Source organism: Euphorbia lathyris, chromosome 1, assembly GCF_963576675.1.
Source record: "Euphorbia lathyris chromosome 1, ddEupLath1.1, whole genome shotgun sequence".
In the NCBI taxonomy this organism is placed as follows: domain Eukaryota; kingdom Viridiplantae; phylum Streptophyta; class Magnoliopsida; order Malpighiales; family Euphorbiaceae; genus Euphorbia; species Euphorbia lathyris.
The window spans coordinates 107,658,947-107,731,035 of NC_088910.1; the positions used below are offsets into that span (position 1 = coordinate 107,658,947).

At 36.5% G+C, this 72,089-nt stretch overlaps 6 protein-coding genes and 1 pseudogene across 9 annotated transcripts; 5 read left to right on the forward strand and 2 right to left on the reverse strand.

The window, feature by feature from the left end:
- The window catches only part of LOC136219004 (putative glutamine amidotransferase GAT1_2.1), a 3,288-nt pseudogene extending 3,287 nt beyond the window's left edge, over window position 1 (reverse strand).
- Window positions 2–13,787: 13,786 nt separating this feature from the next.
- On the forward strand, window positions 13,788–14,111 carry LOC136219013 (14 kDa proline-rich protein DC2.15-like). Its single transcript, XM_066006204.1, has one exon. It carries the CDS (start codon window positions 13,788–13,790, stop codon window positions 14,109–14,111), a length of 324 nt encoding a protein of 107 aa, XP_065862276.1.
- Window positions 14,112–33,432: 19,321 nt separating this feature from the next.
- On the forward strand, window positions 33,433–41,605 carry LOC136210545 (uncharacterized). 4 transcript variants are annotated; one of them, XM_066001857.1, is made up of 7 exons: window positions 33,433–36,537; window positions 36,614–36,931; window positions 38,270–38,637; window positions 39,094–39,160; window positions 39,331–39,818; window positions 40,536–40,643; window positions 40,750–41,605. In XM_066001857.1, exons 1-5 carry the CDS (start codon window positions 34,280–34,282, stop codon window positions 39,569–39,571), a joined length of 3,252 nt encoding a protein of 1,083 aa, XP_065857929.1. In that variant the 5' UTR covers window positions 33,433–34,279; the 3' UTR covers window positions 39,572–39,818; window positions 40,536–40,643; window positions 40,750–41,605. The 4 variants fall into 4 exon arrangements, with proteins under 4 accessions (XP_065857929.1, XP_065857931.1, XP_065857930.1 ...); XM_066001859.1 differs by having other exon boundaries at window positions 39,097–39,160; XM_066001858.1 differs by lacking the exon at window positions 40,536–40,643.
- LOC136210546 (uncharacterized) lies at window positions 36,998–38,276 on the forward strand. The gene is made up of 2 exons (XM_066001861.1): window positions 36,998–37,091; window positions 37,182–38,276. The coding sequence occupies exon 2, from the start codon at window positions 37,248–37,250 to the stop codon at window positions 37,893–37,895; it is 648 nt and encodes a 215-aa protein (XP_065857933.1). The 5' UTR covers window positions 36,998–37,091; window positions 37,182–37,247; the 3' UTR covers window positions 37,896–38,276.
- Window positions 41,606–46,252: 4,647 nt separating the features above from the next.
- On the reverse strand, window positions 46,253–52,151 carry LOC136219022 (uncharacterized). The gene is made up of 3 exons (XM_066006213.1): window positions 50,871–52,151; window positions 49,672–49,978; window positions 46,253–46,410 (listed from the first exon to the last, which is right to left on the reverse strand). The coding sequence occupies exons 1-3, from the start codon at window positions 52,149–52,151 to the stop codon at window positions 46,253–46,255; spliced, it is 1,746 nt and encodes a 581-aa protein (XP_065862285.1).
- Window positions 52,152–62,356: 10,205 nt separating this feature from the next.
- Window positions 62,357–62,677, forward strand: LOC136213090 (14 kDa proline-rich protein DC2.15-like). The gene has a single exon (XM_066002807.1). The coding sequence runs from the start codon at window positions 62,357–62,359 to the stop codon at window positions 62,675–62,677; it is 321 nt and encodes a 106-aa protein (XP_065858879.1).
- Window positions 62,678–69,779: 7,102 nt separating this feature from the next.
- LOC136213106 (14 kDa proline-rich protein DC2.15-like) lies at window positions 69,780–70,275 on the forward strand. The gene has a single exon (XM_066002808.1). It carries the CDS (start codon window positions 69,826–69,828, stop codon window positions 70,144–70,146), a length of 321 nt encoding a protein of 106 aa, XP_065858880.1. The 5' UTR covers window positions 69,780–69,825; the 3' UTR covers window positions 70,147–70,275.
- Window positions 70,276–72,089: the final 1,814 nt, after the last annotated feature.

Below are 72,089 nucleotides of genomic sequence, written 5' to 3' on the forward strand. Positions count from 1 at the left end.
TAATCATATATTTATCTCATATTCCATTACCATTAATGTGCCAAAGGTCATTGTACACAGATTGAATTTTCGCTTTGAAGATCAAAAATAACGTCCACTTCAGTAATTGTATTGTATAATAGTCCACTAAAAGGGAAAAGTCGATGTTTCTACCACTTGACTACGAGCAATACATCTACAGTTCTTATCGGAATTGCTCTCAAGGTGCAAGGAGTGTGCATGAGTACACCTCGGAGTTCTTGCGGCTTTCGGTAAGGGCTAACTTGTCGGAAACCGAAAGCCAAAAGACTTCAAGGTATCTTGAAGGATTGAGATACAACATTCAAGACCGGATTGGAACGCAAATGGTAATTCGGGTTCAAGACGCCCATAACTTAGCATTGAAGGCTGAGTCGCAGTTGAGTTTGAGGGGGCGTGACGGCTATAGGAGAGCCGGGGTTGAGAGTACTTATGGAGGGAGAGGAGCTCCCAAGGGAAGTGACAAAGGCAAGGGCATTGCTAGTTCAAGTGATCCCAATGCGCCTAGTGCGGGAAAGGCACCTAGTGGGGATGTAAGGCCTTTCAAGGCACCACAACCCCCTAGAGTTAACAACCCCTATGCAACGCCGACTCCATTCAAATGCTTTCAATGCAATGAGTCGGGTCACCATTCCAATGAGTGCCCTAAATGAAGAAGCGCCAACATGGTCGAGAGGTATGATGACGAGGATGATTATGATGATGAATGGGGTGTTTGTTGTGATCCGGTTGATGATGAATATGATGGGGAGTATGATGGTGGGCAAGCCATATATGTAGTTAGAAGACTCTTGGTCTCGAGTAGAGTAGAAGCGGACCAAAGGCACCAATTCTTCCGAACCCGATGTCTAGTGCAAGGGGTGAAGTGCAATGTGATCATTGATAGTGGCAGCCAAGAAAATATTATAAGCGACACCACGGCTAAGAGGTTTGGCTTGGTTATTGAGGCGAACCCTAGTCCGTATAGTGTGGGGTGGATCAAGAACGTCGGAGAGATGAAGGTCCCTCAAAGGTGTCGGGTACCTCCAGAGATTGGAGAGTACCGGGACGAGGTCTATTGTGATATTGTGGAGATGGATGCTTGCCACCTCTTATTGGGACGTCCTTGTCAATTTGATAGAGATGCTACCCATGTCGGAAAGAAGAATACCTATCGGTTTGTGAAGGATGGGGTTCGGTATGTGCTCACGCCTCTTGTAGGAGAGGCTAAAGCGAAAGGAATGTCTACCTTGATCGTTTGCCCAACTCAGAAGGCATTTATTAACGAGTGTGAGGAGCGTCAAACGGTGTATGTAGTTATGGTGAAATCTAGCGCACTGTCGAATGGGATAGGAAGCGAGGATGGAGAAGTTCCGGAAGATGTGGGAAGATTACTTAATGAGTTCCGTGACGTCTTTCCGGAAGAGTTGCTATATGGATTACCACCCCTACGGGACATCCAACACCATATTGATCTCGTGTCGGGAGCTAGTTTGCCTAGCCTCCCTCACTACCAGATGAGTCCCAATGAGAGTGAAGTGATAAAGGAGAAGGTGGAAGAGTTGATAAGTATGGTCTATATTAGAGAGAGTATGAGTCCGTGTGCGGTGCCGACATTGTTGACACCCAAGAAAGATGGTTCGTGGAGGATGTGTGCAGATAGCCGAGCCATCAACAAGATCACTATACGGTACAAGTTCCCGATTCCCCGAATTGATGATATGCTCGAACAATTGGAGGGTCCAAGGTCTTTTCGAAGATTGACTTGAGAAGTGGGTACCACCAAATCTGGATTAAGGCGGGAGATGAGTGGAAGATGGCGTTTAAGATGCGTGACGGCTTATATGAGTGGCTAGTGATACCGTTCGGGATGACCAATGCACCGAGCACTTTCAGGAGGTTGATGAACCAAGTCTTACGTCCGGTGATTGGGAAGTTTGTAGTAGTCTACTTCGATGATATTCTCATCCATAGGAAGACATTGGAAGAACACCTAGAGCACTTGAGGTCCGTCTTAGCATTGCTTCGGGAGAACCAACTCTTTGCAAACACTAAGAAGTGTGATTTTGTGATGGAAAGCTTAGTGTTTCTCGGGTATGTGGTCAGTGGGAATGGTATCTGGGTTGATGAAGAGAAAGTTAGAGCTATTCGGGAGTGGCCGACTCTAAAGACCGTTAGGGACATTAGAAGCTTTCATGGGTTAGCTACTTTCTATAGACGGTTCATTCAGAATTTCAGCGCTATTGTGGCTCCCATGACCGAGTGTTTAAAGAAGGGTAGAGGCTTCAAGTGGGAAGACGAGCAAGTGAGTAGCTTTGCATTGATAAAGGAAAAGATAAGCACCGCTCCAGTTTTAGCTTTCCAGATATTGATAAGCTCTTTGAAGTTGAGTGTGATGCGAGTGGAGTAGGAGTTGGGGGAGTGTTGATGCAAGAGAGGCGGCCCATTGCTTCTTTCAGCGAGAAACTATGTGATTCACGACAAAAGTGGGCCACCTATGATAAGGAGTTCTATGCGGTAGTGCGGGCTCTCAAGACGTGGGAGCACTAGCTCATTGGGAAGGAGTTCATGTTGTACAACGACCACCAAGCCCTCAAATACTTAGGAAGTCAAAAGCAACTCCGGAGCTCAATGCATGCTAGATTGTCCGCTTTTGTGGACAAGTTCCCTTATAAGCTTCTCCACAAAGCGGGTCAACAAAACAAAGTGGCGGATGCTTTGAGCCGAAGGGTAACACTCTTGAAAATCGTAGCTTTGGAGCTAGTGGATTTTGAACACATCAAGGGAGAGTATGATGAAGATCCGGACTTTGGAAGTGAGTGGGAGAAGTGTAAGAATGGCATCGAAGGAGGCGAGTATCAGTTGGTGGATGGGTTCCTCATGAGGGGAAGTCAATTGTGTCTTCCGAACACGTCCATACGAGAACGAGTGATCCGCGAACTACATGGAGGGGTATTAGGAGGCCATTTTGGTAAGGATAAGACTTTGGACGCGGTTAGCTCCCGTTACTTTTGGCCTAGGATGAGAAGAGATGTGGTGTATATCGTGGAGCGATGTGAGATTTGCCAAACCTCCATGGGGCATGCTACTAATACCGAATTACGTATGCACTTGCCGGTTCTGGAAACCATTTGGGAGGATCTCTCAATGGATTTGTGTTGGGGTTACCAAGGACTCAGTGCGGTATGGATTCTATCTTCGTGGTAGTGGACACATTCTCGAAAATGGCCCACTTCATCCCGTGTCTGAAGACTAATGATGCAACTACCATTGCTAAACTGTTCTTCCGTGAGGTGGTAAGATTACATGGGGTTCCCAAGAGCATAGTGTCGGATCGAGACACGAAGTTTGTTAGTCAATTTTGGCGGACTTTGTGGGCTATTCTAGGAACCACCTTGAAGTTTAGCACCACGGCCCACCCACAAACGGATGGGCAAAATGAATCGGTAAACTGGACTTTGGGAAACCTATTGAGGAGCAAGTGTCGGGACAAACCCAAGATGTGGGATTATATGATTACACAAGCCGAGTTTGCTTACAACTCCGTCGTGAGTTCCACCACCGGAAGGTCACCTTTCGAGGTTGTGTACACCAAAGCACCCAACCATTCACTTGATTTGGGAGAGGTCCCAAAAGGAGAGAAGAAGAGTGTAGCAGCCCACCATTTGGCAAGTAATTACCATTAAATGCACCAAGAAGTCCGGCATAGCATTGAGGCAAAAAATAACAGAATCAAGGCCAAGGCGGACGAGCACCGATGGGATGTTCAGTTTGAGGTTGGGGACGAGGTGATGGTGTACCTAGGAAAGGAGCGGCTCATGCATGGTACGAGTAGCAAGTTGAGACCAAGGAAGTATGGCCCGTACCGAGTTTCCAAGAAGATTAGCGCCAATGCCTACCATAATTGGCTTGGGAAGATGTCTTCTTCTTTCAATGTGCGGGACCTTAGCTTGTGGAAACCGGAGGGAACCTTGCCAACCAAGGCCTCGGAGGCGGAGTCCGACTCTTTCAAAAAAGGGGAGAATGATGAGGGCATCCTTTCCCTAAGTCCAAACCTGAAGCCGAGAGACGGAATGCGTGGGAGACCATTCGAAGAAGGCGAGAGAAAGGGCAGCCAGCAGAGCAGGCGGGGCGTGCCTCCTCATACGCGGAGCATGGAGAGTCCCGTCTCCAGATGCAAGTCCAGTAGCCCATCCACACGGGGCGCCCCACCATGTGCGCGGAACGTGGAGCCAACCGCCGAAGCAAAGAATGTCCAGGAGGTCAACCACGCGGGGAGTGCCACCATGGACGCCACGCGTAAAACCCACCAGTCCGAGTCTCCAGGTCCAGGGGGTCAAGGACGTGGGGCAAGATGCTGGAGGCGCGGGGCGTGCCCAGGAGGGGAGACTTCTCCACCAAGTTCTTCATTGTTGGGGACCATTTCTGCTCCATATCAAATTACTGTTTTGCCACTACTCTTTATTTACTAAAACTACCCTTACTATTTCCCTTTCCGATTGTGACCCTATGATGTAGATTGAAATCGACGGAAGGTTTTAATCGTAAACCAACAAAGAATCCGATCTTCTCAAGCTAAACTTGAAGGTTGAGTTAACCCAAAGGATATGAAATCCCAAGCTCTCAATGGAGGCTATTGTTTTAATTCATCAAAAAGTTGAGAACATTACAAAAATGAGAGCTTAAATACTCTCCAACATTACAAGGGACAGGACCAAAAGCCTATGAATAGGGTTTTGGCTAACACATGGTCATAAGGGTAGAATAGGAAAGTGGTAGTTTAGTAATTAGGGGGCCAATGGCAAAACTATAAATAGAGTGTAACAGGAAATGGTCCCCTCAAGGTGAGAACTTGGAGGGGAAGTATTCCCCAGGACAAACACGCCCCGCGCCTACGTGCTACGCCCCGCGTAGATGTGTTCCTGAACTTGAAGACGCTTGCTCGAATTCATTATGCAAGGCGTCCAGCAGATTACGCCCCGCGTCATAGGGCTCCTGATCTTGATGGCTCCACGGAATGGGATCTACGCGTGGCGCCCAAGGGGTGCGCCCCACGTGTTTGACGTCCTGGACGATTTCTTGCTTGATGTGGCTATCTACGCCCCGCGTTGTATGGGAGGCGCCCTGCGTCTCCGAGTGGTGTGACTTTTCTCCAAAGACAACCGTTCCCACGCTTGGCGCTCGGCCTGACACGCCCCGCGTGCTCTCTGTTTTGGCTTGCTCTTCGCTCTCCTTGAGTGGGTTCTCTTGAGTGGCTCCTCGTTGCGCCGGACTCGGGTCTAGGGATAAGATGCCCTCATCATTCTCCCCTTCTTTGAAAGAGTCGGGCTCCGTCTCGGTGACTTTGGTTGGCAATGATCCCTCCGGCTTCCACAAGCTCAAGTCCTGCACATTAAAAGAAGAAGACATTTTCCCAAGCCAATTGGGAAGGGTTAGTTGGAAAGCGTTGGCACTGATTTTCTTTGTGATCCGGTAAGGACCATATTTTCTCGGCCTCAACTTGCTACTCGGGGCATGACTAAGTCGCTCTTTTCCCAAGTACACCATCACCTTATCCCTAACCTCAAATTGCACATCTCTTCGGTGCTCATCGACCTTGGCCTTGTTCTTAATGTTTTTATCCTCGATGCTATGCCGAACTTCTTGGTGCATTTGGTGGTAGTCATAGGCCAAATTCTGAGCCGCTGCGCTCTTCTTCTCCCCTTTCGGAACTTCCCCCAAATCAAGCGAATGGTTTGGAGCTTTGGTGTACACAACATCGAAGGGGGACTTCCCGGTGGTTGAACTCACGGCGGAGTTGTAGGCGAACTCGGCTTGGGCAAGCACATAATCCCACATCTTGGGTTTGTCCCGGCATTTGCTTCTCAATAAATTACCCAACGTCCGATTGACCGCCTCGGTTTGCCCATCCGTTTGTGGGTGAGCCGTGGTACTAAACTTCAACGTGGTACCGAGAATCGCCCAAAGAGTTTGTCAAAAGTGGCTAAGGAACTTGGTGTCCCGATCCGACACTATACTCTTAGGGACCCCATGCAATCTCACAACTTCTCGAAAGAACAACTTGGCGATAGCGGTGGCATCATTCATCTTCCTACACGGGATAAAGTGTGCCATCTTCGAGAATCTGTCCACCACCACAAATACGGAGTCCATACCCCGTTGGGTCTTTGGCAGCCCCAATACAAAATCCATGGAGAGGTCTTCCCAAATGGTCTCCGGGACCGGTAGGTGCATACGTAGCCCGAAATTAGTAGCATGCTCCTTGGATGTTTGGCACCCCTCACATCGCTCCACGATGTAGGCTACGTCCCTCCTTAGTTTAGGCCAATAGTAGCGGGAGCTAACCGCCTCAAAAGTCTTGTCTCTCCCAAAGTGTCCCCCCAACACCCCTCCGTGTAGCTCTCGGATCACTCTTTCCCGGATGGATGTGTTCGTAAGGCACAATTGGCTGCCCCTCATGAGGAACCCGTCCACAAGCTGATATCCATCTCCTCAGTACCTCTTCTACATTTCTCCCATTCAAGCCCAAAGTCTGGGTCTTCCTCGTATTCCCCTTTAATGTGCTCGAAATCCACTAACTCCAAGGCCACTGTTTTCAAGAGGGCTACCCGTCGGCTCAAGGCATCTGCAACCTTATTCTGTTGACCCGCTTTGTGAAGAAGTCGATAAGGAAACTTATCCACGAAAGTGTACCACCTAGCATGCGTGGAGCTCCGGAGTTGTTTTTGAATTCCCAAGTACTTGAGGGCTTGGTGGTCGGTATACAACATAAATTCCTTCCCGATGAGGTAGTGGTCCCACGTCTTGAGAGCCCGCACTACCGCATAGAACTCCTTGTCATACGTGGCCCACTTCTGTCTAGAATCACACAACTTCTCACTGAAGTACGCTATGGGCCTCCGCTCTTGCATTAGCACTCCCCCTACTCCGACTCCACTCGCATCACACTCCACCTCGAAGAGCTTCTCAAAATCTGGAAACGCTAAAACCAGAGCGGTACTTAGCTTTTCCTTAATCAAGGGAAAACTACTCTCTTGCTCATTCCCCCACTTGAAGCCTCTACCCTTCTTCAAACACTCGGTCATAGGGGCCACGATCGCGCTGAAATTCTGGATGAACCGCCTATAGAATGTAGCCAACCCATGGAAACTCCTAATATCCCCAACTATCTTCAGGGCTGGCCACTCCCGGATAGCTCTCACTTTCTCTTCATCCACTCGGATGCCACTCCCACTGACCACATATCCGAGAAACACCAAGCTCTCCATCACGAAGTCACACTTCTTAGTGTTGGCAAAGAGTTGGTTCTCCCGGAGCAAAACTAACACGGCCCTCAAGTGCTCCACATGCTCTTCTATCGTCTTACTATGGATGAGAATATCATCAAAGTAGACCACCACGAACTTCCCAATCACCTGACGTAGTACTTGGTTCATCAACCTCATGAAGGTGCTCGGTGCATTGCTCATCCCGAACGGCATCACTAGCCACTCGTATAGTCCGTCCCGCGTCTTAAACGCCGTCTTCCACTCATCCCCCGCCTTGATCCGGATTTGGTGGTATCCGCTCCTCAAGTCGATCTTCGAAAAGACCTTGGAACCTCCCAATTGATCAAGCATATCATCAAGTCGGGGAATCGGGAACTTGTACTGAATAGTAATCTTGTTGATGGCTCGGCTATCCACACACATCCTCCACGACCCGTCCTTCTTGGGCGTCAACAAAGCCGGCACCGCACACGGACTCATACTCTCTCTAACATAGCCCATCCTTATCAACTCGTCCACCTTCTCCTTCATCACTTCACTCTCCTTAGGACTCATCCGGTAGTGAGGGAGACTAGGCAAGCTAGCTCCCGACACTAGGTCAATGTGGTGTTGGATGTCCCGTAGAGGTGGCAACCCATCGGGTAACTCTTCCAGAAAGACGTCACTGAACTCATTTAGCAACCTCCCCACATCCTCCGGAACTTCTTCAGCTTCACTTCTGACCCTCTCACTTGGTGTGCTTGACTTCACCATCACTACATAGACCGTTTGGCTCTCCTCACACTCGTTGAGAAACGCCTTGTGAGTCGGGCAAACAATCAAAGTAGACTTCCCTTTGTCTTTGGTCTCTCCCAATAGAGGTGTTAGAATATACCGAATGCCGTCCTTCATGAACCGATAAGTATTCTTCCTTCCGGCATGGGTAGCATCCCTATCAAATTGCCACGGGTGTCCCAACAGTAGATGGCACGCATCCATCTCCACCACGTCACAATAAACTTCATCCCGGTACTCCCCTATCTCAAGAGGAACCCTACACCTTTGAGTGACCTTCAGCTCTCCGACGCTCTTGATCCACCCCACACTGTACGGACTGGGATGCGGTTTAATCACTAACCCAAACCTCTTGGCTACGGCATCGCTGATAATATTCTCTTGGCTCCCACTATCTATGATCACATTGCACTTTACCCCTTGTACTAGACATCGGGTTCGGAACAATTGGTGTCGTTGATCCGATTCCACTTTACTTGAAACCAATAGTCTTCTCACAACATGTATGGCGCGCCCACCATCATACTCTTCCTCATACTCATCATCCACGAGGTCACAACAAACATCCCCTTCATCATCATACTCATAATCATCTTCGTATCTCTCAACTACATTGGCGCTTCTCCTCTTAGGACATTCATTGGAACGGTGACCCGGCTCGTTGCATCGGAAACATTTGAATGGAGCCGGTTTAGCATAGGGGTTGCTGCCCCTAGGGGGTTGTGTCGCCTTAAAAGGCCTCACATCTCCACTAGGCGCCCTTTCCGCACTTGGCGCTTTGGGATCGCTTGAACTTGCGACTCCTTTACCCTTGTCAATGCTCTTGGGAGCTCCTCTCCCTCCATAGGTGCTCTCAACCCCGGTTCTCCTATAGCCTTCACGACCCCTCAAACTCAACTGTGACTCAGCCTTCAATGCTAAGTTACGGGCGTCTTGCACCCGAATCACCATCTGCGTTCCAATCCGATCTTGGATGTTGTATCTCAGCCCTTCAAGATACCTTGAAGTCTTTTGTCTTTCGGTTTCCGATAAATTAGCTCTTGTCGAAAGCCGCAAGAACTCTGAGGTGTATTCGTGCACACTCCTGGCACCTTGTGAGCAATTTCTATAAGAGCTGTAGATGTATTGCTCGTAATCAGGTGGTAGAAACCTCTCCCACAACATCAATTTCATCCTTAGCCAAGACCTAATCGGTTCCCTTCCTCCTCTTCTTCTCCCCTCCTTCACATTATCCCACCAAACCGACGCCCCTCCTTTCAACAGGGAAGCTACCAACCGAACCTTCCGATCCTCCGGTATCCCCGCGTAATCAAAGAACCGCTCTACCTCAAGCAACCAATCGAGGAAACCCTCTATATCGAGTTCTCCCCCGAATGACCGTAAGTCCACTTTCAACTTGAAGGCATCATCTCTATCAAAATTTCCTCCATACCCCATCCTCACATTCGGTTCGCCTCTATATCCGCCCCTCTCATTACCTCGGCCCCCATACGGGTCATTCAAACCAACATTTCCCCTTTCAAAACCACCTACAACATCATTATGCACAACATCCCTATTCCCGGCACGCACATGCGCGGGACCAACAACATCATTTACATGCACATCATGCCTAGGCCTATCATTCATGGCATTATCATCAATCCTAATCCCCATATTCCTAGCAATCCTAGGCATATCATAATCATCAAACAAATCCCCATCACTTTCACTATCCACATTTCTAATGGTTACGGGATGAGTCCGCCTTACCTCTTGAACCCGAGGGTCCATTGCTTGGGGTGCATAGGTTATCCGTGGTGGTGGTGTTGGTTGCCGTTCAAGTAGAGGGCAGTTTTGTTCCTCTTGTCTCCGGTGAGATTCTCCGGCGGGTTGGTTGTGGCTATTTCGAAACTCAAGAATAAGCCTCTCCATATCAAGACGCATTTCTTTTCTACCCGCTTCTTGTTTTTCTTCAAACTCACTCATCTTATCATTCATTGCCTTCATGCTTGATTCTAGTGCTTCAAACCTTTGCTCATGGGCTCCAATGGCTTCGGTGGTGATACGTGGTTGAACCATCTCCGAGAAGAAGTCTCCGGTCAAGGAAAACGACTCGGCTCTGATACCAGCTGATGTAGATTGAAATCGACTGAAGGTTTTAATCGTAAACCAACAAAGAATCCGATCTTCTCAAGCTAAACTTGAAGGTTGAGTTAACCCAAAGGATATGAAATCCCAAGCTCTCAATGGAGGCTATTGTTTTAATTCATCAAAAAGTTGAGAACATTACAAAAATGAGAACTTAAATACTCTCCAACATTACAAGGGAAAGGACCAAAAGCCTATGAATAGGGTTTTGGCTAACACATGGTCATAAGGGTAGAATAGGAAAGTGGTAGTTTAGTAATTAGGGGGCCAATGGCAAAACAGTAAATAGAGTGTAACAGGAAATGGTCCCCTCAAGGTGAGAACTTGGAGGGGAAGTATTCCCCAGGACAAACACGCCCCGCGCCTACATGCTACGCCCCGCATAGATGTGTTCCTGAACTTGAAGACGCTTGCTCGAATTCATTACGCGAGGCGCCCAGCAGATTACGCCCCGCGTCATAGGGCTCCTGATCTTGATGGCTCCGCGGAATGGGATCTACAGGTGGCGCCCAAGGGGTGCGCCCCGCGTGTTTGACGTCCTGGACGATTTCTTGCTTGATGTGGCTATCTACGCCCCGCGTGGTAAGGGAGGCGCCCTGCATCTCCGAGTGGTGTGACTTTTCTCCAAAGACAACCGTTCCCACGCTTGGCGCTCGGCCTGACACGCCCCGCGTGCTCTCTGTTTTGGCTTGCTCTTCGCTCTCCTTGAGTGGGTTCTCTCGAGTGGCTCCTCGTTGCGCCGGACTCGGGTCTAGGGATAAGATGCCCTCATCACCCTATCCTTAATGCTAAACTAGAAACCCTACTTAGGGGCTTTAGGGTCCTTTCCCTCATGTTTAGGTGAGAGTATATAAACTCTCCTTTTTGTAATGTTTAGTAACTTTTATGAAATTGAATATCAAACCTCCATTGGAGCTGAAGGTTATCCTTGTTTTGAGTTTATTCAACCTTCTAGTTTAGCTAGAGAAGTTTGTAAGCTTTGCGAGCTTACGATTAAAACTCTCAGTCGACTTCAATCTACATCAAAAAATGTTATAATTTTTTTTAGAAACTAGTATTAAACTAATAAAAAAATTTAAATATATCCCATTACGTGTTAGGCTGGTCCAAAATTCAAAATTTCAATATTTTGGACGGATTAGGTACTCCCTAAATCCAAATTTCTAATTTTTTTGGCATGTTAGGTATATATAAATCCAAATTTCTATTTTTTTGGCCTGTTAGGTCTCCCTAAATCCAAATTTCTAATCTTTTTTGGTCTCTTAAGCCTCTTTAAATCAAAATTATTAAATTTTTTACATGTTCAGCCTCCCTAAATCTTTTTTTTTACATGTTACGATTATTAAATGAAATCTAGCTTAATTTTGAAAAATTATACATTAATACTTAAAATTGTTTCTTGACCATTCAAATTATAACACGCATATACAAAAAAAAAATTAAGCAAGTTCGATTTAGCAAAAAAAAAAAATCCGAACGCACGTGTAAAATCGGCTCCCCAACCGAGTAACTTGTGTATTAGCCACTAGTACCAGGTCAAAACCTTGTCATCTAATTATAATTTACCAAAGAAATCATCGGATAAAAATCCTATCCAAAAAGTTCAGGTTCTGGAATGAGTGGAGATATTCTTTAGATGCCTAAACGTGCTTAGAACAACTTAACATTTGACATCATCACTATTACAAAACTAATTCATAAATCCATTAATTACTAATCATGTCTCACGAGCCCAATTAATAACTAGATTATTGGATGCATTAAACCTTAACGTGCCAATGACTTATTAGTTTACCATCAAGATATCCAGCTATGTTTGCTCCATAATTTAATGGCGATACCTTTCACAATGTGTTTTCAAAATGTTAAAAATTAAAGATAGTTTAAGAGGGTGTTTGTTTCACTTTTCGGAGCACCGTTTAGCGTTTCACTCCAAACCGCAGAAAATATAGCGTATGGTTATGTTTATTAACCGCATCATTTAGCATTTTTTTTGGAAACTGCACCGTTTTGGTGCGTTTCACAAAAATCTCGTATTTGGAGCTTTTCATAAACAGCTGTTTGTAGTTAGCTGTTATTGACAGAATTATCCTTTTTATTTCCACAAAATATATTTATTCTTTAACATCATTTATATTTCTACAATATAATTACCAGAAAAATAAGGTTTTGTTGCGTTCAATAAATTTTTTATTTTTTATATAGATTATTTTTATTAATTTGTGTAACACATTTTTATTTTATAATAGGATAAGGTGCAAAAATACCCCCAACATTATAGCTAGGAGCACTTTTACCCTTAAAGTCTAAAATAGTGCAATTATATCCCTAATTTTGGCAGCCAAAAGCAATTTTACCCATAACATTGATAAGTTGGGTCAATTTGAGAAATAATTTATCAAACTGTCTTTTTGGTCATGAATATTTTCATCTACACTTCACATGTGCACGATTTTATCATCGTTAGTAACAGATCACAAACATATAATTAGACGTGAATTTTTTTTTTTAAGAAAATAAAAAAATATATTGTCTTTTGTACGAGTTGGACAAAAAAATTTCAACATTTAATCGAATTTATAAATATTAATTTTCAATTTTATTATTAAATCACAAAAAAAATATGAAATCTCTTTTTTAGAACCACTTGTATGTGCAATTGGTGTATAATAAGAAGTAAAATATCAATGTTTTTTAATAATATCTGAAATCGACCCAACTTGCCAATGTTAGGGACAAAATTGCTCTTAGCTGCCAACGTTATGGGTAAAAGTGTACTATTTTAGACATTAAGAGTAAAATTATTCCTAGTTGTAAACGTTATGAGCATTTTTTCATATTTTTCCTTTTATAATTTCATCGTTGATTAATTTAAAACATGTCCATTTTAGACATTTTAAATCCGAACAACAACAGTTTATAATTTTACCAAACACTAGTAATTAAACAGCTAATAACAAACAGCTACAGCAACAACTAACAGCTTACTGCAACTGCAAACAGCTAACAACAAACGCAACAACTATTAGCTAACAGAAACAGACCCTAATAATCTTAAGTCAAAAACCATCTTAAAGCGGTTATCATTTCGATTTTTATAAATTGAACGGTTGATCTTTAGTATATATCAACAACATGAGATCCCTGTTCCTTTATTTATTTTTTCTAACCCATGATAGCTAAATTAGTCAGTTGTAAAAATCAAACAGAGTTAAAAAAAAAAAAAAAAGTTACACATTTGATCTACTTTTGAAATTTTATTTTATTTCAATTTGTAAAAAGTTTATTTTACGGTAAAAAAAACTGTTTTCCAAAAATGCAAATTTAAAATGCAGATTAATGAATAATATTTTGCCAATAGAGTTTTTTATTCAAAGCTGATTTTTAGTTTAATGGGTTCTGTTACAACCTTTTTATTATAAAAAATGTAACAAAAAAAAAAAAGAGATTTAATGTATGGAAATAAAAAATTAGGACTCTATCCGCCAAAATCATATTGATAGAGGTTTTTGTCTAATCTTAAATCTATAAAAACCCAAACATCATAGTCCATTTGTCATCAGTTTGAGCATTCTATCTGAAAACAAAGCAACTCAAGAACTGATAAATTATTCGAAAATGGCAACAAAATCAGTGGCCTCAATTGTCATTCTGGTAACTCTGAACCTACTCTTCTTCACAATGGTGAGCTCTGCAAAGTGCCCAACAGATGCACTCAAGTTCAAAGTATGTGCAAACGTATTGGGGCTAATTCAAATTCCACCAAATGAACAATGCTGCTCCTTAATTTCTGGTCTAGTCGCTGCTGATGCTGCTCTTTGCCTTTGTACTGCTATTAAAGCTAATGTTTTGGGGATCAATGTTAACGTTCCACTCGACTTAAGCTTGCTGCTCAACCAGTGCAACAAGAATGTTGCCGCCGGATTCCAGTGTCCTTATTAATTAAATACTCTCCATGTTATTTCTTATTTTATTTCCTTCATTTTCTGCTCCTGTCTTGATTTTCTGCTCCTGTCTTTTTTCTTTTGATTTCAAGTCATTAAATGTTTCAGACCTATTTGATGATGCATAATTTTATTTGTTTTGAAGTTCCCTTTGAGTTTCAATAATAAGATTCGTTATAATTTTTTAATGCTAAGAGCTATTATATGTCTTTCTGTTCTCACCCTAAGATAATGAATGGAAACAAGTTATATTTACAATTTGGGTATGAAGCCATAGAAAATTGACTAACTTAATGGTTAATTTGAGACATTTTAGATTCGAGGTTTTGTGTATATTAGTGTTAAGGGTAATTTTTTAGTGTTATTTTCTTCATTTTCTTTGTACTGTTCCAGTTCACTAGTGGATTCATTTATGTCCTTCGCTCGTGAAATAGGCATATTGTTGAACCATGATGCGAATATTTAGCATAAGTTAATAACTAGATTACGCACAAGTCATCAATTGAAATATAAAATGGATGTCCAAGCCTATAAATGTTATATTTGTAAATCTATGTCTAAGGTTACTTATGTATCAACACTATATAAATACATGTCTAATGAATAAAATACAGTTAAGTTGCCTCATTACCTTTATGATATCATAGCCTCTTCCTTAATTAAAACCCTAACCCTAACCGATTTTTAATGGTTGCCATCCCAACCACCGCTGCATGTGCTTCTTCAATTGGTGGTACCGTTCCAGTTATGGTCCCTTACACTTTCATCGGTCTGTTTAACTCCAGTGTCGTGACCACCGTGTCAACCACCGCACAGCAGTCGCTGTCCACTACATCGTCGCTGCAGCAGTGAAGTCTGCCACTGCCGCAGACACAACAAATGTTATCTATAGCTACAAAAGTTAGTTATGAAAAATAATTTTGTAGCTAATGTATACTAATAGATACAGATATATCACTTTTGTAGCTGTTAACCAATTTTTGCTTTGGTAAATATATTTTTGTAACAGTACGTAATGCATTAGCTACAAACGTTCAACTATGATAAAAATGTTGTAGCTAATTAATATTTAGCTATAAATTTTATCCAGCTATAGCAATATTAATAATTAGCAGCTACGAAAGTTAGTTATAAATTAATCTTTGTAGCTAATATATACAAATAGCTACAGTATACACTTTCATAGCTATTTACTAGCGTTTTGCTTCAATAAATGTATTTTATAGTCGAATGTGATGTATTAGCTACAACTGTTTTACTATGATAAAAATATTATAACAAATTGAATTATTTAGCTACAAAATCTACTTAAAAGTAAAAAAATATGTTAGTAAAAAAAGTAAAAATATATCAAAACACATAATTAATCTCTTGAACTTTTAATTCTACTTTTTAATTTTCACACACATTGAGGACCCGTATGAAATTATAGTTTAAGGACCCAATTTGCGAAAATAATAATTAGAAAATCAATCTTTAAAATCCTAAAAATTGAGGAGCTTAATTATGTGTTTAGCCTTAAACTAATTATTTATTATTTCTATTATTGCATATAGGGGCAAATACGAAAAAAAAACGAAAACTGAAAACAACGAACCGAAAAAACCAAACATCGAATTACTCTATTTTTTATGCAATTTTTAATAAAAGTCAAGCCAAAAAAATGTGAAATTAACCTTATTAAAATTAAACTAACTATTTTTTTTTTTTTGATAGAAATTGGGACGAGGCAGAACTTGAGCAGGGTGAGCACCCAATGACCAAGAACTGTCAAACCCAAAATATATTAATAAAAGAAAAGGTGAAGGTTTGAACAAGAGATAGGGAAGGAGAACAAACAAGAAGAAGGGGGAAGGAGAAAAGTTTAGAAAATGTCAAGAAAAACGCAAATGAGAAATATTACAAATGTCATCATTGATAAACCTGTGGCAAAAAGCAGGAGCTGAAGGCCACCAATTGATCACGGAGGAAGAGACTCCAAACTTAGCCAATGCGTCAGCAACTCTATTACCTTCCCTAAAGATGTGAGTAAAAAGAATGTTCATCCTAGAGCAAATGTTAAGACAATGCAACCACTCTTGTCGAATACTCCAAGGAACATCCATGGAACGATGTCGAAGCAGATTAACAACGTACATGGAGTCTGACTCAACCCAAAGCTGATGCCAATTTTTCTCCCAAGCAAGTTCGATTGCGAAAATAGCGGCTCTCAATTCAGCCATATAAGCAAAAGAAGGAGGGGTAGAAAAAGCAAAACAACCTTTGGAAAAGCCACGATAGTTGCGAAAAATGCCTCCCGCTCCCGCCTCGCCAGGAGTGCCAAAAGCAGAGCCATCCACATTGACTTTAACCCAGCCCGGAGGAGGTTTAAGCCAATGGACCGGAATAATGTTGGGAGCAGGAAGCGGCCTAGGAGAAACCAAAAGGCGAGATAAGATAGCAGCATCTCTCCGAGAAGAGCAAAAACCTTTAGAAGTGGCCAAGGACTCTCGAATCATTCGAAAGAGGGTGATCTTCGAGTGCTGAATAGAAGGAGAAACTTCCTTAAAGATTGCTTCATTCCTGCAATGCCAGATTAACCAGATGCAAGTGACAGCGGCAACACGCCAGATCATCAACACTTGTGAGCTAAAATGAATGCTGCGAAGAGAGCTGAAGAAGTGGATGAATTGGGAATGACGAAGCAAAGAGCAGTCAAAATGAATCTCAAGGGCCCTCCAAAGAAAATCTGCAAAAGAACAGCTAATGAATAAGTGGTTAATGGACTCAGCATCCCTACCACATAGAGGTCATGAGTTGGGACCCGTCCATGCAAAACTCTCCAGAAAGTGAAGGAACGAGAAGGGGGAGTGTGGGCATTCCATACAAATTTATACCAGTCCACCGAGGAGGAACTAGGACTGAGAACCGAATAGTACTCTTTGGCAGAGAAAATACCCTTCGTAGAAGGCTGCCAAACACATAAGTCAATATCATCTCTACCCCGGTGAATAGAGCGAATATTGTCTTGACAACTGAAGGAAGAGTGCCTAAGTCAAGCCACTCAGAATTTACCAAAAAATCATCAACAGAATTATAGCGAGAACGCTTATCCTGATTGTCAAGACCCAATCTGTCCGCCACCGATGGTAGGATCCACCTATCAGTCCAGAAATTAAGCGATGAAGACTGGCCAATCCACCAAAAAGTCTGGTCCCAAATGGAAGAATAAACAAACTTACAAGAAGACCAGATCGAGGAAGGAGCAATGGTAGCTTTAGGCAATCCAGAGACAGCCATAAATCTAGACTTCATCAGAGAAAGAGTAAGATTGGTACCTTGAATCAATTCCCAACACATCTTACCCAAAAAAGCCTGGTTAAAGATCCTAAAGTCCTTAATGCCCAAACCACCCCCTTCCAAACTTTTGCAACAAGTCTTCTAGGGGACCGTGATTAGCTTCCTCTGGTCAATACAACCCGACCAAAGGAAGTTCCTAACACTTCTATTGAGCTTTTTCAACAATCCCACTGGCCACTTATAGATCAAGAATGAGTGAACCAGAGAACCAGTAATAGCAGACTTAATTAGAGTTAAGCGCCCTGCAAAGGAGAGAGAGCTACCTTTCCACTTACTAAATTGAGAGAGAAATTTATCAGTAAGACTGCTGAGATGACGAGCCTTTGGAGCTCCTTTGAATAGAGGGACGCCTAAGTAACTGAAAGGGAGAGACTCCAAACGGATGCCAAGACAGTGAGCAAGACGAACCCTCCTTGGAGGACTCACCTAAGAACCAAAAAAGATAGCAGATTTGTCCCAACTAATCTGCTGACCGGAGATCTGTCCATAGAGCAGGAAGAAATCCATGAAAGCATGCAAGTTGCTCAGGGATGCCACTCCAAAAATGAGCATGTCATCAGCAAAAAGAAGATGAGAGGGAAAAGCATTTCCTCCAGAATAATACATGGGAGAATAAGTGCCCTCCCTCACCATCTTAGCAAGCCAACGAGAGAAAAAATCCTCAGCAATGTCAAACAAAAGAGGAGAGAGGGGGTCCCCTTGTCTAACCCCTCTAGAGGAAGAAAAGTAACCCTTTGGAGAACTATTAATCATCACAGAAATACAAGAGAATGCTAGAATGTTTAGGATCCAATCCTTGAAAGTGAGAGAAAAACCAAAGGAATCCAACACAGCCAAGAGGAAGTTCCAATCTAAAGTATCAAATGCCTTACGAATATCAATTTTTAAGGCCATGTGTCCGCCAAAACATTTTCTGTCAAGCATATTAACTCCCTCAGAAGCTAAGGCAATGCACTGATGAATGCTTCTACCTTTAAGGAAACCATATTGGTTGGGAGAGACAATCCTTGCTGCAATAACTGCAAGGCGATCAACAAGAATTTTTGAGATGATTTTAAAACCAAAGTTACTCATCACAATAGGACGAAAATTCTCAATTCTGTCAGCTTCAGCAACTTTAGGAATTAGAGCCATAATACTAGAGTTTAAACCAGGCAGGATGAAACCATGGTCAAAGAAGGCCTGAACCATATTGCAAACATCCTTCCCAATAATATCCCAAAAGAATCGATAAAAAATTCCCCCAAAACCATCAGGGCCAGGGGCACTGTCAGGATCCACGGAAAAGACCGTGTCTTTAATAGTTTCAATGGAAGGTTTAGAAGTTAATTCCTCATTTTCCAAAGAAGTTACTAAGTTGGGAATTACCTCATTAATTGAAGAAAGATCAACATATTCCCTAGAACTACGAAAGAGATTAGAGAAATATTTAATTACATGATCAGATAATCTAACCGTGTCAGAAATGGGACCCTCATCTCCGATCCTCAAATGCTGAATGTCGGCCCATGTCTTTCTAACTCTAGCAGACCTTTGGAAAAAACTAGTGTTCCGATCCCCCTCTTTAAGCCACTTAACACGACTTTGCTCTCTGTACATCATCTCCTGCTGAAGAAGTTGTAAATCAAGGTTGGAACAGGCTGCAGCAGCAGCATTACTCAATTTCGGAGAATCACCATGATCTGAAATTTGCTTTTGAATATCAGCAAGGTGAACTTCAGCCAGGTGGATATTAGAATCAATTCTGCCAAACACGTTTTTATTCCAATCCCTAAGAATAGGCCTAAAGGTGCGAAGTTTATGACATAATAGTTGAGTGGGAGGGAGAGAGATGTGGGATGTAGTCCAATGATTAGCAATTACCCCCTTTAAAGACTCACTAGTGGTCCACATTGCATGAAATCTGAACCTAGCAATCCTTGGTTCCCCAATCCTACAATGAAGGAGCATCGGGCAATGATCAGAACTATACCTTGCCAAATCCGTGCAAGAGATAGAGTCCCAAGAATCCAAAAAGCCCTCAGACACTAAAGCTCTATCCAGTCGACACTCAACATGAGCCGTCCCATACCGACCATTGGACCAAGTAAACTTCTGACCCAAAGTATCAATATCGATAAGATCACAATCATCAATAAAATTCCTGAATTCCCTACAGGATCCAGCAGCAGGAGGGGAACCAAGCTTCTCATGAGAGCCCGTAATAGCATTGAAATCCCCAAATACCAACCAATTATTAGTTGGAGAGGCACAACTATAAAGAGAAGACCACAACTCCATTCTTTCCGAAGCCAGGTTACTACCATAAACAAAAGAAAGCAGAAAAGACTTATCACCCAGCTGGTGTTGAACAGTAACATGTTGGGCATGAGAAGAATGAAGAGAAAGAGAAGAAGCATCCCTAGAGAGAAGCCAAAGAGTCGGCGAATCTTTATCATTCCAGGCAAAGAGAGAAAGACCCAGAGATCTCCAAAACTGATCAGCAGTGTCACTAAAACAAACAAGAGGTTATGCAAGACACAAAAAATCAGGACGATGTTGTTGGCACAGAAGCTTCAGGGCTCGTTGAGTGCGATCATTACCGATGCCCCTACAATTCCAAAATAACACAATCATTGAAACCGCAAAGGCGGCTTGCTATGCCGTTTACCACTAACCTCAAGGGGAATGTTGTTATCTTTGTGCTTCTTCCTTTTCTGGACTTTAGACCAAGTCTTTTCCTCTGCATCATTAACCACCTGTAAACAGTCACTGTTTTCTGAATGCTCAATGATTTGCAAATTAGGAAATTCAGAAGCTTGAGGATTCGGTTGAGAGGTTTGCCAATCCAAAACTCTCAGCTCTTTATCAAGTTGATAAGAAGGAAAGTCAAGAGAATGAGAGGCGGGGGTCGTGCTAGAGTCCGAATCAAGAACCGATTCACTAATCTTGACAGAACTATGAAGTACCATTTGCAAGTCACAATTATTAGATTTGTCAGGCTTTTCAATGTCAGGAGCCCCTTTAGAGGATTCACCAGGATCAATGTGAACTCCAGGCTTTTGTTGCCAAATTCGAGTAACAGACCTACCTCGGGGCTCGGGAGATCCCATCTTTTGCTTCCCATTTCTTTGCTTTGTGACAACCTGTTCTTCACGACAAAGATTCCTCCTACAAGCTCCAGCAGAATGACCAATGAAATGGCAAATGGAGCATAAGTCAGGAAGTCTTTCATATTCAAGGGGAATCCAATGCATTGAGGTGTCAGTATCCATCCTTAGCTTGTATTGAATTTATTTAGAAAGCTCCACATCAATCAAGATACGAGCATAATGACCCATTTCACCATCCACAGTATTCTTATCAAAACGAAGGGGCACCCCAATCGTCCGTGCAATGCTTGACATGATCCGCTTATCCCAGAATTCCCAAGGAAGATTGTAGAATCGGACCCAAACTTGAGCAGATGTGGATTTGTGAGAGTCTGGATTAAATCCTGAACTCCAAGGGATGAAACGCATAATTCCAGGCCTTAGAGCAATGGCACCACGACTCCAAACAGATTGGAGAGCCTCTGCGGACGTAAGAATGATGTGGTAAAAACCTCTACCCAGAGAAATCAATCTCCAATTAGGAGGGCAACCCCAAATCGTTGAAAGTTTGGCCTTCAAGTCCGTCTGCTTCTAGACCTGGCAATTATCGTGTTCGAGTCGTGTTCGTGTCGTGTCATTTCGGGTTCGTGTCAAAAAGAGTAAACCCAAACCCAACCCAAAAACTTTCGTGTCAAAGTCGTGTTAACCTATTCGGGTTAGTGTCGATTTCGTGTCGTGTTTTCGGGTTACATGTAATTTTGTTATGCGTATATATTAATAATAACTCTTAAAAATATAAGAAGATTTGGTACTGTTTTTAAACATTTTATATCATTTTTAGATTAGTATGCTAACAATAATTATCGAAAAGTTCGATAATATCATGTTAGAGGGTTATGTAATGTGTTTAAAACAATTTAGGAAATTCAAATTAATATTTGCAATTAATAATTATAATTTTATTATCTTTATTAATAAAGTGACATAAAAAACATGAGAGAATATAACAATAATTTTCAATATCCGTGTCATTTCGTGTCGTTTTCGGGTTCACATATCAACACTAACCCAACCCAAAAATTAGCGTGTCAGTTTCGTGTCAACCCAAAAATGACCCATTACCTATTAAGCTCAACACTAACACTAAAAATCCGTGTCGTGTTCGTGTCGTGTAATCGGGTCGTGTGTCATTTTGCCACCTCTATCTGCTTCTAAGGAGATTCCCTTTTAGCAAGAGTGATACGCCCAATAATAGAATGCTTACAAAGATTGAGCCTTTCATTGTAAATATCCTGCTGAATTTTGACGGCTTTAAAACCGCCTTCTTCAGATATAAAAGATCGATCCATGGGGGGAGGAACATCAGGAGAAATAGATGCAGAAGGAGTAGTGCCAACAAGAGTAGCCGCATAGGACCTAGGTCCAACAAAAGGCCCGGGTCTCAAAGGAGGACAAATCGCAGCATCACAAAATCCTGGCGAAGCATGTTTCAAGAAAGAGGATTTGGAAAAAAGATGAGCAATGGAACAGTCCATCTCCATTAGATCTGCAAGAGCCGACCAAGCAACCAAAGACGGTAAATCAGCGGCGGAGAGTCAAAACCCTAACAACGCAAAACCTCCAAATCACCAAACCCTTTACACAATCAATTAAATTAATCCCTTACATGTTATTAATACATTATAGCATTATGGATATATTAAAATAAGATGCAGAAAAAACCAAACAACCTGTCACATCGTCTGTCCCTTAGGTAATTTCTTTTTTTTGATGGAACTCCCTTAGGTAATTTCAAGTGCAGTATCTTGTTTTAATCTTTTTTGTTTAAAAGATGATAAAAAAAGTGCAGTATCTTGATATTTATCAATTAAAATTCCAAATTCTAAGACACGACAGGCGGCCGGCAGCAGCAAGCGGCGACTATACGGATGGTGGAGGAAAACGCGACGACAGATAGATCCACGAATAGAGCGGATCGGTGACCAGATCTGCGAAATCCCGAGCACCTAAGAAGGGCGAGGCGGCGGCAGAGATAAGGAACGACGGCAGCAGCGGCGAAAGGAGAAGAGCGGCGGCGGCTCAAACCGGAAAATCCCAAACACCAAGAAATAATAAGACTCGACGGCGAGGGAAAGAAGCGCGGCGGCGGCAGGGAAAGGAAGCGGCGAAAGCGGCGGCGAAGGAGAGGAGCGGCGGCTTCCCAAAACACAAAACCCTAGCAGAGCCTAAGAGGAGCGGCTATCCCCATTAAACTAACTAAACACAAGCACTGTGTACACAAAAGAATGGAACAATAAAATTAAATCATTTTAATCTTACACCCACTACTTTTATATATATGATACACTAAAAGAAAATCAGTAATTACCAACCAATATATTGAGACCATATTAAAAAATGGTGGTAATTTTACAACCATGTTGGTTGGAAAACCTATATTTGGTTGGAAAGGTAATGATCAGATTTATACAATACATTTGAGACAAATAATCTGGTTTCAAAGTTGTGATGGTTGGAAAGATTGCAACCATCACGGTTGTAAACATATAATTGTTGGTTGTAATTATTTGAGCAATTTTTTTTTATTTTTTTTTTGGATGAATGATTGGAGTAATTACCAGATTTATAATTGTTGGTTTCATATCATGACTCAATTTTTTTTATTTGAGTTAGTGTTGGCGCCAAAATTCCCGTCTAATATTGCCGCCCATTATTTTAGGTTTCTTATAAGAAAGTAAAAAGTAAAAGTTAAATCACTATGTTACCCCTACATCATCACCCTTTATCTTGATCATTAACTTTTGATTTAATAAAAACTTGACAACTGTCCTCTCAGCTCCCACTTCTAATGTTGCAATCTTCCCTCTACTGAACAAACCCATCTTTTCTTTTCTATTTCGCTTCTATCTGCTCTATTAGAGTTTATTTCTTATCGTATTCTCAATTCCTAAAATCCCATGTTTCCTTAAGCTAGATTATGAAATGCAATCCTTAAATTTCTGATGGAACCCTAACCCGAACTAGAGTCAGTTGGGGATTACTGAAGCAAGATAGACATACGTTCTAGAGTCAGCTAGAGGAAGTAAGTATCTCATTTCACTACCAATTTGTGCCTTAAACTAATTTGTACTTTTTTTTGAAACATAAACTAATTTGTACTTTGGTTGATGTCTTAAGTGGATTTCAATTTCTTGTAATGTGTGAAATTGGAAGTTGTAGTTTGTGTTATGGTCTTGTAGTTTATGTCCTCTCAGGTGAAGAACATGATCTGATGAGCATAAGTTAATTTCTAATCAGATAACTTATGTGTTATATCAAAATGGTTGTCATATTCTCAACTACCCATCAGTTTTATTATACTATAGAAATTTACTAATTAAAAATAGGGATAAGGTGCAAAAATATCCCTAACGTTGACTATAAAGAGCAATAATACCTCTAACGTTAAAAATGGTACAATTGAGGGCCGAACGTTGACAAGTCAGTCCAATTTTAGACAAACTAACATATTTTCCATGCAAAGTTAAAATTTCTGTTTGCATAGTCAGTATATCTTCCAACTCATGAAATTCCAGGTGATTAAAATCAATTGAATTTCATTTGTATCCCCATATCCTTCATCTCTGGAAAACATATAGAATCCCCAAAACTTTTTATATGGATTTCTGCAAACTTAATATTCCACTCCATTTTTTATTTCTTTTCGATTCCATTCATATTGATAGTGTATTGATTTGGTGTGGCCAGAGCTGGGAAATGTTTCTTGGGATTCTCTATTGCTGTGAAGAGTGCAAGAACTTAACCAGAGATGAAAAATTGGAAAAATTAAGATTAGCAGATGTAGTTGTTTTGGTTCAGTAATGAATTTATGTGTTTGGTTCAATTGAAAGAGAAGAAAGTGATAAGGCTAAGAGATAATCACTTAGCATTTCATGAGCTGGCAGACATGCAAACTGGAAATTTTAACTTTGTATAAAAATCTGTTAGTTTGTCCAATTTTGAACCAAGTTGTCAATATTGAGTCCTTAATGATATCCTTTTTTTTTACGTTAGGGGTATTATTGCTATTGACTGCTAATCTTATGGGTATTTTTACACCTTATCCCTTAAAAATTTAATACTTATAAGATTGACGGTGCTTTGTTAATTCATACAACCCATTTGAGATTGTTTAGATAGTGGAGTATACGGTGATGGCATATATTAATAAAATAAGGAAATAGTTCACCAACAAAATAGTGTAAAGATGTTTTTTTTTTGTAAAGATGTTAAAAATTATTCTTTAACTTCTCCTGTATAATCACTCACTCAAATGGATTTAGATAGGGTATTTTAGTTATTCATATATCATTGATTATTATATAATAATCTCTTTAGTGTTAGAAGTTCTTGAGAAATTAATGGGCTTGCATCACTTATATACCTCTTTTCTATATCTTATATTATGTTCTGCCTTGACATTCAATGAATTCAAACATTTCTTGTGAATGTCTTGTCTTTAGCACACTATTTTAAGATTATTTGCTTGCTACTTATCAGGTATGAATAAGATGATTATTAACCATTTGGACAAGCTTTTTGTCACCAATGCTGCCACTATCTTTGATTATTATATAATATCTTTCTAGTATATAATAATTTATATATGCTAATTAGATTCCTGAGAATGGTTTATAGTGTAATGTTTTTGTCCTTTTTGAATGCCTTCAGTTCTCCTCTAAAATAGAATAGAACAAACATATATATATCTTTAATTCTTCTATTACACATTCTTAGATAAAATGGCTTTAGTGTTGAATAAGAAATAGCTTTAAAAGTGTGGGTATATTTGTCATTAACCTCTTTACTCTCAAGAGCACATTTACAATCCCACATAGGAAACAAACAACCCTTTGAGTGGGTATATATAGAATTGGGCTTTAGAAGCCTTTAAATTGTGTTAAGAAGGTTTTAGCAAATATACCACACGCGCGCGCTCGCTCGTTCGTTCGCGTGACGCCCGCCCGACGGGACTGGGCCCGAATTTTATTTTTTATTTCTATCCGTTTTAACTTGTTTGAATTTTTCTTCAACGTTTTAATCAGTCAAAAGCGGAACCTTATTTTTCTCCTGGTCTTACTCCACCTTCTAACGTGTAAGTGAACGTTCCAACGTTCTTATTTCAGAAGGCTATAAATACATGAGTTTCCAGTTTCTTGAACACACAGTTTTTTCGAAATTCCTCTTTAATCAAACTTTCTGGGCACTTAAAATAACCTTTTGCTGTACTATTCTCTTGGACCTTGAGTGCACAGGTTCGAAGGCTTCTGTGTTAACCTTGGGGAGCGACCGGAATTACAGATTGCACCTCGGTCTGCCGAAATCGCTTTCAAGACAGTGGCAACCGCCACGGCACAGCTCGATTTCTGTTCATTCCAATCGTATTTTCTGTAACCCTTATATATTTTCTCTCAATTTGAAAGCGAAGTTCTATTTCGCAATCATGTCTGCTTTAATTGCGAAATCCCTTCCTGACCTTTCCAAACTTGAACCTCTGGACGGTCTTAACTATAAGAGATGGTCGCAGAAAATTCTGATTTTCTTTGAACAGCTCGAACTGGACTATGTTGTTGTCCAGGAACCACCCACTGACCCAAACGCTCCTGCCATGTCTCTGATTGTTCAGCAGTACGACACCCGTTCTGCAAAATACGAAAAAGACAACAAAACTGTTAGGGGTCATCTGCTGAATCATATGTCGAACCCACTGTTCGATATTTTTGTCAATAAGAAATCTGCCAAAGAAATCTGGGATACCCTCAAAGAAAAATACGGGTCTGATGATGCTGGAAAACGTAAGTATGTGGTTGGAAGATGGCTCAATTATCAAATGGTTGATGAAAAACCCATCATTGATCAGATTCATGAATATGAGAATCTTGTTGCTGAAGTTCTGGGTGAAGGCATGACAATGTCTGATTTGCTGCAAGCAAATGTCCTCCTGGAAAAATTTCCACCCTCCTGGAGTGATTTCAGAAACCATCTGAAGCATAAGAAAAAGGACTTCAGTCTTCAGGAGCTTGTCAGCCACATGAGAACTGAAGAAGCAAATCGAATGAAAGATAAGCAACTTTCCTCTAAGTCTGTTTCAATTAATGCTAATATTGTTGAATCTGCTGTGGTGCCAAAAGACAGGAACAAAGGACCTTCAACCAAATTCCAAAAAGGCTCAAACCAAAACAAGCCTTTCAAGAAGAATGGAAGAATTCAGAAGAAGAAAGTAGTGGAATGCTTTGTGTGTGGTAAACCTAGCCACAAGGCATTTCAGTGCTACCAAAGGAAGAACCAACAGAACACCAATCATAATCCAAACAACAGAGCTGCTCCACAATCCAATCTAGTAGAAAATGAAGAAATTATTGCTGCTGTTGTGGTTGAAGCTAATCTGGTGGAAAACAAAACGGACTGGGTTCTAGATACTGGAGCTACAAGGCACTTATGCTCAAACAAGGACCTGTTTAATCATTTTGAGGACGCTGCCGATGGGGAATGCGTCTATATGGGAAACACCACTACTGCTGGTGTTGTCGGTAAAGGAACAGTTTTAATTAAGTTAACTTCTGGAAAAAGCTTGTCTTTAAATAATGTGTTGTATGTGCCTGCTCTTCGTAGGAATCTTATTTCTGGTAGCTTGCTAAACAAGGCTGGTTTAAAAATTATCTTTGAGGCTGATAAGGTTATTCTCACTAGGAATGGGACTTTTGTGGGAAAAGGGTACCTAGCTGATGGCCTCTTTATTTTGAACACTGTCCATGTGAATTCTGTTGGAATTAATGCAACTACATCTGCTTCCGTTTACTTGAGTGAATCCATTGATTTGTGGCATGGTAGATTAGGACACGTAAATTTTGCTTCCATTAAAAAATTGGGAAATATGCATGTTATAAATGTTACTAATTCTGAAATTAACTCCAAATGCTCTATATGTGTGGAAGCAAAATTTGCAAAGAAACCTTTCTTACCTGTTGAGAATAGAAGCACAGAACTGCTTGGTTTAATTCACTCTGATTTAGCTGATTTTAAAAATTCTGTTAGCAAAGGTGGCAAAAGATATTACATTACTTTTGTTGATGACTTCTCTAGATATACCAAAGTGTATTTATTGAAATCAAAAGATGAGGCTGAGCATATGTTCATTAAGTTTAAATCAGAGGTAGAAAATCAATTAGATAAGAAAATAAAAAGGCTTAGGTCCGATAGGGGAGGAGAATATGGAACTTTTTTCCTTAAGTCCTTTTGTGAAAATAATGGCATTGTACATGAGACTAGTGCACCGTATACACCTCAACAAAACGGTATAGCTGAAAGGAAAAATAGAACTCTTAAAGAAATGATGAATGCCATGTTAATTAGTTCTGGGTTATCAGATAACATGTGGGGGGAAGCTGTCCTATCTGCATGCTATATTCTGAATAGGGTTCCTTATAAAAAATTAGATAAAACTCCTTATGAACTGTGGAAGGGGTTTGCACCAAATTTGAATTTTTTGAGAGTTTGGGGTTGTCTTGCTAAAGTTGCATTTCCATCCTTTAGAAAGCCTAACATAGGACCCAAGACCTTTGATTGTGTTTTCATTGGTTATGCCTCAAATAGTACCGCTTATAGGTTCATGAATCTGAACGACTATAGCATATGTGAATCTAGAGATGTAGTGTTTTTTGAAAACACCTTTCCCCTAAAGAAAGACAAACAGTGCGAGGCAACTAGTGCTTCTACTCCATTACCTTTTCCTACTCCAATTGTGTCTGCTTCATCTCTACCTCAGGATGAGAATGAAAATGATGTTGCTTTTGAACCTAGGAGAAGCAAAAGGAGAAGAATAGAAAATAGCTTTGGACCAGACTTCATTTCAGCCTTTCTATTAGAAAATCCAGATAACATTACTGATGAGATTATGTCTGCCTATCTAATAGAAGAAGACCCAAAAACATATAAAGAAGCTGTTACCTCTATAGATGCTGATTTTTGGAAAGAAGCTATTAAGAGTGAAATAGATTCCATTATGGCCAACCATACATGGGAATTAGTTGATCTGCCAAAAGGCTCTAGACCTATAAGGTGTAAATGGATATTTAAACGAAAATTGAGGCCTGATGGATCCATTGAAAAATTTAAGGCTAGATTAGTTGTAGTGGGCTATAGTCAAAAGAAAGGAATTGACTATTTTGACACATATTCTCCTGTTACTAAAATCTCTACTATTAGAGTTCTTATTGCAATTGCAGCAATTCATAACTTGGTGATACATCAAATGGATGTAAAGACGGCATTTCTAAATGGGGATTTAGAAGAGGAGATCTATATACAGCAACCAGAAGGACACGTCATACATGGACACGAGGACAAAGTGTGCAAATTGAAAAAATCACTCTATGGGTTGAAACAAGCACCCAAACAATGGTATGAAAAATTTAACAGTGTTTTACTTTCCAATGGGCATGTGGTTAATGGATCGGATACATGTGTCTATTCTAAATCTTGTGATTCGAACTATGTGATTATATGCCTATATGTAGATGATATGCTTATCTTAGGGACAAGCTTAGATGTGGTTAATGACACAAAATCCTTTCTTTCTTCTCACTTTGACATGAAAGACATGGGAGAAGCGGATGTAATTCTTGGCATCAAAATTACTAAGGCAGAAAATGGGTACTCATTAGGACAATCACATTATGTTGAAAAACTGTTGAAAAAGTTTAACAGTTTTGATGTAGTTCCAGCTAGAACTCCTTATGATCCTAGTGTAAATTTAACAAGCAATAAGGGAGGAAATAGTGTCTCCCAAGAGGAATATGCTAAGATCATAGGCAGTGTAATGTTCCTAATGAATCATACTAGACCGGACATAGCTTATGTTGTTAGTAGATTGAGTAGATATACTCACTGTCCAAATAATGAACACTGGAGTGCACTTTATCGCTTATTGAAATACTTAAGAGGTACCATGAATTATTGTTTGCACTTTACTATTTTTCCTGCTGTTTTAGAAGGATATACTGATGCAAATTGGGTATCTAACAATGATAAGGTGAGTTCCACCAGTGGCTATGTTTTTGTTCTAGGTGGTGGTGCAGTGTCTTGGAAATCATCCAAGCAAACTTGTATTGCTCGATCAACCATGGAATCTGAATTTATAGCTCTTGAACTAGCTAGTCAAGAAGCAGAATGGTTGAGGGCACTAGTAGCAGATGTTCCATTGTGGGGGAATTCTTCTGCACCCATTTCAATGCATTGTGATTCACAGGCAGCTATCGGTACTGCAAAGAATAGTGTCTACAATGGAAGGAGAAGACCTATTCGCATTAGACATGGAATTTTGAAACAACTCTTGAAGAATGGGGTAATTGCCATAGACTATGTGAGGTCGGAAAAGAATCTAGCAGATCCCTTTACCAAAGGATTACCTAGAAGAGTTGTACTTGAGTCGTCGAGGGGAATGGAACTAAAGCCTGTTGAATAAAGGAAATATGGTGGACACCATTCGTGGTCAAACGAAGCCATATTGTCCTCGATATGCACTATATCTCTCCCATTCCTATGGCAAATAATAGTGATTGTGTAATCCATAGCCCGATTAAGTGGTGGTTCATGTTCATGGACTTGATGGATGTGTTTTGAAGGTTGAGTTACGAGAAACTCTTAATGATCTCATTTTGGAGATCACCTACTTGAGTGTGGAGGTGGGCCGCCTTCTATGAAAGACTTAGGCAGTCTTTCTAGAGCACTCATAAGATCCAAGGTGTACGCATGGCCTTCAAAAGCGTTGTAAAGTTTTATCGCGGAACAGCAAAAGTTTTTTTTAAGGTTATTTACGTGTTGTGGGGTCTCAGATGATGTTTCAGAAGTTCAAGAGCAATTCACTTCCAAAACGTCACTCTGTTGCCTCATCTCACTACGTATCAATTCAATCGAAAGACATTGATACTTAAGTTTTCATAACCTTGTCCTACTCGTTTTATTTGCCCAGAAAATTATTTCCTTTGTACTATTTTAAATGTTTTTATAAAGCCATTTGTGGGGGATTGTTAGATAAAATGGCTTTAGTGTTGAATAAGAAATAGCTTTAAAAGTGTGGGTATATTTGTCATTAACCTCTTTGCTCTCAAGAGCACATTTACAATCCCACATGGGAAACAAACAACCCTTTGAGTGGGTATATATAGAATTGGGCTTTAGAAGCCTTTAAATTGTGTTAAGAAGGTTTTAGCAAATATACCACACGCGCGCGCTCGCTCGTTCGTTCGCGCGACGCCCGCCCGTCCCGACTGGACCCGAATTTTATTTTTTATTTCTATCCGTTTTAACTTGTTTGAATTTTTCTTCAACGTTTTAATCAGTCAAAAACGGAACCTTATTTTTCTGGTCTTACTCCACCTTCTAACGTGTAAGTGAACGTTCCAACGTTCTTATTTCAGAAGGCTATAAATACATGAGTTTCCAGTTTCTTGAACACACAGTTTTTTCGAAATTCCTCTTTAATCAAACTTTCTGGGCACTTAAAATAACCTTTTGCTGTTCTATTATCTTCGACCTTGAGTGCACAGGTTCGAAGGCTTCTGTGTTAGCCTTGGGGAGCGACCGGAATTACAGATTGCACCTCGGTCCGCCGAAATCGCTTTCAAGGCAGTGGCAACCGCCACGGCACAGCTCGATTTCTGTTCATTCCAATCGTATTTTCTGTAACCCTTATATATTTTCTCTCACACATAGGATTTATGCCAATAGGAGGTTTCTTAATCCATGTAAACACAAGGAAAAAAATCTTATGTCCCTCCAAATTTGTCCCTTTCACTATCTCCAATTCAATTAACACCAATTAACTCTCTTAACCAAGATTAACCATACTCTCTCACACGTTAACAACTCTAATTCTAACAGTTTCGCGATTGTGGAAGATTTCACAACGTCTCTCTCTATCAGTTCTATTCTTCTTCTTTTTATTCTGTTACATTGCTAATTTCTGTTGTTTACGTATCTCTCCATCACTCAGTTGTCTCTTCCAGTTCGATTATTATTCTTATCTGAAAGGAGGAATAATTGTACTTTGGAAAGAAATTGTTGATTTTTAGAGCAGAAACAGAGGCACATACACCTGCTATTGTAATATTAGACGTTGGAAAATTGGAAGGATACTTTCTTCCAATTCGACTTTAATCTGATGTTGGTTGTTTCCAATTTGATTCTCTGCCAATTCAACTTCAATAGAAAATATGTTGTATTCAACTTTAATAGTAAGGGAAAATAAAACTAGTGATTGAAACCAATTTTTATTTTGAAGATTCAATTGCAACACAAACTTGTGTCTCTGTTCTAAATTTCATGACCACATTTTTTTCTAACTGTCATGATCAGCTATTATATGTGGTAATTAAAGTTCTTGAAAATATTTCAAGTTCTTGTTATAGAATACAATTAGAAATATAAATATATGTGATGGATTTGTTTATACAATCAGCCATGGTTCTTGGTTTAATGAACTTTTTGGATGGGTTTTAATGGACTAGTTTATGCATCACTTGCTGCTACTATCATCACTCCTTCACTTTTATATCCATAACATTCCTATGCTGCATTTATTCATTCATTTTTCATGTCAATCCACCTTACTAATATTAGAAATTTAGAAATATTTACATGGCTCAACATATATATATATATATAGTACTATAGTAACTTACGAACATAAGAAGCAGTGTAGAAAGTGCCCGTGCCTTGTGCGACATATGCAACAGAGACAATACAACTTATGCTGGCTATTGATACTAATAATATCATTATTATGCTGGGCTGGGCTGGGTGTTGCGTGTTCTTACAAACTGCAATTGTATCCTATTCTATAATTCTATTTGATTAATGTGAAATTAGTTTGTGGAAAGAGGGAATTTGAAATATTCTTCTGACTGTGATTCCTTTTCCATTAAAGAAAATAAATTTTTAAATGTGATTTCTTTTTATTTACTGAATGTTAATTGTTAATTATGATTTCTTTTTCTTTATTAAATTTGATTTAGTGGTGTTAATTGAAATTCTTGTGTATGTTTAGTGGACAATTATACCGGTAAACTCCTGTTGTTTCCGTATATGAATCAATTTTTGCATTTAGAAAAAAACAACTAAGATTTCATCTCATTCTTTAAAGGATGAGGTACCAAAATAGGTGTATGGTTTTTGAAAAAGCATCAATTTAGACTTTATATACAAAATAACACTAATATAGGTTTGGTGTTTAAAAAATGGTATCAATTTAGGGTTCGATAAGGGAACGTGATACATTATTCATATTACTCCATTAACTTCTGTCAATTATATATGGAATAATATGAATCACCTATCAAGTTCCGTTACCGATGTGTAAATTGGTACCATTTTTTAAATGTTAAGCATATATTAGTATTATTTTGTACGTTGAGCCTACATTGATATTTCTCCAAAAACCATATGAGTGGTGTAATTTAATAAATATTACGGGAGACATGGAAGGGGACAGATTTAGAGGGACATAAAATTTTTTTTTCGGTAAAACAACTTAAATTCCCATGTTTATGACTTTAGAATATAGTCATATACTGCTCACTGTTGTGTGCCAATTCTTTTACTAATTTTCTCTTGAATGTCTTCATCCATTTACTGTTGATATTATTCATATATTTCCTGCAATTCTTCATCAATTTGCTGTTTATTTGTTCCATTAATTTGTTGTAGTTCTTTATATGTTCCTGCTGGTTTTCTTCACCAATTTGTTGTTGATTTGCTTCATTAATTTGCTGCAATTTTCAAAAGCATATTTAGAAATAGATAGAGCAAATCAACACTTATTTAAATAAGCTTATACAAATTAGAATAGAGTCAGTGCTGTCAGATGTTAATATGAAGTGGACTTTATATTAGTATCCGACAAGGGCTACGGTATATTACAACTCATACTAAATCACCTTCAAGATAAACACATTTTCTAAATCAGGTCTAACTGGTGCAACTTACAGATATTTATAAAACCCTCTCAGTACTACTAATGAACTATTTCACGAAACATTAGAGTGCATCAATGTCAGTTATCAACATAATTTCAGCCATGAAATTTAAGAAAGCACTTCAAGAAAATGATGAGAATAAAGGTTGGATTGTCAAAGAGACATTCAATTCATAATAATATTGGGGGAAGAGAAGGATCTAGCAACTATTAATTTACCATAAGCACATATTAGTTTGCATGATGGGAAAGTTAATTAATATATTTTAAAAAAGCTGGAAGGTTTTGAGATGTTAATGCACCGAAAGAAGAACTGCAGTCTCTGTTCCTTGAGGATCTTTGATTTACTTCATTAATTTGTCTTCATGGCTTAGCTTTTAAAATAATCATCTTTGTGGTATGTTTGTTACTGTACTGCTATGACTCTTATGTCGTTCTAGATTTAATTGACACGAGCAGATATTCTAAAATTGACATGATACTTTTGTTTCCATTTCACTGCACTTTTATGTACTCTGGGATGTTTTAAGGTCAGTATTTCTGCTTCAATTTTGAACAATTTAAAACTGCTTCTGCAACCTTATTATATACAGTAGTGCTGTAATTTTTTGATATGCTTTTCTAAAAATTTGGTTCTCTATTCCTTGATTTCAGATTGTCCTATTCGTATGGAGAACTTTGCTGCAATTTTGTTTTTTTTTTTCGTGCTTCACTTTCTAAATCAGAGCTTATAAGTTGAACAAAATGGTACATGGGGATAGAATGTGGATGTATAATAGACTCATGAGTAATGGCAGGGTGAATAGTCAATTTATAAAAGGGGTTGCAGAATTTGTCGATTTTGCAATAGCTAAACCCGCATTCATGAGCGGGCAACATATCCAGTGTCCGTGTACAAGGTGCGTCAATAGATGTTTTCAAGATCCAAATGAATGTAAGGTTCATTTGTATAGGTATGGGTTTATTCCAAACTACTTTGAGTGGTTTACTCAAGGTGAAACCTATGGTAATAGTTCCTCTACACAAGTTGACGATTTGGTAGATGATTATCCGTCCGATCCAATTAGTCCTTTACGTCAATTCGTGTATGATGCTGCTGGGCCTGAACTCGAAACACAAAGAATAGAAGAGGAGCCTAATTCCGAATCTAGGAAATTTTTTGACATGCTTCGATCCTTGGATGAGGAACTTTATGTCGGGTGCGAAACCACTTCGGTTTTGTCAATTGTGGCTCGAATGTTGAATATCAAGTCTGAGAACAATATGACAGAAAGATGTTTTGACTCGGTTCTAGAGGCAATGCACGATACATTACCGCCTGGTAACAAAATGGCAAAGAATTTCTACGAGACCAAGAAACTAATTCGGGGTCTTGGTTTGCCTGTTGAAAAAATTGATTGTTGTGTGAAGGGGTGTATGTTATTCTGGAGGGATGATAGTAGCTTATTAAATTGCAAGGTTTGTGGGCATTCGAGATACAAAATGAGGCGCAGTTTAGCGAAACACAAACCGGTTTCTTTCAGCAAGATGTTTTACTTTCCTCTAACTCCGAGGCTAAGACGATTGTATGCTTCCAAAGTGACTGTCGAGCATATGAGGTGGCATCACGATCATGTTTGTGATGAAGGAGCAATGTGCCATCCGTGTGATTCAGAGGCTTGGAAGCATTTCAACAATACCAATCAATCCTTTGCAGCCGAATCTCGTAATGTGAGATTAGGACTGAGTACCGATGGATTTCAACCATTTGGGCAATCTGGAAAACAATATTCATCTTGGCCTATCATTCTTACTCCATATAACTTACCTCCATGGATGTGCATGAAAGATAAGTATATGTTCCTAACAGCTTTAGTTCCAGGACCGAACAATCCGAAGCATAATATTGATGTGTTTTTTCAGCCTTTGATATACGAGCTACTAAATCTTTGGGAGAATGGAGTTGATGCTTACGATGTTTCTCTCAAACAAAACTTTACACTACGAGCTGCTTTGATGTGGACTATCGGTGACTTCCCAGCTTACTCAATGTTGTCTGGATGGAGTACAGCTGGAAAACGTGCATGCCCCTATTGTATGGAAAAATCAGATGCTTTCTCATTGCCAAACGGTCGTAAAACCTCATGGTTTGATAATCATCGTAAATTTCTGCCTATGAATCATAGATACAGAAGGAACAAGACAAAGTTTAGACGTAATTGCATTGAGAGAAGGCCTCTTCCACCCATAAAGAGCGGTCAACAAGTATTATATGAGATAGAAGAGTTAGGGTTGTTGAAAGTAACTGAACATGATTCTGAACATGTAAACAAGCTGAAATGTGGCCCAAATTGTGGATGGAAGAAGAGAAGCATTTTTTGGGATCTTCCTTATTGGAAAACTAATATGGTCTGTCACAATCTTGACGTGATGCACATTGAGAAAAATGTATTTGAAAATGTATTCAATACTGTAATGAACATTGAGGGTAAGACAAAGGATAATTCTAAAGCTCGTGAAGATGTGTCCTTATTTTGTAACAGACCGGAACTTTTGAAGGATAATATCACTGGTAACTACCCAAAGGCTTGTTACACTCTCAGTCAGGCTCAAAAGAAAATCGTGTGTGCTTGGGTTAAGCAATTGAAATTTCCAGATGGTTATGTCTCCAACTTGGGGAGATGTGTTGATAATAAAAAAGCTAAACTATTTCACATGAAGAGTCATGACTGTCATGTTTTCATGCAGCGTTTGCTCCCCATTGCACTTCGTGAGATGCTTCTAAAAAATGTTTGGGAAGCTATTACAGAGTTGAGTTGTTTTTTTAAAAACTTAACCGCTCATGTGATCAAAGTGGATGATATGGCACATTTAGAGGGGGAGATCCCAATTATTCTTTGCAAATTGGAAATGATATTTCCACCGGGATTCTTCGACTCAATGGAGCATCTTCCAATTCATCTGCCTTACGAAGCCAAAGTTGCTGGTCCAGTTCAATATCGATGGATGTATCCATTTGAAAGGTATTATAATTCCTTATATGAGTTTCCTATTTTCTTTTTGTCCTCTATTTTCAGTCTCGATTTCATTCATGTGTAGATATCTAGGACGTTTGAAAAAAAGTGTAAAAAACAAAGCACGTGTTGAAGGTTCAATATGCAATGCATACTTAGTAGAGGAGGCATCCAATTTCTGTTCATACTACTTCGAGCCACAAGTCTATACGCGACATCGCAAAGTTCCTCGCAATGATGATGGAGGTGATCGTGGTGGTGTGGATAAGTCGATTTTGATGATATTTTCTCATAATGGTCGCTATAGTGGACTTGCAAGATCAAGATGGTTGGATGAAAAGGAGCACGTTGCGTTTCACTCTTACATCTTGTTGAATTGTCCAGAAGTAACTCCATATGTGGAGTAAGTTAGATACAATGTTAATTCTGCAATTTAACATTAATGATAAATATTCATGTGTCCAATTGTTAAAGAACATTTGCGAGAGCTTGACCCCGATGCTAATAATGCAGCCATCGAATCAGATGTGGAAAAATATTTTCCCAATTGGTTCTCAAATTTTGTAAGTTGCATTAACTTGCTAATAATTTGAATGGTGTAAATATCAGTAAGTTCTTGTTTTTTGATTAAATTTTTTGATTTCTTTCATTAGAGCCAACATAATGTCATTGAGAACTAGTGTGTCGCCAACGTGGCTCTTAAACCGTCTCGAAAGGTGATGTCATTTAATGTATATTTTGTGAATGGTTATAGATTTCATACAACAATGCACAGTGGTGATCGATCAACTTCTAACAATGCTGTTTGCATCGTTGGGGAGGGCTTTGCATATTACGGTGTAATTGATGAGATAATCGAAGTTTCTTACCTTGGTTTACCAGTCCAAAAAACCGTGTTGTTCAAATGCACATGGTATGATCCTACACCAAATGTCGGCATTCGGATTTATGATCGGTACAACATTGTTGAAGTTAATACGAAGCGAAGTTATAAAAAATACGAGCCATTTATTTTGGCTTTGCAAGCGACACATGTTTATTTTGTTCCATATCCTTCAACGAGACGTGATAAGATTGACTGGGCTGTTGCATGCACAGTTAAACCTAAAGGGGTCTTTGACATACCCGGGAACAAGGTTGATGCTAACAATGATGCATTTCAAGAAGATGAGGCTCAATTAATTGAAGTTGAAGTTTCCTTTGAAGATGACATTCCATTAAACAATGTCGATGATGATCCTTCTTTTTGGTTGCCAAGAGAAGAATCCGATGAAGATGATGTTATCGTTTCTGAATCTGAGAACGAGGCTGAACACAACGAAAATTTGGATGATGATATCAATCCTAGCGATGATGATAGTGATTAGTTTCGAATTGAATTGAGTTTTTTATGTTTTGAGTTTATTTAAAAAGACTGTTTTTATTAGTATGATGGTATCTATAAACTAGCTGTTGGTTCAGTCTGTTTTTATTAGTGATCAGTTTCCAATTAAATTGATGATATCCAATATGTTTTTTTTATAAATTAGCTACTGATCCAGTCTGTTATTTATGTTCTTCAATTGAGTTTTTAATATTTCATAGTTATTATTGCATAGATTATGATAAGTTCAATGTGCCAATTAATACTTTTTATGATTCTTCTTGTATTTATCAACTCAATTGGTTGGTTTTCTTGCTTTTCTGTAATTGTTGTTATATGTTGGTCGTTTTTTTTCAACAGTTCATAATTACTTTGTAGGATGACTTCAAATGGAGGTCAAGATGGAGGTGGTGATAAGCGCACACCAACAGGTAGGAACAATGGTAAGCAACCTATAAGGAGGTTAGTGCCTAGCACCCTACCTCCTTACTTGCAAACCAGGCGTATGCTTTCATCGTCTTCATATGCACGGGGGACATTGCCTTCACAAGTTCATGAGGCATCAGCTTCACAAGTTAATGAGGCATCACCTTCACATGTACAAGAGGCATCGCCTTCTCCTACACCTTCATCTACAGATCGGACATTGCCTTCCTCTACACAGGAACCTACTACTCCGCCCACTTCATTACATGGACCGATTACATCTCCTACTAATCCATTACAAGCTCAGCCAAGTACAGAAGGTATGTACTATATCTGCATATTGCCAGTAAATTGGAAGTAATTTTTGATGAGTTGATAGGTGTTATATTTTAGGGAACAAAAATATTATGTTAGAATTACTACATCTTGAAAACCTTTGGCATACTATGCTTGCTGCTGCAGTAATCAGATGTATCTTCACTAGTATATGTTCATTGGCTGATCCTGAACTTTTTGATAATTTCTGGCTTTCCTATGAAGCTCAATTCATGTAACAAAACTTTCAAGCTCAATTAGATACAAATAGAAGTATATATTATGAAAAAGAATCAATGCATCACCAAAAGAGTAACCATACATCTCACTAATCCATCCACATGTTTTCTATACTAGAATAGATAAGTCTGAAATAAAGCATATGTATTATCAATTTAATTTTGATTTCAGATTTCTATTAATGTCTGAGAATACAATAAAAAGTATGTTTTTCTTTCCAGCAGATTCCAATATTGCCGGTGGTTCCACTCAATCTTCAACAACAGCACCTCGAAACTATGGACCAAGGTGAAATATAAGATCTGACGCGCCTAAAGATTCTAATGACAAATTCATCGTTGTGCTTTCAATTGATAACTTGTAAATTAAATGAACCATATCTATCATGTAGATACATAGCAGTTTAATAACTTGTATTTATTTATAAATTGAAACACTTTTGTTAAAATGTGATGCAGGTTTATCTATAGTCACCTTGCATCGGTAGTGACGAGTATCTTTCAAGAATATCCACAACCGGTCGCGTATAATGCTGGAATGATACCAATTGCCATTATAGATAAATATTTTAAGGAGTTTCGGGTATTCAAATTTATCTACTTTCATTTAAGATTCAGAAATAGATTTCTCATCGATTCATTAAATTTATGCAGAAACCTTGTGTTTGGGACTAATCCAAATATTCGGATGACACAATAAAGAAGGCATTTATTAAAAAAAACTCAAGGAACGCTATAAGGGAACAATGACTACAATAAGGAATAAAGGAAAAAGGCCTATTTGGTGCCCTGAAGAAGTATGGGAGCCATGGAATTGCATGTGGGGAACTCCTACCTTTAAAAGAAGAAGTGAGATTGCCAAAAAAATAAGAGTGGGAGAAGATGGGGTGGCTAAAGGAACCCATAATGGAGGTTCAAGTGCTCATGCAAAATCTGTACAAAAATTGGTACACATCTTTGTTTTGCATCTTTTATAAGTGTGACTAAGTGTTTACAATTGAAAATATAGCCTGACTAAGTTCATATTTTTAGCTCTAAAGTTTGTTGAACATATAGTTGTAGATGAGTAATATAAATTTTAATTAATGGTAGATGATAACGATAATAATGAAAATTTTCATATAGCGAAGGATTTGAGTCATGTCTGTACATAAATATTGGGTTAGGGAAGGAAATAGAGATAAGATGCAATAGTGAATCTTAATTAAATTGGGAGACATGGTTTGACATATATATCTTGGTTTGTTTTATTGCAGTTTATATATATTGTGGTTTTCTCTTGAAGTAGTTTTTTAACTAAAGAACCAAGTTTTAGGATGAAAAAGAGAATTAAGATAGCAAGTTTGCTGATTTGCTTAACATTTTTCATATATATGCTCTATGAATAATAAATTTTGAGCAGCTTTAGAGTTGCAAACATCTATACTTAGTCTACAAAGTAATTTCTAGATTTTATTCTTCATTTTACAGTTCAATCTGGTACAGATCTATTTATACAAATCTGCACTCTCTTCTTTTCTCAAACTGTACATCCAAACGTACAATATTATTTATTCATTAATTGTACTTAAGAGAATATATATGCATTGTACTTTTATTTATACTTGAGTTTTCATTGCTTAATTCAGCCTATATATATATTTATATATATATACTTGTGACAGGAAAAGGAGTTAGGTAGGCTGATTACTCCCGATCAATTCTTTTTGTGGGCACACACTCACAAGCATGATGGATTTTCATTTGTTAATGATCGATGTAAAGAAATTCAGGTAAAATTCATTATACTACATATTGAGAACATGTATAAATTCATGTGGTCATATTAAGTAATATATAGATGCATTACCTTACTTTTTTCAATAATACTAAATATAGGAAGATTATGAGCACAATATTGAACAACAAGAAGATCAACAAACTACCACTGAACTTGAGGCAACCATTGAAGCCATTGATGAAATAGAAGCATTTTATGCTGCTTGTGGAGGAGTTAATAGGGATGGAGGGGTTTATGGACTAGGTTCAGCAGCTTCTCATTATTATCGGGATCGCATGTCGCATCCTAGAAATGCGAGAGCTGCTTCATCTTCAAGTCGCAATGTCAATGGTGCATCTAGCTCACATGCTAATCCACAACCCGATCTTCAATCTATACAGGAGCGACTTGATGGTTTCAATACCGAGAGGGCTGGTTTTATAGAGCATCTAGAGCGGATAAGTGAACACCAACAAAGGTTTGATGAACGACAACAACGGATGGATCAGTCACTTCAAAGTTTACATTTGAGTGTTAATGTGGACGAGGTTAATGAGCTTCGAGGCCGATTGATGGATATTGAAACACAAATTGGTCCATCTTTAAGGCAAATCCAGACCACCATTGCCCGACTTCGTGCCTTGGAGAGGTTAGATTGTGACTCCAACGAATAGATTCCTTTGTTTTGGAATATTGCTTTTTGGTAGTTTTTGGAAAAAGGTGTGAATATATTCCCAATCTCCCACCTTAATTGGATATGCATATTACTTTTTGGTAGTTTTTGGAAAGTGTGTGAATATCAAATCTTAATCTTCCACCTTAGTTGGATATCAGAAGAGTACCAAGCAATATATGATAAGTTTTGATACGTAGATTAGTATTATGTCATGAGTATATGACTTAGCTTGTTCATCATTTTGAGACCTTCAAACTTATTATTAGCTTTAACTTTAGTTTAGTTCATGTAAACTTTAATTGCTATATATATATATATATATATTGCCTAATTACTTTATGTTGTTTGTTTTATTAATGTGTTTTGTGATGTAATTTCTATATAATTTACATGTTTAATAAAAAAAATTTGTAAAAATAATAATTTGCAGAAAAAAATATATATATAGGGCGTCTAGAAATCACACGAAACATGTTGTCGGTAAATCGACAATAAAACTTTCATCGGAATACTAACCATTCAGAATTTCGTCAAAAAAATGTAGGCAAACTTAGCGAACGAAATGATTGTGACCGGATCCTGATGGTTGCTAATCACATTACATTTACAAATTTGAAATTTGGTTTTGAAACCAACGGTTGGTTGCAACAAATCGGTTTGTAAATTTGCAACCAACTTACCAACCACTTTTTCTGGTTGCAAACATTGCTACAATGAATGAAAATCTGGTTTCAAAGATTTAGCAACCTGGCAGTTGCCAACCGATTCATGTTGGTTGCTAAAAGTACAAATCTGGTTGCAAAGTCGTGTTAGCAACCATATTCCCGGTTGCTAATTACCGATTTTCTTGTAGTGATATTTCATTATAACAAAATAAGAAAAAATTTCAAAATTTAAAAACTAAAGTTAGTTATAATAAAATAAAGTTATATTATATATAAAAAAGTTACTATTTTTTTTTTGTAAACGAATCATTTTTAATAATTTTAACGACAAGAAACCAATTCAAACATCTAACAAGATAAAAAAAATTTTTTATCAATTTTTACCAACCAAGACAAATTCAAATGTCTAACACGAATCATTTTTACCTATTTTTAGCAAATGAAACCAATTCAAAAGTTACACGACAACAAATTATTTTTTATCAATTTTTATAAGACGGAACAAATCCAAACGTCTAACATGACTATTTTTTGGAAACAAATCATTATTACAAAAAAAAAACAATTCAAATTTCTAACAGGAAATGTAGCCTAACCAATTGAACATAAAGTAACGTAACGTAACCTAACGTAACATACTGTAACGTAATGTAATGTAACGTGACATGACATGACATGACGTAACGTAACGTGACGTAGCGTAACGTAACATGACATGAGGTGAGGTGACGTAATGTAACATGACATGAGGTGAGGTGAGGTGACATGACATGACGTGACGTGACGTAACGTACAGTAATGTCACGTAACCTAACATAACGTACCGGACAGTACCATAAAGTAACATAACATAACATAAGGTAACGTAGCGTAACGTAACGTAATGTAACGTAACGTGACGTAACGTAATGTAACACGATGCGACGAAATGTAAAGTAACGTAATGTATCATGACGTAACGTGACATAACGCGACGCGACGTGACGTAACATGATGTAACGTGACATAACGTGACGTAATGTGACATCACATAACGTGACGTGACGTAACGTGCCGTAACATAACATCAGGTGACGTGATGTAAGTGAAGTGACGTGACATAACTTGAAGTGACGTAACGTGATGTAACGTGACGTGATGTAACGTGACATGACGTGACGTAGTGCAACGTGATGTAACGTAACGTCACGTGACATGAAGTAACGTAATGTACCGTACCGTAACGTGACGTGATGTGACATAACGTAATATGACGTGACATAAACGTGACATAACATAACGTAACGTAACGTAACATGAAGTAATGTAACGTAACGTGAAGTGACGTAATGTAACATAACGTAACGTAACGAAACGAAACGTAACGTAACGTAACGTAACATGTCGTAAGTAACATACATTAATGTCACGTAACCTAACGTAACATACCGGAAAGTAGCGTAACCTATCGTAACGTACCGTAAAGTAATGTAACATAACATAAGATACGTGACGTGACGTAACATGACAATAATGTGACGTAACGTCTCGTAACGTGACGTAATATAACGTAACGTAAAGTATAATAACATATATTAATAATGTAACGTAATATAACATAACGTACCGTAAAGTAAAGTAAGGTAACGTAAAGTAACATATAGTAACATAACGAAACGTAGCGTAATGTAACATGACGTGACGTGACGTATCGTGAGATAACGTGGTGTGACGTAATACGTAACGTGATATAATGTGATGTAACGTAGCGTAATTGTTAATCGAGAACTTATATTTAGATTACAGTATTATTGATTTTTTTATGGAAAATTTAACATTAGTCCAAGCACCATGAATGATTTGAAAAAAAAAAAAACACTATAAATAATAATCATGGTACAATCTAATATATTAGAAATTAATGTACCTCACTAAATTTTCAATAAACGTGGGTTCATTACCTTTTTCCATTCTCTCCATTTCTTCCGTAAAATCATGGGATATTTACACAGAAATTCAAATTTTAAAATTTAACTACAATTTTGGCAATAACTATTTTTCATTATATCATGTCTAAAAAATTTGACAGTTAACGGAAATACCCTCCCCTTTCACCAATTAACTTTTTAAAAAAATGAATTGACATTCATAAAATAAAGATGGATATTTTAATATATTAAGAATTAAACTAATAAAATTGATAAAACAATAATATTAGTTTCATTTATGATTTTCATGTAAATGACTCATCATATTAAGGCCTTGTGGGTTTTTTTAATCTTTTTATTAAACGTGGGTTCATCAACAACCCACGAATTGTTTGTTTTTTTTTTTTTTTACAATTGTTAGTTTTATTAGTTATTATTAAATATCTGCACGGATAGAACTCTCCATCTTCTTTGGCCATTATCTGTGTAACCTGCTACTCCACCTGATGAAAATCAAATTCATGAAAAATCCCTCCAAATTTTCATTGCAAATTCGTGCTCCATTAATACATCCCGCCTAAATTTGTCCACGAAATATATAAGTATTATTTTTATTTGGTTCCATCCTAATTTTGCTTGAAGACTACACATTTTATACAGATTATATCAAAGGCATGACAACAATTCTCTCCGTCTCCTCTTTGATTTGTTGATCAATATTGAATCAATTACATCACTAAATCATATTATATTGTTTATTATTACTTTTTTTTTTTCAGGTGAAATCTATGACAAACTCCAAAATTATCCAATGAAGTTTTGATATTCAAATTCAATTTTAAGGTATTACTTTCAAATCTTCAACAATTGAAATTTACTTGTTTGATTGCTATATATTATTGACATATGATTATTGTTTTCTGGCTTTTAATATTTTACATAGAATAAAAATATTCTGATATCTTTCTCATTTTCTTTGGTTATTCTAACCTTTCTTTGTATATTATCTTGAAAGTGTTGTTTAATTTTTGCAAGTCATGGAGGATTTTTAAGATTTCCAGGACTTTATTGGAAATGAACCTTCATTTTAAAGATACTGAACATATGTTTTTAGATAGATTGATCAATAAATGTAATTTTAAACTTTATATGTCAAGAGTATTTGGTTTATATTTGTTGTTTGAGACAAATGAATATCTTAAAATTGCTCTATTTGAATGATTGTTCATAATACTTTATGAATATAAATGCATCTTGTTCTCATGATTTTTCTATAATTATCATGGTTGCTAGTTTGAAACTAAAAATTGCATATTCATATGGCTAATTTTATTCATCTTCGACTATAAATTTAAAATTTATAACTAATGTATAACTGATTAACTGTTATATTTTTCATTCGAAGCAATAAATTCAAGATATAGCTATGATTTTTGCAAGCTTATGGCTAAGACAAACGCAGAGAAGTTAATTTTATTAGCTACAAACATTGTTGAAAGTAGCTAAAGTATTTTGTAACTGTTTAAATTAATATTTTGCTACAATTTTAATATTTTCATTGCAATAGGTAACATCAATTTAGCCACATTTTTTACATTTTGTAGCTATATGTATTAATTATTAGTTACAGTTAACTTAAATTACGTAGCTAAAGTTTTAGTTACGCCACTTCTAGCTACGACAAGCACGAAATATTTTATTGTAGCTAAATCATTTTGTCACGAGACTTTTTTACTCTAGCTACAATTTTACCCGTGGCTATAGATGCTATTTGTTGTAGTGATTATTCCTTGCTCTAATCTTAGGATTCAATTAGCCATCAAACTCTTTGCAAATAATTTTATTCTATGGAAAGCACAAGTCATCACCATGCTTCACGACTGCGACCTGGATAATCATGTTAGTCCTTCTTGCTCCACCATAATATCTCTATGATAATTCCATCAATTCGCTTTACCGTCTCTAGGTGCAAAGGATCAACAAGTTTTTAGTGTACTGCTTGCTTCTGTCTCTGAAAGTTTACTTCCTCAAATTATTGATGCCACCACAGCTTTGGATGATAGAATCAAGCTCACAAAGGCCTACTCCTCTTGTTCTCGTTCTCCAATCAGAAATCTCTAAGCTCCACTATAATTTATTAACAAGGGTGATGATGATATCTTTACCTATATTATTCAAGATAATGGTATCTATGATCAACTATTGTCCTATCGTCATGTTATCAGTGAAGATGATTTTGTTGATGCTGTTCTTTTAGGTTTGGGAACTTCTTATTGTCCTTTTGATAAGGCCACTGAAGCTCGACTTAAAACTATTCTCTTTGATTATCCATATGGATTACTACTTAGTGAGGAACATCAAATTACACGTCACTCTATCGACTATGTTGCTGCCACCGCTCTCTATTCTGCCGGTCGATCTTATCAGCAACCGCAAGCCTCTTGTGGTTGCAGCTATGGGCGCCACTTCCACGGAAGGAGGTCAAACTAGTACCATCAGAACCCGCAAAACCAGTATCAGAATCAGCAACATCTGCATTCACAACATCTGAACCAGTATTCCTCTTTTGCTCCGTCAGAGCTTAGTAATTCTCCCTATCAGTCCTCCAACAATGGGAGGTCATCTCACTTATCACAATTATCGTGGAATTGGTCATATTTCATGTAACTGCTCCAGTCCCCACGTTCAGCGAGATTCCTTTTCACATCAGCCCCAATCTCGTCGCCACAAACTCCTCAGTCCAACAACACTAGGTAGTCAACTTTGGTGCAACTCGTCATCTCACTTCAGACTTAGGAAACCTCAATCTTCACTTTGAATATAGCGGCCCATATGAAGTTCAAATTGGTAATGGATCTAAACTTAATATCGCTCGTGTCGTAACTCACATGTTTCTCTCAATTCTTATTCCTTTTATTTATACAATATTCTATATATCCCTAAAGCTTCAAATAATTTGTTATTTGTTTATGCAATTGTAACACCCTGATCCAATACCATGTAGATATTGTCCACTCTGGCCCAATTCTAACACATTGAGCCTCACGGCTTTAAAACGCGTCTTCATGTATTGGATTCTCATCTTACTAATAAGCCCCAATCACTCCCTCTCCATTTCCGATGTGGGATTCGGTTCATTCATGTCCCCATCGCCATCCCTTAGGGCCGCTCCTTGCTCAGGCCTTCTTACCCCGGCGCCACCCACTCCGGACCGGGTCGTTACAGTAACGAATTATAACCCTATTCTATGGAATTCTTCTCTGATCATTTCTACGTCGAGGATTTGGCAACGGGGAAGATAAAATTTTGAGGCCGGAGTAACAATGGACTCTACTCCATGTGTCTTTCTCCATGAAATAAATGTTCTGTCAGTTTAGCCAGTCTTTCTATTTGGCATGATCACTTAGGCCATGCATCTTTTCCAATTGTGAAACGCTTGTTACATTCCAATAATATATTGGTTTTTTATTCAAAACAATCTTTGTGTAATTCCTATTGTGGCAGCAAAAGTCATAAATTGCCATTTAGCTCATCTGAACACAAATCTGATGCACCACTTGATTTAATATGTGCTGATGAATAGGGTCCTGCCCCTATGATGGATATCGTTACTATGTTCTGTTTCTTTATCGTTTCACTAAATACAATTGAGTTTACTTTTTGAAACACAAATCCGATGTGCATGATGTTTTTGTTCATTTTAAAACTATTGTTGAGAAATACTTTGCCACCTCTATTAAAACCTTTCCATCTGATGGAGGGGGTGAATTTATGAAATTAATTGATTATTTCCGTACTCATGGCATTACAAATCGTATTTCTGGTCCTTACACTCCTGAACAGAATAGTAGTGCTGAACAAAAACATCGTCACATAGCTGAACATGGTTTAGCCCTTTTGTATCATGCACAATTTCCTATGAAATTTTGGACATATGCTTTTGATACTGCCACTTATCTATTAAATCGCACTCATATACCTCAATTAGACTTCAATAATCCCTTTTAACTCTTATTTAACATGCCTCCTGATTATGCCTATTTACGCATTTTTGGTTGTCTTTTCTTTCCATGGATTCGTCCATATGCTAAATCCAAGTTTTCATACTCATTCTAAACCTTGTGTTTTCTTAGACTATAGTAAATTGCACAAAGGTTACAAATGCTTTGATTCTATCTCTCTTAATTTTTTTTATCGCATGCCATGTTTTGTTTGACGAGCAGGTGTTTCCTAGTACAAATTTCTTTGATGAGTTCTCTGCCAAAGTCTCTATTGCACCAACCACACCACCTGGTTCGATACAATTTCCGACTACCTCACACATTCCCAAGCATCACCATCACCAATCACCTATACTAGACATACTCGTGCCCAACCCATTTGTTTTGCCTGGACTGGCTGATCAGCCAATGTCTGACCCATACAGCTGCCTAACCCACAGAACAGCCCCATTGTCTGACCCACCCGACAACCACCACCTACCATGCACTCTTCCCGTCACTGATCCCAACATCCCCACCCCTTCCATATCAACAAAATCACAAACCCAACCTTTTCGGACCTTAACACTAACACACCCCATGATCACTCGTTTCAAAACAGGCTCCCTAAAACCAAAACAACATTGGCCACTCTCTCACACTGTTTTTATTATGCCTACCACATATACCGCAACTTCCAAACATCCTGAATAGCGGGCTGATAGGGCTGGTGAAATTGATGCTCTCTATAAAAATGATATTTGGCTTCTTGTTCCTTCCAATCCGTCACATTATAAAATTGGATGTCATTGGGTTTTTCATGTTAAGCACAATGTTGATGGCTCTGTTGATCGGTACAAAGCTCGTCTGGTAGCAAATGGATACAATCAATGTCCTGGGATTGATTACTTTGAAACTTATAGTCTAGTTGTGAAACCTGGCACCGTTCGTCTTTTGATTGCTCTTTTTATTACCCTCAATTGGTGTACGGTTTAGCTGGATGTTTCTAATGCATTTCTTCATAGTAACTTGGAGGAAACTGTGTATATAGATCAACCACCCAGATTTACTGATCCTCAACCATGACAATCATATATGACACGTGTCATCTAATGATTAAGTAACTTATGAATTAAACATGCAGTTTTCTTTAGATGACAAAAGTGTATCATCGTAAGGCTACATGTGAATTGAGCGTGTTTACAATTAACCTTTCAAATGAAATAATTTTAATATATCTTGTTCCCATACGCTCCTTCAACTGTTTTTTTTTTAGTTAGCATGAATTTCCTTTTTAGTCTTCTCTTCAAACCTCGACCTTTATCCGGTTCTTGAAACTTTCTTTTATAATTCCTGTTCTTGAAACGTGAATGTTCCAATATGTAGGTAATGCGTGAGGAGGAGTTTGTACCAGTAAAAAATGTGAATGGGTCAAATTTTTACACTCTAGACACAGGGCCGTTCCTGACAGTTTGTATGCCCAGGGTGAGAGAATAAAATTGGGCCTGTTAATACCAAATTTCTAAAAATAAAATTTCTTTAAAAGTTGAAATAGAGGTTGTCGGACATCCCAACTATGTTGGCACCTCCAAACAACCCCCAAACACCTGTTGTAATTTTAAAATGTGCTAAACAAAATCAATATTGTTAAGAATACAACTTCAAAATATACTAAACATAATCAAAATTGTTCTAAACCACTAAAGAACAGTCTCTATGTTGATATTCTTCAATTTTTAACTCTTTTCCAACCTTGAATATCATATTTAATGGCCTACAAAACAAAGTATGCAAATAATTAATAGAAGTTTACTTCTCCGAGCATTACGAGAGGCAAAATCATTAATGATATTATCAGCATCCATAGTTCCCAAAATTTCTTTCTCAATAGACAAAATTGCTAAACCACTCAACCTTTCTTGAGACGTTGATGACCTCAAGTAAGTTTTTATTAACGTTAGTTTTGAAAAGCTTCTTTCAGCTGATGCTACCGTCATAGGCAAAGTTAATAAAATCCTATAAGCAATAGAAACATTTGGATAACAATCTGCGATTTTAACAAACTCAAGAATTTCAATAGTTGACATTAATTCATCAGATGACAAAGTAATTTGCAATACCTTCAATTCAGAAAAAAAAAATCATTTAAATCAAAATTGGATACACCGTCATCGAAAAAAGTAGAGTGACGATTATCACAACAATTTTTTAAATCATCGTAATCTAATAATTTCAATTTTTTTAAATTAATTAAAAATCCAAAAATGCTTTCGAAATATTTTAATTGCTCAAATCTACTTTCTAAAGAAACTAAAGCCATGTCCACAACAATAAAAAAATACTCTTCTTTAAATAACTGTTGGGGAGTCTTAATTTCCTCTTCTTAATCATTCTCATCAAATTGTTTTTTTCTAGTAATCCGACGTTTTGTTGGAAAAATAGGCTTCACATCCATATTAAAAGCAACATCTTTAGCAACATTCAAACAAGATTCATAGCCTTCATCTCTAAACTTTTATAAAAATAATATTACACCTTCCAACTGTTTCATAGTAGAGTCAATGCACATAGATTTAGATTGTAATTTCTTGCTTACCATGTTAATAACAAACAAGATTTCATACCAAATAATCATACTAAGTAAAAACTCAAAACTCTCTATGACATCTACTAAACTATCTGCATCACTCTTTGATTTGGCATCATCACAATTTTTTTTTAATTCCTCCAAAAAGCCAATTTAATTTGAGGAGTTTGAAACCTAATAGGTTTCACACTTTTAATCCGACTCTCCCAACGAGTATTGCAGAAAGACTTTAAAGTTAAACCAGGAACATTATCAAGAAAAATTTGCCATCTTTTTGTAGAGCCCGCAAATAATGAATATATACATTGAATAACCCCAAAAAAATAAATAGCTTTAACATAAGAATGAGCCATATCACTAAGAGTAAGATTAAGACTATGGCAAGCACAAAGCATATATAAAGCTCTAAGATTAATTTCAAGTACCCTAGTTTGGACTCCTTGGTGTTTTGCTTTCATATTTGAACCATTGTCATAACCTTGACCCCTCACATCATCAACACTAAGATCAAGACCTTTCAACACTTCTAAAAGTTTATTACAAAACCCTAACCCAGTTGTAGTATCATCCACTTTTAGAAACTCAAGAAAGTAGTCCCCAATTTTTATTTTCTTATCGGACATACTAACATATCGTACTACTAAAGTCATTTGTTCTTGATGACTCACATCAGGAGTACAATCAAGAATAATGGAAAAGTATTTGCTTTCTTTGATTATCTTGATTATAGAATTTCTAACATTTTGTGCCAAAAGAGAGATTAACTCATTTTGCATTTTATGTCCAAGATAATGATAATGAATTTCATGATTTTCAATACGTTGTACATGATCTTGCATTACAACATCAAATTTCGCAATCATTTCAATCAATCCTAAAAAATTGCCATTGCTATCTTGATATAACTTTTCATTAGAACCTTTAAATGTCATATTATGTTTAGCAAGACATTTCACAATAGAAAGGATTCTAACTAAAACTTGTCTCCAACATTCTTTCTCTTTCATAACCTCTTGTTGCAAGTTTTTATCAATTGTTACGCTCTTATCCAATCGAACTCTTAATTCATTCCAAGTATTCATACTAGCCATATGTTCAATACTATTTTCATGTTGCCTAAGTCTCTCAACAACATGCTTCCAATCATTATGTCTATCATTTGCTAACAAAGATTTGTTCGTACTAGATTTGAACAATTTACAATAAAAACAATAAACTTTATCAACATGTTTAGAATAAACCAACCACTTTTTATCACTTATCTCATCATTGCTTAGTTTTCTAGAGTATAAGGCATATGAAAAATGTCTAGAAAACATATGTAAAGGAAAACTCAAATTCTCTTCCCTTATAGGTCCCTTTTCAACTAAAATGTCCCTTTCCTTATTATCAAGACTTTCCCAATTTCTAGGATCATAAATATCATTAAAAGGATGGATTGTTTGTTCTTTACCAACATCAGGATTTTCAGACACCTCATTTACCTCACTCAAATCATTAGCATTATGGCCACTAATATCATTTTCAACCAAATTATCTATTGACTCGTCCACATTAGTTGCACCTTCCCCATTATGATTCTCATTCGAATCTTTTTTCTTAACTATAAATTTATCAATAGCTCCTTGTTGTGATTTTACTAAAACATCTAATCGTTTTCTCTTTTTTCTTTTTTCACTTCCGGATAAATGCTCTTTAGAAAACATTTATGATTTAAGAACGAGAACAATTCAAATAAAATATAGAAAGAAAGATAACACATTGATAATAAGACGTTCCCTCAGATTCTTCTAAACTTTAATAACTTGATAATCAGTATTCAGTGATGATGCTCTTACCTGAACTCTTCAAAAAAATTAATAAATATAAACAATATCAGTAACATAAAAACATCAAACTTATCTAAAAAATAAAATAGCAAAATCAAAAGATCAAAATCAAACCATATCAAAAAACAATATCAAAAGATCAAATCAAACTTATCTAAACATAGAAAAACATAAATCAAAGCTTCAAAATGATAGAACAACAAAATAGCCTTAAAAAACAAATCAAAACTTATCTAAAAATCATTTTTAAAAAGCAAAATCGTCTTGTTTGGTCTTTTGATTATGAAATCTTGTTTGAACAACAAAATCAAAGCCTCAAAATTATAGAACATCAATATCAGTAACTTTAAAATCATCTTGTTTGAAGGCTATGAAATCTTGTTTGAACAGCAAAATCAAAGCTTCAAAATTATAGAATAGCAATATCAGTAACTTTAAAATCATCTTGTTTGAAGACTATGAAATCTTGTTTGAACAACAAAATCATCTATAAATTGTAAACAACAAAATCATCTATAAAATTATAAACAACAAATTATATATAAATTATACACATAAAAACTTATCTATAAATTATAATATAAACAGCAAAATCATTAAAACTTGAACTAATAAATTATAAATTCATTTTACTTACCAGAAATAAATGCAGAAACCAAACCAAAGGAAGAACAGACAGCAGTAGCAGACAAAACAGGAGAAGACGACGCAAAACGGAAGTCACGGACGGACTCGGCAAGTAGGAGCAGCAGCTAAAATAGAAAAAAGAAAGAAGCAGAGAAGACTTTGAGGAAGAAGAAGACGCAATGCAGAGAGAGCGGCAGGGTCGGCGGAAAGAAATCGTAAGGAAGACGCAACGCAGGGTCGGCGGAAAGAAATCGCAAGGAAGACGCAACGCAGGGTCGGCGAAAAGCGAAGGAGAGACGCACGCACACAACACAGTAGGTTTTAATAATTATATATGAAGGAAAATAGACAAACCTAGGCGCAGCGAAATAATGAAATTTTATCTATTTCCCTTTTCCAAGATCTGTTAATTGTTATTTCATATAAAGAGGGATAGAAAGTAATACCTTCGGTGAAGAACTATCTACGGTTGCAAACGAAGTGCCCACAACTTCTTATTATCAATCCGTGAGCAACGAATGTTTTTGTTCAACACAGAAAAACAAAACTAATCAGTAATCAACCTTTAAAGTATAGCAATCGCAATGATTACCTCTAATGGAAATCGATACGAGATCAAAGAGGGAGTAAGAAATAAAATAAATTATCGAGACGAAAGACGGAACGATTCCTCTCCTCCTGTTCTGTGTGTGTCGAAATTCCTGGGGTTAAGGAGTCTATTTATAGACTTCTCTAAACCCTAATCCCAATTGTGTTAGGTAATTAAATAATTAGAATCTTATTCGGAATAGGATTTCTAATTAGATAATTAAATAAACACTTTACTATTATCTAAATAACAACTAATTATATCTAGATAATTATTATTAATCAAATTAATAATTACTTAATGTTAGGGATAATTAATTAGAGTTTCAATCTTGCTAAAAGGCTGGGTGTTAAGAGGCTCTATGTGGAGTCTGATAATTTGGAAGCAATCAAAATGATTTCTGAGAATCATTCTATGGGTCTTAACAGTCGCAACCTCATCAAACCTATTAAAAGGCTTTGCTCCTCCTTTGAGTTCGTAGAGTTCAGACACATTTTTAGAGAGCAGAATCGTGTTGCTGATCGCTTGGCGGCGGCGGGCCATGAAGGGACGTTAGGCGTTACTACCCTTCCTATTTCCCCTAGTTTCATCTCTCCTCTTCTCTTAGAAGATAGCATTGGGGTTAGCTTCCCTAGGCTAATTCCTGGGTAGTTTGTTGTTGTTCGTTTTTCTTTTCCTTTTCTACCAAAAAAAAAAAAAATTAGAGTTTCAATCACATAAAAACTTCTAATTAATATTATCAGATAGGGAAAAGCTATCCGGATAGAATCTTTCCGGATAGAAGGGATAGAAAAATGCCCTTTTGAAATATTTTTATTTATTTTTATTTTTATATTCTATTACTTGTATATTGGGAACAGACGATCTAATAGCATTTACTTTTATCGTGTTATTTATATATAGTGATTAATTATTAGCAGCTTTTAAATTTTTTATTAAATTATTGGCTTTTCGTTTTAACTAATGGATTGTGGTAATTGTACTGCTACTTTCATCTTTTAAGTATTAAGTTCCACTTTTGAAGATTTTCTTTTATCAAACTTTAATTCTATGGGAAATAAATGTGTATAGAATTAAATAGTATTTACAAAATAGGATTTCCAATTAAAGTATTTCAAATTATCAAAATCATCAATTTGATCCTTAAATTATTAAAAAATTATTAATTGAGTCTTTATTCTAAATAAAAATAATTAATTAAATTCTTATCAAAAATTATTCGGTTGAACAATTTTAGTCATTTTCTCCCAAATCCTTTTTGAGCCAACACAGAGATATTCACAATCAATATCAAATAATCACAGTTTCTGATTTTTAGGAAATGATAAAGACTCAATTGATGATTTTTGTTTAATTCACGGACCTAATTAAAGATTTTGTTAGTTTAAAGTCCTAATTGACTTTGAAATTCTAATTTAAGAGTCAAATGAGTTTCATGGCTTTAATATTTTAAGAACTATCTCTTTTTTTAATATTGTACTCTTTATCAAAATTTTACTCATTCAATTATATTTTGGGACAAAATATAAAAATAAACTTTGTGGTTAGTCGATTTGTAAGGCAGTCCTCATGGTTTAAAAGTTTGTAAATAATAATATGTATTTGTATGAATTTTGCAGTTAAATCATATATTTGGGCCAAACAATACTTATGATTTAGCTAATTTACAAAGTTAGACCTTAAATTTCGGATAATTTGCAAAGCATGTGTCTTCTAATTGCCTAAGATTTCTCTCTTTTGGGGTAAATAGTCACAACAAGAATTTTTACAGGAATGATTGAGTTTATAAACCATAAAAAGCACATACTCCTACTTGCAAACTTTTAAACCATGTATATTGTCTTTGCAAATCTATCAAACCAGTTTTGTACTTTTCCATATATTTTATATAGTGTTGTAATTAGGGCTTTAAATGAGCCGAACCTCTCATAATCAGCTCGGTGGTCGGATCGATAAAAGCTCAACTCTACTCTGTTTGATTTATAAACAAGTCGCTCGTGAACATGATTTAGAGGCTCAATTCATAAATTAACCGAACTTGAGCATGACAAAACTCAGCTCAATAGCTCACAAGCAGGCTAGGTTAAAGGCTCGCGCACAAGTTCATAAGCAAACTCGATTATATTGTTCACGAACAACATTGCTTTAGGTTTTTTTTATGAATCATCATCAGTCACTTCATATATTCATTACATTCACTTCTCCTCCTCCCATACCTCTTATCATTTTCCCCTCCATCGCCTTGCAATATTTTTTATTTAATGACTAAAATGGGGTTTTTAATGTTTATTCATGTAAAATTGTATTATTTCATTTGCTAAACATTCTATTATTTTATTTGATATTATTTCGTTCGGGAACAAAATAAATGAGCTACTCGCAATAAAGCTCGTGATTAAAATAAATGAGCAGCTCGCGAGCTAAACTCATGAACAAGATTAGGGGTGTCAATATGTGTTCGCAGGTCATAAATGGGTCGTGTCAACCTACTCAGGTGACCCGTTTAGGTCAATCCTAACAGGACCCGTTTAATAAATGGGATGACACGACACGACACGACTCGTTAATTAAACAGGTTGAAACGGATTGACCTAGATAACTCGTTTACGTAAACAAATAAAATCTGACTAAAAAATTAACATAACTCGTTTGATCCATTAACCTGTTATATATCAAAATCTGTTAAATGGGTTGTATGACTCGTCAACCCATTAACCCATTATAACAAAAATCCAATAAATAAACATAAAATGTATAATATTCAACAAATATCAAAATAAACTCAAACACAAATAAAAAAAATCTTAAAATAAAGTTTAGATTGCATCTTGTCAATAATAATATATAATATTTACAAACATATACGGGTTAAACGAGTTATATGGGTCGGGTTAAATGGGTTCTTGGGTTCGATCGACATGACCCACCAACACGCTTAAAATTGCATGGGTTGCAATTAATTCGCAGGTCAACCTGCAACCCGACCTGTTTCATAAACGAGTTAAGTGAGTCAATCCATTTGACCTGTTTATCACTCAAACCCATTAAGGCTCAACCCTAATTCGTTTAAATTGCAGGTTACGCAGGTCATGGCCCATATTGACACCCCTAAACAAGATAAACGAGCTGACTCGTGAGCAGCTCGTGAACAAACGATCTTCTGAACGAGTCAAGTTGCAACACAAATTTGAGCTCGAAGCTCGACTCAAGCTTGTTAATATTATGATGAGCCCGAGCTTGAGCAGGCCAAAGCTCGGCTCGGATCGGCTCGATTACAGCCCTATCTATAATGGTGTCGAGCTTTGGTCTGATCATGTTCGGCTCATCAGAATATTGACAAGTTCGAGCTCAACATTATGTTTGTGAGCTGAGCACAAACTTTTAACGAGCTTTTTCACGAGCTTTGTTACCACTAGCTCGTTAGTTTTTTCATAAGTTTATTCATAACTCTATAATCGAGCTTACTCATGAGCTTTTGAGCCGAGATTCGTCATGCTCAAGCTCGTCTTGTTTATAAATCGAGACAAAACTAATCAAACTTTTATCAAAACAATATGTATTATCCATCTCTATGAGATGAATCCTCTATAGAAAACGATAACATGGAATATATGCCTCGTTCGCAATCCTAATTACATCATAGTGCTTTAAATCTTAATTTTAAATACTTAAACATTACTCGATAATATAAATGTAAATCAGGTACAATTGAATAAATTACTCTTGAGTCATTCTATTAGCGTGAATTGTCAAATTAGACCAAATGAATTTTTATTGATTGTTGTTGAATTAATTGATGCTTAGAAAATATGATTAAAACAAATGAGTTTTTATTGTTCTTGATGTATAATATATTTTTTTTTCAAGAAATGTGGCTTCTATAATTTTTTGTAGTTTTTTTTTTATTAAAATTAAGTAATTATTAAATACTTATATAATTCTATGAATTAAAAAGATATAATTAATTAAAAAAAAAGATATAATTAATATTATTTTTTTTCTAATTCACTTGTTGAATTCAGTTCAATTAGTCTAACAATTGCGGGAATTACTATATTCAGTGTCTAGGATGATGGGCAAATCATTAATGATTCAATAATACTAATACATTAAATACTATTTTAATTTGTAAGTTCCCATAACTACAAATAAATAAAAAGAAAATCTAATTTTATTTTATGAAAGGTAATTATGATATTTTAACTCATTCTATCCATTCTATCCCCATTTTTTCTATCCATTTAGTAGTGTCCTATCAAATAATCTTTTAATTTAATTCATAACCATAATCAAATTATAATTATGAATCAAATTAATTTATTCCTAAATTAATACAAATTTCGGCCCATATGTGTATGTCCCACTAATTACATTTTCGTCCTCCGATTCCAAGTCCCATATGCGACCCATTAGGTTCTTTATTGTCACTAGCCGTATATATCCTTTGAAATTATTCATCAAGATTAATTCCAACATATATATAACAGAATACCGTCGCGAGCTATTACTAGCAAAACCTATGATATTCCCCCAGAGCAATTAAGAAGTCAGGTTGATAACTGACGTTAACCTTTCTGCATTAGGTATAGTATAATACGATCCTTCATCAACTATATCATGTCGGTCAATTCCTTATAACCATGGAACGTGTCAAGGTTACATATAACGAAGAGTCTGGTTTTACTTGTACAGGTTGAATTCACTCTGAAAAAGATAAGTTAAGTGAAATGTTCATTTCTACTCTTAACTGTATCACCTTGCAATGATTTTAGTCAATTCACCACAAGCGGCCATTTGGATATATCTCCCACTTATTGGGAGTGACGAATGCTCAATCTGACATTAACTGTTCTGCAATTACTTTGTGTAATACCCAACCCTGCTCTCACACACCTCAGGCTCTCACCTGTTGGATCGTGCTCGCACAGAATCAAAGTATCAGACTCCATAATCCATAATCACTAATTAACGAATGTTTGAGTCTGAGGATTAGTTATACCTACTAATACCAATGAGATGAACAGTTGACACATTAGATAAATCAATCCATTCTGTTATCTCAAGTCGGTTCCCAATCCTAATGAACTCCTTCACTGGATCCATGTAACTGTCTAGATATCTGAATATGTAAAGCTTGTGAGATCAGCTTTCTGTCTCGACAGAAAACACTGTTACATGCAAGTCTCAACAGTAATATGTCAACCCCTATAACATATTAGTTGACTTGGGTTTACTTTAAGTCTATTGATCTATTATAAAGTACAGTCTCACTTCAAGCTTGTATGAACACTTTATAACTACTTAAATAAACTTAGGATTGCTTTCTTTATAAAAGATTTGTGCCTTTATATATAGTTACATTTTAATGCTATATATATGATTAAACAAATTATTAAATAACTAATTTATTTTATTAATATTAATATCCTAAAACAATTGTCTTTAGGACACTAAACTCCAACAATATATATATATATATATATATGCTAAACTGGAAAAATTATTTTGGGGCCCCTAGAATTCAAGACCCAGGGTCGGCCCTGTCTAGACAATGCTATAGGCTGCTTGTTCTTCGGCTCCATAGCAGTTGAGTTGTTGCAGCAGGTGAAACTGATAATTATTCTATTAAAAAATGTCCATCATAGGAAGACTGAAATCATCATAACGGTATCCATCATTATTTCTAGAATTGGTATACCACCCCTGTTCTGTTTCGAGAACTGGAAACTTAAGCTGGTACTCCAATTATAAATACGTTTTAATAAGGGATTTGTGTATTATTAATAATATATTTTAATAAATGTTTTGTGTTATTATAATTAGTTTTAATAAGTGGATATTTAATTATTATATTTTTTAAATATTGGTAGATTTCCCATTATTTAAGTTGTGGATTCATTTCTGTTATTAAAAACAATTAGCAAGGCAACATTTAACAAGGGTCCATAAGGGGGTGTTCTACTTATTAAAAACTTTTATGAAGGGTATTTGGATTTTTAATACCAAACCTTCCCACTACTAAAAGCCTTTCTTTTTTGTTGTGGAAATGGCAAAGTGTTTCGTCTTGATTTGAAAGAAGATGGTTGCTTGAAAAATTATTGAATCTCAATTGAAAAAAAAAACGGAAAAAAAAAACAAACGCAAGGGAAGAAGAGTTGGGTCTTCTAAGTTTTTGATTCTTTCATTGGGTCAACATATGTTTATTAATTTAATTAATTAAACACATGGGGGACAATTGTTACACTTTTTTTATTTAGACTGATTTTATAATTAATTACGTTTTTAAGCCTAAATTGTGTAAAATATCAAGATTCGGATAGAATTAGTAAATTACCAAAAATTCTGGCTCAAATTTATAATTGTAAAAGACTAGTTCATTCATCGTTGATCAAATTATTTTCTGATCAGTAATTATTTAGTTAAGAGTGTTAAATTGGTGTATGTGAATTTAATGAAAGTTGATACAAGAGGATGGCTTGAAACAGTTATGTTGGAAGCAATGTTGGATCATGGAGCAGTTTTAAATCAGGGAACATGCTTCATGGACGTGAGAAAGGATGTTGAGGGTAGTTATTCATAGGACACAGTACAAATAGAAAGTCTAAACACACAACACACAAATCCGACTTAGGTGCCTGAACGTGCTCAGGACAACCTAGCATTCCACATTTTCACTGCAAAAAAAATTAATTAAGAAGCTAGGTATTTCCAACTCATAAACTTTGAAGTCTACTACTCATGAACGTTTTCCTATTTCATATCATTAACAATAACAACTTAATTAATATTCATGTTTCACGAGCCAAATTAATAACTAAATTATTGAATAGATTCCCAATGAAATTGTTTAACATCGATATATCCAGCTATGTTTGCTCCATAATTTAATTGCACTGCCAGCACGTCTGTTTACAAAATTTTAAAAATTAAAGATAGTTTAATAATCTTCAGTAGTGTTCAAAGGTATGCGCAAATTTTAGCTCTAGATTTATTCAAAAATTTGGATGAAAATTGAAAGTATTTTAAAACTTAAATTTAATAAGTTTAGATCTAATAATGGATTATATCTAAGATACAGGTGAACAAAACTGTAATAATATTAAGTCAAAAAGCATCTTAAAGTTGTTGTCATTCCGATTTTTATAGATTGAACTGTTGATCTTTCTTATTGTTTTATTGTCACATTACTTTTTAAATTAGTTAGTTTGTAAATATCTAATTGAATTAAAAAATGTTACACATTTGATCCCATATAAAATTGTATTTTTTTTACCGTTGGAATAAAAGTTTTTTAGAGTTTCTTTATTATCATACTTAAAGAAAAACTGAAATGCAATTTTTTTTAAATTAGAACATGGTTAACCGGGGATGAATTAGGCAGACATCCCAACTAGGTTGGTACCCCTGCCTGCAACAAAGAACCCGGAACCAATATTATTAAAGAAAACCGAAAAAAGAGTACAAAATACAGTGGCAAACAAGCTAGGAAAACCTATAAACGGGCCGACCCATTAAATGGCCACCAGACAAAATTTGTGATTGTTCTGCCGTAATTAGCTAGAAGATCCGCGGCCTGATTCCCTTCCCTATAAATATGCGATACCACTACTGTCATATGACGAAGCTGCTGCAGGCATGGGAGACATTTCTGCCGAAGTGACCACGGGACTCACAAAGTTCGACTCCGAATTGTCTGAACGACGTAAGTAGAGTCGCTTTCTTCACAGATTTTGGTCCATCCCTTATCAAAAGGCAAGCTAATAGCGTGGACCAGAGAGTTCCGCGGTGTAAGAAAAGGATAGTGCGATCCGGAATGCAAACGCTCCGACGAAGTTCCCGTAATGAGAGCCGAAGAAACCGCCGCAGCCCGCTGCTCCTGGCGTTCCAGTAACAGACGCGTCTGTGTTGATTTTAAGCCATCCCATTGGTGGTAGGGGTGGGCAAAAAACCCGGTCAAACCGGTAACCGAACCGAAAACCGATAATCCAAACCGAAAAAACGGTTAACCGAACCGGTGGTTTTCTTAATGGTTAAAAAAAATAGATAGGTAATGGTTTCGGTTTAGGTTTCGGGTTAGAGTGTTTAAAAACCGCGGTTAACGGTTAACCGAACCGTTTAATAAATATAAATTTTTAAAAAATATATAGGCCATTTGACGACAAAGGAAAGGCAAATATAAATATAAATACATAGATTATAGCATAGATTATACTACTTAATATATACATAGATTATAACATAGATTAATATAAATATATAACATAGATTATATTGTAATAAGTACTTTGACGAAATATTATTTACCCTTCTTTATGTTTTAAATGTAAATTTGATGGATTGTTTTTTAGTTTGGTACTTATCGTTTGAATATTTGAAATAATGTGTATTTTAATATTATTTTAAATTTAGGTTTGGGTAAAAATTATGGTTAATCATTGATTTTTGGTTAAGTAGTGAGAATTGGTTAAAAACCGTTAACCGAAAAACCTAACCGAAATTAATGGTTAACCGGTTGTATGGTTAACCGATTGATATGGACCGGTTTCGGTTTGGATGGTTAAAAAACCGTTGATAACGGTTCGGTTAATTTTTTTTTATCTAATGGACCGGTTAACTGAACCGTGCCCACCCCTAATTGGTGGCGGTTGTCAGCAGACAGAGAGGATGCCAGGTGCAAATTAAAATGCAGGTAATAAATAATATTTTGTCAAAAGAGTTTTTTTATTCGGGATGCTTTTTGCCTAATCTTAAATCTATAAAAACCCAAACATCATATTGCATTTGTCATCAGTTTGAGCATACAATCAAAGGTAGCTCTATCTGAAAATAAACCCACTCAACTCAAGAACTGATAGATTATTTGAAAATGGCAACAAAATCAGTGGCCTCAATTGCAATTCTGCTGACTCTGAACCTACTCTTCTTCACAATGGTGAGCTCTGCAAAGTGCCCAACAGATGCACTGAAGTTCAAAGTATGTGCAAACGTGTTGGGGCTAATTCAAATTCCACCAAATGAAAAATGCTGCTCCTTAATTTCTGGTCTAATCGCTGCTGATGCTGCTCTTTGCCTTTGCACTGCTATTAAAGCTAATGTTTTGGGGATCAACGTTAACGTTCCACTCGACTTAAGCTTGCTGCTCAACCAGTGCAACAAGAATGTTGCCGCCGGATTCCAGTGTCCTTAATTAAATACTCTCCATGTTATTTCTTATTTTATTTCCTTCATTTCTGTTCCTGTCTTTTTTTCTTTTGATTTCAAGTCATTAAATGTTTCAGTCCTATGTGATGATGCATAATTTTATTTGTTGTAAAGTTTCCCGTTGAGCTTGAATATTAAGATTCATAACATTTTTTTTTTTATTTGAGAGCTATTACATATTTTTTTGTTTTCACAGTAGAAAAACATCTTGGAGCTCATGACCTTCTCAATAGTTTAACAACCTAATTGATTATTTAATAGTTTTGTTGTATACCATTTTCAACATTGATACGCAAGTAAGTGTCGGATTAAAAATGGTAAAAATAATGTAGACGTGTCACAGACGCTAGTTCTCGAAGGCTAAAGTGGTAAATAAATTAATAAAACAAGTAAATACGCCTAAATGACTTCAATTCTAAACGAAAAGCGATTGACGACCGTTACAAGGACCGAAAAGAAAAATAACGGTCTTGGATCCCGAAGTTACTTGACAGGCCAGTCGGAAAACAATTTTTTTAAGATAAGGTACAAAAAATAAAAGTAATAAAAGCGAAACAAAGATATAATTTTTTTAATTTTTTTTTATATTTTTATTGATTTCATAATTGTTCAATGTTTTTGGATTACAAATATTTTCATAAAGAATTAAAATTACAATTTAAAAATAAAACTATAAAAACTAGAAATATGAATAAATCATAAAAACAATATGTACGGGGTTAAATTAAATTAACCGATATTGTCATCGTTGGGATGCGTGGAAATGAGGCCTTGAAGTTCGGCAACTCGTCTCGGGGATTGTCTCGTTGTTTTGATAATTCTATGCGAATTTGGAGTGACTCAAAAATTTCAGGGACCTAAACATGAATTTTCTATTTACATAATGTGAAAAGCAGCACTTTGTGGAAAAAAAATGTTATTTCATGGAACAAAAATTGAAATCTAAATCAATAAAAACATGAGATTGAATCTCAATTAAAAAAACAGACACAAGGGGAAGAAGAATTGAGAATGGTGTGATGCGAAACTGACATTTGAGCTCCAAGCTTTTCATTCGATCAACATGTGTTTATTAATTTAATTAATTAAACACATGAGAGACAATTGTTACAACATTATTTTTATTTAGGGCTATTTTGTAATTAATTACTTTTCAAGTTTAAATGATGTAACATATAGATATTCAGGTGGAATTAGTAAATTACTAAAAGTTCTGACTCAAACTTGTAATTATAAAAAATCAGTTTACAGTTGATTAAATTATTTTCTGATTAATTACATTAATAATCAATAATTATTTAATTAATGGTGTTAAATTGGCGTATGTGGATTAAATGGAATGGAAGTTCACATGAGAGTATGGCGTTGAACACTTAACTTGGGAGCCGTTTTGGATCCGGAAGCATGCTTCATGGATATGAGAAAGGAAGTTGAATGCACTTATTCATAGGACACTTACAGTATAAACAGGGGCGGAGCCAGAGGGGGTGGGGAGGGTCGGTCGACCCTCCGGCCCCGCCGGAAAACCCCAGGAGTGGGGTTTTCCACCCTCGCTCTGCTAGGGGCCGCCATGGCTGGTGACCCTCCAGCCATGGCGGCAGCTGAAGAAGATTATATCTTCTTCAGCAAAACGAAAGAGACAGATGGGAAGGGCAATTTCGCCCTTCCCGTCTGTTTAATTTTTTTAAACCTAAAGGCCCAAGTTGGGCCTTTAGGTTTAAAAAAATTAAACAGACGGGAAGGGCGAAATTGCCCTTCCCATCTATTGGGAAAATTATTTCGAAGGCCCACCCTTGATCACCTTCTCTTTTGCTTTTTCTTTATTTAATGTTGTGCGTGCCGAAAGAGAGAAAGAAAAGAAAGGTTTTTGATATCAAAAATTGGAAAAATATCCAAATCATACCATACTTTCTACTAAATTTCAATTGACCATCTATTTTTCTCTCAATCAAACAATTTCTAAGTAAGTTTTCTTATTTCTCATTTTGTATTTTATTTCTTTTAGGTTTAGAATTTTATAATTTCTAAATTAGGGTTATTATTAGGGGAATTATTAATATGTTGTTTACTTGAATATTCTTTAGTAATTACAATTAATTTATGAAATCTAATTTAGGATTTCTAATTTAGGGATTTCTAATTTAGGGTTTAATTTAAGGATTTCTAACTTAGGGTTTATTATTGGATTTCTAACTTAGGGATTTCTAATTTAGGGTTTAATTTAGGAAATCTAATTTAGGGATTTCTAACTTAGGGTTTATTATTGGATTTCTAATTTAGGGGTTTCTAATTTAGGGATTTCTATGTATGTTGGGGATTAATTTCGTTTATTTGTTTTTATGACAAGGGTCAAAACATTGAGTCTTCATCAAATAGTGGGAAGAGACAGTGTGTGGAAATATCAGATGATGATATTATTTCTGATCCCGGAAATAGAAAAGAAATTGTATACATGATATTACCATTCAAGATGATTTAAGGCGATGTTACTTGTTAAAAGGCCCATGTCAACCAAAAGGTCATATATTTCCTCGAACTAATTTTTCTAGAGTTCAAAGGAGTTTTCAAACAAGTTGGTTTGATATGTTTCCATGGTTAGAGTACAATGTATCCAAAGATGCTGCTTTTTGTTTGTATTGCTATCTGTTTGGTAGAGGAAATAGGTCTGGGGATAAAGCATTTATAGAAATTGGTTTTAAAAATTGGAAGAAAGCTTTAGAAAATTTTAGGGATCATTTAGGTGGTATGTCCAGTCCCCACAAATATGCTACAGACCGGGTTTATGGATTTCAAAATCAAAGGCTGAATATTGATTATATGTTGACAAAGTCAAAGGAAACGAATGCGATTGCTTATCATACTCGTGTCACAGCAGTTGTAAAAATTGTTCGTATACTTTTAAAGCAGGGTTTGGATTTTCGTGGACATGATGAATCGGAAGAATCATTGGAACGAGGTAACTTTCTTGAGCTAATGACATTTTATTGCAATGAATGTGAAGAAGTGAATAAGGTGATGAACTTAAATTCTCCCAAAAATAATCAAATGACTTGTCATCATATCCAGAAGCAAGTAATTAGGGCTTGTGCATTAGAAACGATAAAAGTTATTTTGAATGAGCTTGGTGGGAAGTTGTTTTCTCTTTTGATTAATGAGTCTCGTGATAGTTCTATGAAAGAGCAAATGTCTGTTGTTATAAGATTTGTGAATGTACGTGGTGAGGTTCTTGAACGGTTTATTGGGGTTGTACATGTTAGTGACACTTCTGCACAGTCTTTGAAGAAACATATTGATTCTTTCTTTGCAATGCATCAATTGTCTCTCTGTAGACTTAGAGGTCAAGGCTATGATGGAGCTTCTAATATGGGAGGCGAGCTTCATGGACTAAAAACACTCATTTTGAATGAAAATAAGCATGCACATTATGTTCATTGTTTTACTCACCAACTTCAGTTAGTGGTTGTTGCTGTTGCAGATCATAACATGTTGATATGTGATTTTTTTTACTTATTTGTCTATGATTGTGAACGCTGTTGGAGCTTCATGTAAAAGGAAAGAAGCTCTTCGTCAATCACATTGTGATAAAGTAGTGCAGTCTTTAGAAAATGGAGATATTTCTATAGGAAAAGGCAAATATCAAGAAACAAGTTTAGCTCGGCCATGAGATACCAAATGGGGTTCTCACTATACTACAGTTTCACGTCTTCTTAGTATGTGGAGTTCAGTGATAGAGGTGCTTCGTGTTGTATATGCTGATGGGGTTCTCACTATACATGGTTTGATAAGCAAAATGAAAACTTATGAATTTTGTTTCATTGTTCATTTAATGAAACACATATTGGGAATGACGAATGTGTTATCACAGTCTCTACAAGTGAAGCATCAAAACATTGCTAATGTTGTACGAATGATTAGACTGACGAAGCAGAGTTTGGCAACATTCAGGGAGAGTGGCTGGGAAGAGTTATGCAAGTCAGTGATTTTTGTTAAGAAAATGAAATTGAAGTGCCCAATGTGGAAGATACTATTACAGATCGAGTTAGAAGGTTTCTTGATGGTGTTCCAAGGACTTATCATCATCACTTTTATGTCGAGATTTTTGTCGAGGTACTTTATTTGTTTTTACTTTTCATATAATAATATAACTAGTATATAAGCAAGATGTTTGACTGTTTTGTATTTGAAAAATACTAGGTTGTTGATCGTCTTGCTGCAGAAATTGATAATCATTTTCCCGAGTCAAATACAGAGTTACTTGTTTGTATGTCATGTCTTGATCCTACAAATGCTATTGAGAATTTTGATCATCGACAAGTGCTTCGTCTTGCTGAGTTATATTCAGAAGATTTTTCTTATTGTGATATAATTCAGCTTAAAGAGGAACTCAAACTCTTTATTTCTGAAATGAGATCGAATGCATCATTTTCTAGTTTGACAGATATTGGAGTCCTTGCAAAGAAGATGGTTCAAATGCAGTATCACTCTCTATTTCCTTTAACATATCAACTTATTGAGATGATTTTGATCTTACCCGTTGCAACCGCTTCTGTTGAAAGATCTTTTTCTACAATGAAATTAATTAAGACTGATTTGCGCAACAAGATGAGTGATGACTTTCTCACAGATTGTATGGTGTGTTACATTGAGAAAAGAGTTTTTGTCGGTGTTGAAAATGAAGCAATTGTGCAAAATTTTCAGAACATGGCAAATCGGAGGGGTAAATTGCCACTTGTTAGGCATTAATTTTCTTACTGTAAGTACACATACTTTTTACTCTCATTTTATGATAGAATTTGTTTATTATATTGTTCATTTTATTTTGATGAATATGTTGAAGTAGCATTTAAGATTTTTTTTGTCCACAGTCTAGCCCCTCCGACCTATAGGTCCTGGCTCCGCCCCTGAGTATAAATAGAAAGTCTTAAACCAAAATCAGATCTAAACACACATTACACAAATCAAACTCAACAAACCGAATATTTCAATGTTAATTAAGCACAATTTCTTTCTTAAATGCAATTTTTGTGCAGAGCATTCCCCACATGGGCCGAAGAGAATAGCCCATTACGTCGAAGCCAGCGACATGCTCCAAGCAAGCCCATGAAAGGCGGTTTTTCAACCCGACATGCCGTGTGAAGTAGTGACAGGCCGTGTCGGGTTCCTCCAAACTCTCTGCCCAACATTTCACACGCCGTGTCACAAAGTGACATACCATGATCACCTAACTCCGACCATTTTTAGGAACATGAATTTCTCTTTTTGCGACAGAATGCTGATCTTTAGCGACAGAGAACCAAATTTCAGCATTAGAAGAAGACAAACAAGATTAGGGGACAAGGGGGACCATGGCTGCCAATCTCTTACATCTCTTATTTACAATTATGTCATTTTTACTTTATTATTTATACTTTATTATTTGTCCTATAGTTTTAATTACCTAAGTGTCATTTTGGCATTTCATTCCTATCTTACCCCTATCACTTTTAGTTAATCATAACCCTAGTTAGGACATTTATGTCTTTTACATTTTCCTAAAGAGTGCTATATAATGCCTCTTATTTGTAAGAATCGTGAACTTTTAACAATACAAGTTATATCTTCTTCTTCATAAAGTTTTGTTAAGGTTTTAACCTTCAACAATTGGGGATTTCATTATTCCTAGTCCTAAAACCCGGGATTAACTCCTTAAAGTTTACCTTGAAAAGAACCTCTTTGTTATTTTAAAATTAGAACTAACACGTACGGAAGACCCATCCGTATCAAATTCTGTCAATTCCTAGTTTAATCTTTAGCCTTACAATTTCCTTTTCAATTCATAAGTTTGTAATCTCTCAATTTAAACTTCAATTTCAAGTATTCAAGCTTTTCTTTTTCAATACTGCATTCTTTTCTTAAATTAATCTCATTTTCATTTTCATTGATTTAATTGCGAAATTTTAATAATTTTTGTCTTTTTAGGTTTTTCACAATCATGTTTTATTATTCTTTTAGATTTTCATTACAAAATTTCTAGCAGGATGGCACCAATCCGAAAACCCATAAACAGATATGGAATGTGCAAGATATCTTTTCATCTTTAGATGTAGTACCAGGTCAAAGCTTTGTCATCTAACAAAGAAATCATTGGAAAAAGTAATGATCCAAAAAGCTCTCTCATTCTGGAAATGAGTGGAAATATTCTATAGGTGCCTGAACGTGCTCAGGACAACCTAACATTCACAGCAAGAAAATTAATTGAGAACATAGGCATTTCCAACTCATAAACTTTGAAGTCTGCTTCTCATGAGCATTTTCCTATTTCATATCATTAACAATAACAACTAAATTAATATTCATGTTTCACGAGCCAAATTAATAACTAAATTATTGAATAGATTACATCTTATAATGTGCCAATGAAATTGTTTAACATCAATATATCCAGCTACGTGTGCTCCATAGTTTGATGGCAATACCTTCACGTCGGTTTACAAAATTTTAAAAATTATAGATAGGTAATAAGCTTAAGTCAAAAAGAATCTTAAAGCCATTGTCATTTCAATTTTTATAGATTGAACGTTGCATATCATATCTCTATACTTTTTATTTTTTTTTATCACCGTGCTAGCTAAATTAGTTAGTTGTCAATATCTAATTTATTTAAAAAATGTTACACATTTGATCCGTGTTTGAAATTGTATATTTTTAGGGTTCGAAAATAAGTTTTTAGAATTCTTTACCAATCACATATAAAAAAAACTGTTTTTGAAACTATTACAAATGCAAATTTAAAAAGTAGATTAATAAACAATATTTTATCAACCGAGTTTTTAATTCAAAATTGATCATTCTCAGAAATAATAATAAAAGGTATTTTTACATCTTAATTATATTTAAATTTTTATTCAATTAGTTCCGTTACAACTTTTTTATCATCAAAAGTAACAAAAAAAAAAAAAAAAAAAGATTTAATATGTTAAAATAAAAAATAAGGGACTCTATCCCCCAAAATCAAAATGATAAAGCTGTCAAAGATGCTTTTTGCCTACTCTTGATTCTATAAATACCCAAACATCATAGTCCATTTGTCATCAGTTTGAGCATACAATCAAAGGTAGTTCTATCTCAACTCAAGAACTGATAGATTATTTCAAAATGGCAACAAAATCAGTGGCCTCAATTGCAATTCTGCTAACTGTGAACCTACTCTTCTTCACAATGGTGAGCTCTGCAAAGTGCCCAACAGATGCACTGAAGTTCAAGGTATGTGCAAATGTGTTGGGGCTAATTCAAATTCCACCAAATGAAAAATGTTGCTCCTTAATTTCTGGTCTAGTCGCTGCTGATGCTGCTCTTTGCCTTTGCACTGCTATTAAAGCTAATGTTTTAGGGATCAATGTTAACGTTCCACTCGACTTAAGCTTGCTGCTCAACCAGTGCAACAAGAATGTTGCCGCCGGATTCCAGTGTCCTTAATTAAATACTTTCCATGTTATTTCTTATTTGATTTCCTTCATTTTCTGTTCCTGTCTTTTTTCTTTTGATTTCAAGTCATTAAATGTTTCAGTCCTATGTGATGATGCATAATTTTATTTGTTGTCAAGTTTCCCGTTGAGCTTGAATATGAACATTCATAATATTTTTTTTTATTTGAGAGCTATTACATATTTTTTGTTTTCACCATAGAAAAACATCTTGGGCTCATGACCTTTCTCAATAGTTTAACAACCTAATTGATTAGTTAATAGTTTTGTTGGCTATATTTTCGAAATATCCTAATTTTCAATCTTGATACGCGAGTGTGGGATTAAAAATGCTAAAAATAATGTGGGCGTGCCAGAGAAGCTAGTTCTCGAAGGATAAAGTGGTAAATAAATTAATAAAACAAGTAAATGCGCCTAAATGACTTGAATTCTAAACGAGAAAAGCAATTGACGACCGTTACAAGGACTCAAAATAAAAACAACGGTTTTGGATCCCGACGTTACTAGACAGGTCGGTCGGAAAACAATTCTTAAATAAGGTACCAAAAATAAAAGTAATAAAACCGAAACAAAGATATAAATTTTTTTAATTTTTCTTTTATATTGTTATCGAATTCATAATTTTTCAATGTTTTTAGATTACAAATATGAGCATAAAGCATTAAAATTACAATTTGAAAATAAAACTTTAAAAACTAGAAATATAAATAAATCATAAAAACAATATGTACGGGGTTAAATTAAATTAACCGATCTTGTTGACATCATTGGGATGCGTGGAAATGAGGCCTAGAACTTGGCCAACTCTTCTTGAGGACTATTGCGTTGTTAAGATAATTTTGGGCGAATTTGGAGCGAGTCAAAAAGTTCAGAGACCTAAACATAAATTTTCCATTTAAATAATTTGAACGGCAACACTTTTTGTAACAAAAATAGTGATTTCATGGAACAAAAATTGAAATCTATATCAGGAAAAACATGAGATTGTTCAAATATTAAACTTAAATTTTTAATTTATAAAAAAAAACTTTCAAAATGCATCACGTGAATGCTTTGAAATTGGAAGAAAAGAGTTGGTCAAAGTTGCCTAAATAATTAAGTATGGTTGACAATAAATGTGTGACTATGTGTAAACACATTATTATATATTGTTTATTATGTATTAATGATACTCTCTATATTATATATAGAGTTGTGTGATTGTATGTGTTTGTGAGCAAAAAAAAAAGAAAGAAAGATGAGAGTCTGTAATATAGTAAGTCCATTGTATTCATGATTAAAAAATATCAATATTAGTCCTTTTTTCTTAAATTTCTTTTTTATCTCTAACAAAGTGGTATTAGAGCCATGTTACGAGAGTCAGTCTTCCGCCAAACAGACCCTATAAAAAATGTCAGACGGTCTCAAACTTCCTTATCAATACCCTCAGCTCACCAAAACCAATTATTCAAGTTGGTGTATTCGAATGAAGGCGTTACTCGGATGTCAAGATTTTTGGGATATTGTCGAAAAAGGCTTGGGATATTGTCGAAAAAGGCTACGTAGTCCCAGGCATCGAGGCAGCGTTAACACAGGCAGAAAAATATACTCTGCAGAAAAATCGTAAAAGCGATTAAAAGGCGCTTACTCTCATCCATCAAGGTTTGGATGAATTAATGTTCGAGAAAGTAGACGAAGCTACCACCGCCAAACAAGCGTTGGAAATCCTACGAGACTTTGAGACGATGAGGATGAAAGAGACGGAGGCCATCAGTGATTACTCATCCCGAGTAAAATCTGTCGTAAATCAGATGCGACAGTATGGAGAAAAAATTGAAGAGTCCAGAATTGTTGAAAAAATTATGCGATCACTACTACCAAAATTTGATTACGTAGTGGTGGCTATGGAGGAGTCAAAAGACATCGGTGGTAGGGTCATTACAAGCACGAGAAGAG

Bases quoted from the DNA above. Each gene is read 5' to 3' on its own strand.
- LOC136219013 (XM_066006204.1), top strand. From the start codon at position 13,788: ATGGCAACAAAATCAGTGGCCTCAATTGTCATTCTGGTAACTCTGAAC.
- LOC136210545 (XM_066001857.1), top strand. From the start codon at position 34,280: ATGGTACATGGGGATAGAATGTGGATGTATAATAGACTCATGAGTAAT. The intron at 36,932-38,269 runs GTAAGTTAGATA...ATTACTTTGTAG, and splicing joins GAAGTAACTCCATATGTGGA to GATGACTTCAAATGGAGGTC. The intron at 38,638-39,093 runs GTATGTACTATA...TTTTCTTTCCAG, and splicing joins AGCTCAGCCAAGTACAGAAG to CAGATTCCAATATTGCCGGT.
- LOC136210546 (XM_066001861.1), top strand. From the start codon at position 37,248: ATGTCATTTAATGTATATTTTGTGAATGGTTATAGATTTCATACAACA.
- LOC136219022 (XM_066006213.1), bottom strand. From the start codon at position 52,151: ATGTTTTCTAAAGAGCATTTATCCGGAAGTGAAAAAAGAAAAAAGAGA. The intron at 49,979-50,870 runs GTACTTGAAATT...TCTGAATTGAAG, and splicing joins ACCAAGGAGTCCAAACTAGG to GTATTGCAAATTACTTTGTC. The intron at 46,411-49,671 runs GTAAACTTCTAT...TTGTGAATGCAG, and splicing joins CTCTCGTAATGCTCGGAGAA to ATGTTGCTGATTCTGATACT.
- LOC136213090 (XM_066002807.1), top strand. From the start codon at position 62,357: ATGGCAACAAAATCAGTGGCCTCAATTGCAATTCTGCTGACTCTGAAC.
- LOC136213106 (XM_066002808.1), top strand. From the start codon at position 69,826: ATGGCAACAAAATCAGTGGCCTCAATTGCAATTCTGCTAACTGTGAAC.